The following is a 70,347-nucleotide window of genomic DNA, read 5'->3' as shown; positions in this document are numbered from 1 at the left end:
AGAATGTGTGTAAGCGGTAGAATCCTATATAGAGACAGGAAACATGGAGAGTCGGGTATAATTAGTGACATGCAGCAAAAGTTCGGGTACTATCGAGTACTATACACATTCTCCTGTGATTGGCTTTAAATTTGATGTTTTAGGACATCTACAATAAAACACTATGCACATATTATTTAGTTTTCAAATGACTCGTGCACATTCATGTATCAAAGATAAACAATGTGTTTGGTGATATCCTAACAGTACAGTAATTGTCTTTCAGAAGCGTTTATATATATTGTAACCTCGACACAGCATAACTTCAGAAATGACCCCGGAACGTTCGCGTTGTGTTCAATCACCGCGGATGGCCGCCTACACATTCCGAGAAAACACCCTTTTAATTAATTAAAACGGGCCCAGAAACATGAACTGGACTCCGTTTACTGCTTCCCCATTGGCTACGGGCCTATACGGCCGATCACGTGACACACGCGTCGACACACCGCAAGGCATCTTTAACCATTTAGGCCTGACGTCGAATTAAAACAAAAGTCTTATGAAAGAATATATATTATATATTCAAAGATTTGTGCCGCATTTTTACGATTTTTCCAAAAAAAATAGCAGACCTACAAGCTCGTAGCGCGCCACTCGGTGGCGCGCTATGAGCTTGTAGATCTGCTATTTTTCAACAGCTAAAGTCTAACATAGTGCTTAGTTAAAACACCAAAACGGGGTTGATCCCGTCCAGAATGGGTTAAGCGAGACGCGTGAACCTCTAGTATTTATATAGTTGTATAGAACTTGTAGCAGCAGTATATAGGCCCGTAGTAGTAGAATATAGTCACATAATAATATCCTGTTTTTAATTCCCTCGTCTTAGGTGAGGAGTTCTTGAAAGTGGAGGACGAGGACGACCAGGGTTGGTGTCGAGGGATGAAGGATGCCGGGCGAGAGGGACTGTACCCTGCAAACTATGTAGAGGCGGTCTAGTGGTATTATTATAGTGTCCGTATTATGTAATGAAAATCTGCATGGGATTGATGGCGACTGAGCTGGCCTGTATGTGGCCTATACGGTATGTATGATGAATGCCTCATGACAACCAACGACACGATGGAACCTGAAAGTCTGCCAGTCTATGGTTTATAGTAGGCTGCTGCTGTGTCCAGTTCTTATCCTAAAGATATTGGCTGTGCTGTAAAGATGATCGCAGTGAGGTGGACATTTTGGCATAGAGATTTACATAAAATACCTATCCAGGTTGTGTAGCCTATTGAAGATAAAAATGAAAATGCAATGCAATAATAGGAAAAGTAAAAGAAATATGCTGGACTCTGAAGGTACAGAACACTACATTATTATAACCACTTGGTGCTGAGAATAAGTTATATCGCAAGACTGCTATTTTAATTGTCATTACTTTTTTTTCCCCCCTGCACACTTCAATGAATTGCATCTTCATATAAAATCGCTCGCGATACATTTTCATATGAAGGGAGTGAAGCTTTTTATGTGGTCATAATCCATCACCAGTAGCATTATAAATTAAGTTAAGCTCATTAGATAGATTGCTTTATTACATGATCTGTTTTTTTGTTCCTGTTTTATGAAAAATATACTTGGGTAACACATATGTTTTCCTGTCCATAATTGTGTCCGTCTGTAGTATTTAATCACTATGTGTGTGCACCTATCCTCAGTAGCAGCAGCTTAGTACAGGACAGGCGCGTTGAAATTCCTGCGCTTGCCTTGCCTTCGCCTTGTCCAGTTCTTTGCCATTATGAATGTGTGTGTAAGCACTGTATGTATTTGTATGTATGTATGTATGTATGGTAAGAACCACAAAACTGCCTTTGTCAAGTTTTAAATAAAATTTGGAACTTTGGTTATACAGTACTGTCAGAATCTCGAAGCTTTCTTGAATTTGTCATGAGCTCTAGGTGATTTGCGCATGAGTACACATTAATTTATCCCTGAATAAATTCCACAAAGGATTTTACTGTGTGTGCGTGCGCGCGTGCGTGCGTGCGTGTGTGTGTGTGTGTGCCTGCGTGTTGAGAGTGCAACAGATATAAACCCAGCTGTGTTTAGGTCAAACGGTCGCTGCATGTGATATCATCAGAGTGCAGGCGTCAGTCAAGCAAAGCACATCAGTGTTCATGTTTCAGCTCGTCAAGATGAAGACAGCGATGTGATGTGACGTTTTACAGCACATTATGTATTATTACACTCCAGTGCACACATGTATACATGTATTCATAACGTACACTACCCACCCGCCCTCATATATAAATACACTCATGCTTACACGATGCAAATACACAGTCATACATGTGCACGCGCGCACACACACACACAGTAAAATCAAACAGACAGGGTCCATTGGAGTGTCTGCTTTTTCACAGAAGTAATGGAGTTAATGATGTCACCCTGAAAGGATTTCCTCCACCTGACAGCTTGCTTGCAGCGTACATGTAGAGCTACAGTGTCTACTGTCAGAGCCAGAGAGGGAGAGAGAGAGAGAGAGAGAGAGAGAGAGAGAGAGAGAGAGAGAGGGAGAGGGAGAGAGAGAGAGAGAGAGGGAGAGGGAGGCACAGATCCACGAGTTTGCATTCACATCATGAAGAATGGGGCCACATCTTAAAGTGCTGAACTGTGAGTGCATGATTTAAAATCACACCACATACCTGGGTTCCTAGGAGACTCGCCATTTCATTTACAGCCCTACTCCGTAGTATGACAGTGTCTGCAAGCCAGAAAAAAACCTTTTATTTATAAGCCAATCACGGCATTCCATCTTTAATTAATAATGTAAATGTATATGGCTCCCCATATATGGTCATCAATGACCCCTGGGCACTGTGCGCGATGTGCAACAGAGTGTTGAGCCTAATTCATACCGTGGCTGAGAATAGCTGATCTACAAGCTCGGCGTTGCATTATATCTGCTATTTTCGGCTACACATTAAGCATTTCCTAGTAACTTATGGTCCGTTACAGACATTTATATCCATTAAGCAAGCTTGTCTTGTAAGGCCTACTAAGTACAATGTACACACACACACTCAGCAATTAATGTTAACTTGTTTGTCATAAAGCAATTAGACTGGAAACAGCTCATTTGCATGCTAATTATGCTTGACATTAATTGCAATTTAGATGCCGTGGAGATCTCTAAAGATTAACCGGTCATCCATTTAATGTTGTGGGGTCAGTAAATGCTGTGCACCCATGCAGTCGTCCCTGCAGTTCAGAGGCAGAGCCTCCTGATGGAGGTGTCTTTATGTAACACATGGGGAGCCCTTTATTGTGATCTTCACATGTACTTTCACTCTGAACCAATCACATGGGCGGACACGGCAGTGCCATTTACATGCCGGTATCCTACACATTGATTGCACCACTCACTGGTTTAGGCCAGGGGTACATTGTGTCAGGTCAGCTCATTAATTAAGCACAGTTTATTGGCTGGGTTAAAGAGGTTTACCTTACATTGGGCTATATCAGTCAGCAGAGGGCGCTAAAGGATTGACGGCACACTAGTGTGCCACTGTGCCTGTCTTGAGGAGAAATACTGTATGCACACTCACTGAGGTGGTGGCATAATGGGAAAATGTCTTTATTCCCTCATCTCTCATGTTGTGACAAGCAGAACTTTGGGTTGCCATGGAGAGAGCCGCTGAAAGGAGGCCATAATTAAAGGAGCTGGAGATGCTTGTTGGGCTGGCTCCCTACATTTCGAGACATTAATGAGGAAATTGCACATAGGCCCTTCAAGGCAATGAGTCCATGTATGTATAATGAGCATATGTATGATTACTGTTTAGTGCTGTGAGGTGAAGACTCAGTACACTGCCAGTGCCACTGATTCTGTAGGGGGATGAGTATAGCCTATATACAGTATGTGGTTCTCAAACATTGTCAGCTTGGCTGTGGACCCCGATTTACCTTAGGGATGAGAGAAGATTTGTCAAGAGAGAGAGAGAGAGAGAGAGAGAGAGAGAGAGAGAGAGAGAGAGAGAGAGAGAGAGAGAGAGAGATTGATTGTTTGTTTGTTTGTTCCCATTAAGTAGGCTACAGCATTGCAATAGACTCCTTTTTTCCCTTTAACATATAAACAAAACAAAAAAACAAGGTAACAACAAGGTTGCAGATCACCATGCTGTCAGCGCAATAACCTCAGAAACACTGGGCAAAGTGATAACCTCTTCTACTTGCTGTTTATTATACATACAAGTAATCTGCTTTGGACATATAACCAAGGCAATCATGCATCGCAAACAACATTCATTCTGTATTCACAATGGAGAGCTGTGTGAGCTGCTCTGATTTGTACCATTTCGTGATGGATTTATCTTTAGCATTTCCTACTGTAACACTAGACCGTGGTGCTGGGCAATATTCAAGTGTAACAGTGTCTGGCAGCTAACTCCAGATGTACTCAAGTGCACTCACTCACTCTCCCTCTCTCAGCTTTCTCTCTCTCTCTCTCTCTCTCTCTCCTTTCTCTCTCACCATAAGCTCTACATCCCGAGGGAAGCATTTTGTCCCAAAAGGCCAACAGAGTGCCAGTCGAGGGGGTTAGAGAGTGATGTGGAACATGGATAAACGCCGCCCCACCACCTGTAGTCACATACCCTGGCATGCCAGGAACACTTAAGCCCTAAACCATCGTTTTTCTGAAGGACAATAACCAAATCCCTGTGGAATTCACCTTACTTCACCGGTAAGGCTGTGGCCCACACAGAGTAATTCTCAGCAGTCTGACAACGCAGAGTTATGACTGATTCCTTTGTTGTGTGCCAGTGGCAAGCACTGGAAATCGCATATCTACAAGCCACACTGCACATTGTGATGCAAAAGTACAAAGTAAGCACTGAGAGTTATAGGAATTAGACAGTAATAGGGGTGCACGAGCGTCAAAGAAATCCATGTCTGCACACAAGCACGTTCTGTCCCTGCCGTGGGGCCAGAAAAAAACCAACTAACTAATTTATACTTTGTACAAAGATATATCTCACAGAAGATCTATTATTTCTGGCGTGGATGCATCTGATGTTTTTACCATCACGTCATAGGATATATAAGAACTTATTAAGAAGCATGAATTCCCTTTTAAGATCCACTGGCGCAGCGAGCGTGCAGCCTGCAGGTGCTCCAGAGGCCAAGAGAGGCCTGTTTTGTCTACATCAGGAAAGAGGGTCATCTAAGGAGATACTAGGTAGTGCTGACTGTCTTGGCCTCCATGTGTATGAGTATGGTATTCCTTTCAAACTGCCCGAAAATAATGAGCAATCAGGAAAATGGTTATTCTCGCATTTCAATTAGCCTAATTAAAGAGAGGGCAGCGGGCTACTCATAAGGATGACTGGCACAACAGGGCTGTGTTTGTGTGTGCGCGTGCGTGTGCGTGTGCGTGTGTGTGTGTGTGTGTGTGCGCGTGCGTGTGCGTGTGTGAGAGAGGAGAGAGAGAGAGAGAGACACAGTGAGAGTGAGAGAAGATTCCCCAAGGGGTTCAGCCACAGCACTGCATCAGCAGTTCGGATGAGGCATTAACTATTCTCTCTCCACAGCTCCCTCCCAGGCAAGTGCCCACGGAGGAGAACAACAGATAACCAAACCTTTGTCTGACTTATGATTGCTTCAGATGCGTCTCCAGATACGCAAACCTGTCTCTCCATCAATCTCTGGCTGATTATTGACATTATTGATCCTATACTAGCTGTCCATTTGTTCAATCGAGCGTAGGACCTCCCAGATAGTTGATTCCCCATAACTCTCTCTCGGAATTGACTGACATAGATCAATGAGAATGAGAGTGAATGAGAGGATGAATTAGTGTAACCCCCCCCCCCTCCAAAAAAACAAAACAAAACAAAAAATAGTTCACATGAGGCAGTTCTAGGGAAAACCACTCATCCGATCGACTTGGCACTTGACACGCCACTTCCTTGGGTCCTCAGCAATACACCCGCCAATGTGAAGTTAATCAGACAGACAGACAGACAGTGAAGATTTTGACGGCTCTAGCAGTGATTCTCAAACCGTTAAAATTCAAGGACCCCCAGTTTGACATGCATATTAGTCTACAGAACCCCATTTCTATCTCTGGGACCACCCAATTTATATTGTAAAATCAATGTTAATGTAACTCCTGATAGTGCTTCCATTTGTACACTCTCAGAGTTACAGACCCATAGGGGTCCATCTGGTACTCTCTGGTGCTCCCTGGGTCCCCGGACCCCACTTTGGGAACCACTGGTGGCCCACATCCATGTTTGACATTGTAGCATACCTACCCCCACGGTACCACGGAGTGAGTCCACACGGTACGGCGGAGTGTGTCCACACGGTACCGGCGGAGTGTGTCCACGTCATCAGCCTGGCAGTGCCAGTCTAACAGTAGGTAGGCTATCAGTGCCAGGCTAACAGTAGGTAGGCTATCAGTGCCAGGCTAACAGTAGGTAGGCTATAGGCTGGCAGTTAGAGAGCTTTAGTAGAACTCCAGCATCCATTGTGACAGTGAGAGAGCCAGATGGCCATGTAGAACACACACACAGTGACACCAGCTTACACACAGCACCCCCTGCTGGAACACGAACACACACACACACACACACACACACACACACGGCAGTGGGCGGATGGGAACCGTGAGGTTCCCAGTTTGATCCCGGGCTCCCCCAGAGTTTAGTGTGGAAGTGTCCTTGAGCAACCCACTGAACCCCGCACCTAATTGCTCCTGATGTGCAGGTTGGTGCCTTGCATGGTTTCCTCCGCTGTCGGTATGTGAATGTAATGCACAATCTATGTAAAGCGACTTGGATAAAGGTGCACGCACGCACGCCACCCACACACACACACACACACACACACACACACACACACACACACACACACACACACACACACACACACACACACACACACACACACACACACACACACACACACACACACACACACACACACACACACACACACACACACACACACACACACACACACACACACACACACACACACACACACACACACACACACACACACACACACACACACACACACACACACACACACACGCAAGAGAAGCGACACACCAACATCACCTGATGTCTGTGATTCCCTGGTCATTTGTCCCACTCCCTTCATGTCCCTCCACACCCCCTTCTTGCTTCTCCTCTTCATTTCCCTGCTCCTTCTGTTTCAGTCTGATGGCCATAGTTAATTGGCTGCTGTCTAATTGCAGCTCATTATCTTGGGCAACCAAACCAAATGTGAGATGTAGCAAACAAAATATTTCTCCAACTTTCATTCTGTCTGTCTGTCATTTCCCACTCCAAACCCCGTGTTTATGCCTGGATGTGTTCACTTTGTTTTATCTGTTTACCTTTCAAATTGCTCACTTCATCTCTCCCAAATGTTCTACCAGACACATACATAAATGGAAAATGGTGCATTTCTATAGCACTATAACTCTTTATCCAAAGCGCTTTACATAGATTGCATTACATTCACCCATTCACACACCGATGGCGGAGGAAACCATGCAACCTGCACAACACTTGGACACTGACTCTGGGGGAGCCGGGATCGAACTTGGAACCTTGCGGTTCCATCTATTGTACCTATACCGGCTACTCTACCACTAAGCCATATATGCCTCTCCACATAATATTATTAATACAACAACACACACACCCATCCTGAAGATGCGTATGCATGCATAATATACACACATATAATGTGCACACATGAGCAAAGTGAAAGCCCACGCTCTCCTTCTCCCCCGTACTCTGTTGGCGTTTGGCAGGGTCTCTACGTTTGGGTTGCCCCTATAGTCGCCCAAGCCCTCTCAGCTCCCCTCCCTGTTTAATCTATCTCTGAAAAACCTCTGGGGTTTAATTCCCTTCTCCACGCAGAGTGCTTTGCTGGCATGGCGGCCAAATCCATACAGAAGGAGTGCATCAGGCTTTAAAATGGACATCTCAACAGCGGGGCAGTTTAGGATAAAGTGACGTGATATATAGGCCACACTGTATCACTGTGCAAAAAATATGCCCACTTCTGCTACGACCGCTAAACATTGACGTTCCTCACTGAACGGCACAAATATGATTTGGATTATAAAAGTCTCCTGGTACACACGCGCACGCACGCACACACGCACGCACGCACACACACGCGCACACACACACACACACACACACACACACACACACACACACACACACACACACACAGTGAAATGCCAAGAAAATCTGCTACACAAGAACAGACTTATATGATTAGATTAGTATACAGGGTCCTGAACCCAGTGTAGAATTGATGGCATGAGACAGAACTGACATTTGTGCACATAGCGAATTGTGACCATTAATACAAAGAAAGAAAGAAAGAAAGAGTAAAGGAAATAAAAAGCAATGGAAGGAGAAGAGAGAGAGAGAGAGGTGTGGGCGACTCGTCCCATGAAGAATCGTAGTCATGGAAACGGATGATGATGACAGGATGAAGAATGAGGAGACTTTTGGAAAAGAGGGAGGCCAAATAACATTGAAAAGAAAGGAGGAGAAAATAAAGTTGCTAATTAGATTTGACATTAACGGCCAGCGCGGGGCTCTTACTGTACAAACCAGCCACACTATACTGTACCTCAAGACTCTCCCCTGGGCTTCACTTTAACAGTTCAATTAACACTCTCGCTGTCCAGACTTTACAGTGCATTATAGTTAATAATAATACTCTTTATTGTCCCGAAGGATATTCCTCTTCACACAGGTTTTCAACCAGTGGTCCAGGGACCACCAGTGGTCCTTGAGGGGGTTCGAGGTGGTCCCCAGCTAAATGATGGAGAGTTGGTAACCAAATGGACAATCTTTAACTCTTGAGAGTGTAAAAATGAAACCAAATGGACCCTGGTTTGATTTTACGCTCTCGAGAACATTGTTGTTAAACATCTGCATTACTTAATTCTACACAATTCTGCACAATTAGAGAATGTAGAAGAATATTGTTATTTTGATCCACGTTTGCCTGTGTTCTCTATCCAAATGGTACCACGTCAATACAAGCATGGAATTGTGGACATAATCTAATCCAACGACGACAACATAATTCAGTTTTTGGGTCAGAGAGGCAGAATCTCATCAAATGGTGCAGGTCCGCGTGGCTCAAAATGCAGACTAAATAATGGACCTAGACATGAAAAGGGTTGAAAGCCACTGGTTTAGATGCTTTCCCTCGTCCTCAGATGAGGACAAATAATGTGCTTGTTGTGTGACTATTTTTGATGCCTGCCTCATGCCCACTAAATATTGTATATTATGTCCACCGACTCTGCCCCCAAGTGTGGGAGATTTGTTACTTCAGCGTGCGTTCTAGAAAGGGACAAGGAGTCTCCACTGCTCTTCTCTTATACTTTACAGTCAAAAGAGGTTAATGTTTTCTCATCAGTCAATCAATCCTCGCTGCAGGACTCTACACAATCATTTCCCCATCCTCCAGTGATGGTGAAAAGATAAAATAAATTACTAAGATAATGATTATCAAACCCAAATTGCCGCCGTTTATATCATTGCTCTGAAGTCTGATCTCACACTTGTAAGTCATATCTGGATAAGAGCATCTGCTAAAAGGCCTAAATTGTAAATTGTCAAATATGTTTTCATTGTTTTTTTCCCCTTATCAAGGAGTGTGCACTGTTCCTGCTAGCGTATATGCCCCATTAGCTGTTGTTTTGGTAGTCTGAAGGAATAATTAATTCATCAATCAGATACACTGTAAACTCCTGTGTGCTAATTACATTCTGAGAGTGTAAAAACGGTTACATTTTGTGCACTGAGAGTTAAATGAACACTCAGGATTTGGCCGTGCAGCTGTCTTTAAATGGAGGCTCTTGCCTCTGTCTTGATAATATGACTCACAGGAAGGAATAATTAGTCCTCAGCTCAAAGTACCAAAGTATCTCATTTATCCACATACATGACCCCTATCTTCACTGTGATGCAGAGCATTTGATAAAAGGCCCCATTTGGAAAGTCTGAGGAGTGGAAAAATACTCCAAAGATGACATTTAGAAGATGAGATAATGCTAATGCAATCAAAAAGCTATACAACCGTGTGGCTGAATAATTAACGGTCATGATAGTAGGCTAGCTGTCTCTCTAGCATAACGTTTGTGCACATCACAATATACATCAGCTATAATTTACATAGGCTAAGTATAAACAAAGTACAGAGGTTTCATTAAACATGCCAGTAGAGTGGCTGTGAAGATGCCATGGGCAAACAAACTTACTTGATTTTCAAGTGAAGAGCTGCTGAATACCAGTCTGTAGTCAACTGACTGCAATGTCCAAGCTGCAGACAATCATGGCTGATCACACTGCATCCTGCAGACAGAAGCATAAGAGCATCAGCATAATTATCCTCCTCTTGGGCTGCCGATGATATTACCATAAATATAGAGTTCACATTTTTAGTGTCCCTCCTTATGAGGCGTGCTACGGAATACCACTATCTAATCACACAACTCCAATACTACTACCTTATCTCACACTCTATCAAGATTGTGGCCTCCATGAGTTTTTTTCTATAACCCACCCACCCTTTACCTGTATGATGTGCGAGCAATTTGATAATCGAGTCTATAGGCCCATGGCTTATTTTCCTCTCAATGTCTGCAGGCTGAAGGCCAGATAGGCCTATACAGAAACCAGGCTAAAAACATTATTATGATTATTATTATAGAATGAATGACTTTCTTAAGGTTGAAAACAGTGAAAAAATATATAGCAGCTACGGCCTATATTCAATATTTCTAATAGCCATTATTATTTAAGGCATATGATAGGTCTATCTGATACGGATATAGGTCTATATTTATCCCAAATTAAAATTCAACCAGCCCTGCATGCATGCATGCAAGCAAGCACACACATGCAGGGCAGGCTAAAAGCCATGTCCTTTTTGGTGGTGGGGCGCGAACCACAATAACCGTCATCCCGCGGCTCGTGTCCAAGCAACACCTACCCCTTGGCTCCTTCGCACACTGCCTGCCTCCCCTCTCGACCCCCCCGGCCCCCACTGAGCCCCCTCTCTCTCAACACCGCCCCCCCCCCCCCCCACACACACACATTCTATCCCACATACATCAGTATGTCTTTAGCACTAGTCGCTCGTCTGTACAGTCAGTGAGCGCCGGAGAGAGACGGAGCCCGCTTAGTATTCGGAGCACAGGGGGAAAGCGAGAGGGAGGGAGGGGATAGTGAAATATATATATAGAGAGAGAAAAAACGGAGACTGAGCATAGATTGTAAGAACAGAATAGAGGTGTATATACTCTATGCCTGGTACTACCCCTCCGCCTCCATCCCGTCATCCCAGGTGCAGTGCTGTGCTGCTCAGCCCATTTTCCCGTCTTGGGGGAGAGGGCGGAATGTAGGCTACATCATCTACATCTACACGCGTCGAATCTGAAAAAAAAAAATAGCACTGGAGAAGATCGGATTTGAAAGGAGAGGGGGCTCTCTGAAAAGCGAAGGTAGGAACATATTTCATTGTTTTTTCACCCCCCCAACCGTTTGGCTCTACGATGTGCGTTATGTGTTATTCACAATTTCGCTTTATCTGCATTACGTGCAGGGCATAGGCTGTGTTGAATGTGCCCTAAATCTGATAGGATGCATGTCTGTTTCAAATAAATATTTTATTGTTGTATTCGTGTCTCGCTAGCCTACAGGGCCTTTCATAATGAATCATTTGCGCCTATATGTGTCGAGCGTTATGGAATGCACACAGTGTGAGAGACAATCCATAGCCTAATAGGATAGGTTGTATATTTCATTGGCTACAACTATACATTACTAATCTCAAATATATATTTGTTTTTCATGTAAATATCACCAACGATGCTGCAAGATTATTAAACTTTCTTCAATGCAAACGTATTACATGGGCTTTAGAATCTAGATAAGATAAAACAGTGACAGAAGGGTGTATAGGCCACACACACACACACACACACACACACACACACACACACACACACACACACACACACACGCACACACACACACACACACACACACACACACACACACACACACACACACACACACACAGAGGACAGCTGAAACGTGTGTAATTCCTCTCCACCCATACCAATCTGTTCCCCACCACCACAGACTGTTGCACTGACTCCCCAAGAGAACCATATTTTATGCAAATAGTGAATGTATACCTCCAACAATGATGCATCCATTGACTGACTGACTTTGACACAGCAGTGGGTGGAAAATGAAGTGAAGGTGGCCCATTGTGTGTGTGTGTGTGTGTGTGTGTGTGTGTGTGTGTGTGGTGTGTGTGTGTGTGTGTGTGTGTGCGCGTGCGTGCGTGCGTGCGTGCGTGCATGCATGTGTGTCGTGAGTGTGTAGTTTGATCACGTTCCCCTTATTTCTGTACATATAGGTCCAGTTCTGCAGCTCCACTGGTGTAGCAGAACTAGACAGGAAGAGTATCGCGCTGATATCCCATGGGTTCCTACTTCCTTGCTGGACTCTTCTTGCTCTGTGTTTCCTGTTTTGATGTTATAGATGATTTAGACACTGGCAGAGACTAGTGAAGGGCCACAGTGTAGGGGGAGAAGAGACTAGTGCAGGGCCACAGTGTAGGGGGAGAAGAGACTAGTGCAGACTGCAGAGCCACAGTGGTATAGGGAGAAGAGACTAGTGCAGGGCCACAGTGGTAGGGGGAGAGGAGACTAGTGCAGACTGCAGAGCCACAGTGTAGGGGGAGAAGAGACTAGTGCAGACTGTAGAGCCACAGTGTAGGGGAAGAAGAGACTAGTGCAGAGCCACAGTGTTGTAGGGGAAGTAGAGACTAGTGCAGAGCCACAGTGTTGTAGGGGGAGAAGAGACTAGTGCAGACTAGAGCCACAGTGGTAGGGGGATAAGAGACTAGTGCAGAGCCACAGTGTAGGGGGAGAAGAGACTAGTGCAGACTGCAGAGCCACAGTGTAGGGGGAGAAGAGACTAGTGCAGGGCCACAGTGTAGGGGGAGAAGAGACTAGTGCAGACTGCAGAGCCACAGTGTAGGGGGAGAAGAGACTAGTGCAGGGCCACAGTGTAGGGGGAGAAGAGACTAGTGCAGACTGCAGAGCCACAGTGTAGGGGGAGAAGAGACTAGTGCAGAGCCACAGTGTAGGGGGAGAAGAGACTAGTGCAGAGCCACAGTGGTAGGGGGAGAAGAGACTAGTGCAGGGCCACAGTGGTAGAGGGAGAGGAGACTAGTGCAGGGCCACAGTGGTAAGGCGATAAGAGACTAGTGCAGGGCCACAGTGTCAACCATTTTAATTTCAAGGACCTCCGGGCCTTCATGGCATTTTTATCTCTGGGACCCCACTTTATATTGTAAAATGAATGTTGATTTAACTCTGAGAGTGTACGAATGGAATGTGTACATTCTCTGAGTTACAGACCCATAAGGGTCCATTTGGTTCCTATCTATCATTTAACTATAGGGACCCCCTGAAACTCCCTCAAGGACCCCTGGGGGTCCCCGGACCCCACTGTGAGAACCACTGTGCTAGTGTGCGTGTATAGGCCTATACACACAGTACAGGTGCAGTATGTCAGTGTGTCGTATTGTGTCCGTGTTTGTATGTGAGAGAAAGACAGAGATAACGACTGTGTACTATAGTGTGTAGGCCTACTTGTATTTTTGTAAGTTGACTGTATGCTCGGCGCTGCACGTGCATTGTGCACTCCTGTGCCTTAAAGTGGGCATTCTTAAGAGGAATATTGTCATTAAAAGATATTAGAATGTCTTGACCAAGTTATTTATTTGCTGAAAAGGTGTCGAGGCCCTATTATATAGGGCGGTCTAAATTGGAACCACCTCAAGGCTTAGCCTCAGCAAAGCCATTACCTTTAGTCAATAGACATTAATACCCCGCGCTCAATCTTGGCCTCGTACAGGGCCTCTGTCACAGCGAAACACAACAGCGGTCCAGTGGACCAACCAAAAGATGCATTGTAGTAAGTAGCCCCTATCTGTTTACCCTGCTGCATCAATCCCACACAGTTGAATAAGCTGAGAGCAGCGATAGCATTGTCTCAGACAGACACCACTTTGCCCTCAGAAAAGAAGTGATGTGCCGTAAAAAAAAAAGAAAGAAAAGGGAAAAAAAGGATATGCCAGACCCAGTGAGGAGAGGTCACGACCAAGTGTGAATCGGCGACAGTCCATGCACACAGCCAATGATCTCATAGCATAGAGCTACGCTGGATAGATAGTAGTCAACATGACAGTCCGTGCACACAGCCAATGATCTCATAGCATAGAGCTACGCTGGATAGATAGTAGTCAACATCACGGTACAACGGAAACAAAAAGGGAGGCCAGGGGGGGGCAGAGAGACTTAATTCTATCAAAAAAATAAATAGCCGTTCACTGTGTCAATGTGTCACACTGCAAGGTGTTGTTAGCTTGTGCTATCCTCCATATTAACATTGGCTTATGGGATCACCGGCCGGCCGGCGGACCTCTGACTCTGACTCACTGAGTCTGACTCAGTATCATCAGACTATAATTAAGCCAATGTCTGTCTCCTCACTGCCTGCACCAATCGCTCCCACTTCTCACACAGGCATTGACCATAATAATATGGAGGTCTTAACGAAGCCCCTTTTCCAATTTAACAAATTATGAATTAATAATGAATTTATTAGTGAATAAAATATAGGCAGGACCACGGCCACGACACTCTGACTCGGACATAACCATTAACAAACCCCATACGTCGCCCTAGGCATGTCACTGTCACTACGACTCAACTCGATCTAAACCTCTGGTCGTAGATGCTGCACAAAATAATAGGGACGCCAGGGTTAACGCGATTAAATATTCGTTTTGTAGCAATTATTATAAAAGTAAAGACATAACAAAAAGTAAACATTCATCACATTTCCGATGCCTTAATTAAGAAATGAAGACAGATCTTGGGGAATAATGAGGCCTGATGATACAAGGGATAGTAACCAAGAGAACAGGCAGGGCAACAGATAGGGGAAAGTGAGAGCAGTTTCGGTGGGGATCTAACTGAAACATCCTATTAAGCACAGCTAATGGATTAGCTGCCTTTGTCTGCTGAGGCATTTATACTCACACACACACAAAAAGCGTCCGACTCTGCTCATTTACATTTTCCAATTATAAGCATGCTTTCAGGTTTACTTACAGAAAGTGTCAAGCGATGAATGGAGGGAGAAAAACTGTAATTCCTTTTAGAACAAGCCTAAGTAGTGTATTGAGTATACTGTAAGGGTGATGGTGATGCATTGCAACATGCAGATAAAGTAGGCCTATATAAGATTAATAAATAATAGAACCAAATAATCATCCTGAAGAATTAGAAAAAAACTAATTAGGGACAAATCTGATGATGATGATCACCAACCATTAAAAAATATGAATATTAAAGCATTGTCAAAACACCTCTGATCCATTTGCCTCTGAAGTGGAGAAAAGTCAAGTTTAGCTGACTTCTGTTTGATCATTCATATATTGTGAAAAGGATAATCCGATTTCTACCATGAATTCTAATGCCAAGGGATGATATCGGTTTACAATAACACAGGGTTTTATTGCAGGCAGCGAAAGCTGGTTGTACTGTAGCAGTTTTATTCAGCAGACATACCTTTCATGTTCTTTATCATTCAATCATCCCTACGAAGATGATTCCACTGCCAGATTTGAGATTTCAATCAACTAACCTAATCTCATGCTCACTGAAATGCACACCCTCCAGGTGTTATCTTGAAAAAAGACAAAATTCACATTTCTGCTTCTTTAAGTTGCGTTTGTATAATGACAACTGTTGGAAGCTGGAACTGGACAGTGGACAATAAGAGTGCGTCACGATCTGTTTCCCTCATTAAGAAAACTATTTGCAGGAGAAAATAGAGCAAAAACAAAGCACCAACTGACCCCTTCAGCTGCCTTGACAACGTTTACTATATTATTGACAATGAATGGTATCAGCCAGGGAATATAAAGTTAGCAGGTTGGGTGGTAAGTTAGAGTGTCTTCATTAACTCCATGCAGATAAATCAAAGGATGAAAATGTGGAATTATGTAACATGGAACAATGATGATTTTAACAGCCAACCCAAGGTAAAAAGAAAAAGAGAAATAGTCAAACCAACAATAAACACAAACAAACTATGGCATAAACAAACTTGCGCATAATTATGTTCCAACTCAACAAATACTCACGTAAATTCAAATAAAAGGAACACAACTTATACTTCATATAAGAATGCAGACAAACACTAAAGGAGTTATTCTCTTCAAACAGTCCTCAACCCTCACCACAGACAAAATAGATATGAGCATAGACATAGAAAGGTAGACGCCGGCTCCAGGCCAATGTGTATCATATGGCGGCTGCCATATTGAGCTCCTCTTCAGTGTCATCACTTCCTCCTCAGTGACATCACTTCCATGTCCCTAGTACTCCCTACCTACATAATAACTATGGACTGTTACTAGACCGCAACGGAGGCCCGCTGTCTCAAGCGAACCTGAGCCACGCGAGGCACCACTGAGCGAGCTAAAGCGAGCGAGTTGCCGTGCCGAACGTTGCGAAGTTCGGTTAGCCGACTCAGGGCCGTTCAAGTTGCGACCCGATAGGCAGAGAATAGTAAATAATGTTCTGGCGAAAGCGTTTTCCCTTGACTGCCACTGAAAGTGCACTGGCTATAGTGGCCAATCACAGCGCGTCCTTGCACAAGTTGTATAGAGTTTCGAAGGACACCGCTGTCACTTTGAGTGTCAGCCGTGCCTCAGCCATATTGAGCGGCCTCCATAAGATACGCGTCACTCCAATGATCTGCAGCGGTGAACACCTTTCTATGTCTATGGATATATGAGGCCTCTCTATCTACCCTGGGAATAATCTCACAAGGCATATTCAGAGTTCTGCATCAAATTCAAAGGATTTTCCCCACAGATTGGCCTGGGACTAAACACCATCCACCAATAAGTGAAGATAATTAGCTGAGTAACAACCAACTCCACCCACTTACAACAACCCGACAGAGGGGAATTTCGTACGCCATACCGATCACATCAACCTCCCCCCATCATTATTGGGAACTAGCTAACTTCCATTGCCTTATTGCCTTATCTCCTCCTCTCCTCTCATGAGGCTCCCACAACATGATTGGGAACTGACCTCCCCACTTGCCTAGTCTCCAGAGGGGGATAGTAGCACACATACACCCCCCCCCCCCCCCCCCCCCCCCACGTGTCGCTGATCCTCCATCCTCTGTAGTGCGATCAGACCAGGTGACCTTGCATTGCTGTCCAGTCACTGTCGTCCCATTGGACAGTGACCTTACTGGTTGACCGGTCTGCGTCGTGGCCTATTAGTCGCTCCGAGCATATCGATCCAAAACAGCCAGTCAGTCAGTGGAGCGCCTGTTGGAGGTGTGGTGTTGTGTTGCGTATAAAGGTCCTTGTCTGTTGGAGGTGTTGTGTTTCGTAAAAAGGTCCTTGCGTTCTTTTTCAGATTTTTAAGCAGCGTTTTTCCGCTGGTCTTCCCGGAAAAAACGCGTCCAGTCTTGCGAGGACCTTTTTGTGGGGATTTGCGTGTCTTATGGCAGGTTCGGTTGTTATACTGAGGCCAAAATAATACTTATAGTGCACGTTTCGGAAGGCATATGTTTCTGAAAGCAGGGTAATAACTTCTGTAAACATTTATCTCCTCGTAAATTGCACAAGCCGCTTCTTGATTATTATTGTTGCTGTGTCACCCCTGCCGGCTGCTTCCTCCATTTTTTCTGTCTCTCTTTCTATTCCAATATTTCCCCCTCCCCCCTTATCTCCCGCTTCCAAATTAATGTCAGCATCTCTCTTATCCCCCTCTCTCTTATCCCCCCCCCCTTCTCTATTTCCCTACACACACACACACACATTCTTTCTGTCTGTCCGTCTCCCCTTTTCTTTTGGCCTCCCCCTCCTCCTGATCTTCTCGTTGGCATTTCAGAGGACTGTTTTTGTGCCAGACAGCAATTCCTCAGATTGAGATATCCTAGGTTTTAAAGTCACTCAGACAGATTTACTATCTTAATGGGAGGGAGTGAAGCGGCCGCTATAAGAGCTGGCATGGGATGTTGGGTCTGGTTAACGTTTTGATACTCTAATTTCAGAGTCGTTCCCACAATGAGCCGAGTGGAGATGGACAGATAAATAGACCCTTGTGTTAAACCACGATTCCTTTAGCCGCACAGCCAGAGAGACAGACGGAGTGTCCTTAATGTACCAATCAGGGTGTTTATGTCTACATCTATTTGAGGAGACAGAGGAAGGGTGAGAGAGGGACCGAGGGGGGGGTGCCATAAAAAGTGAGTGGAAACATCAACTGTCCTGAGAGTCCTCTGCGGTGTGAAATATCTTTGCTTAATGCGGTTGATGGATTGATGGATTGAGCGTGAGATAGATGGACACATAAGGAGCACTTTGCTGGGGAGGTGCCAGTCAATGTACAAAGACTAGCGCTGACATTTCACAGAACACCATACGTCAAATGATCAATAGTCCTTGCCCTCGCCGAGCAGGTACTGCGCGCTGTTTGAGAGATAGATCCTCTACCCCCCCGGCCCAAGAAGGACAAAGGCGGCTCATTGGACAGTTCAGTTGACCTCTCAGTGAGGAGCAGCATATTGTTCGGCTGGTGATTTGTGTACCCGTTATACAATGACCCACTAAAGAAATGTTCCGTGGCAAGAACCATTTAATACAAACCCTTTTCGTTTTCGACAGTTGTGTATTCTTAGACACAACTTTACATACATTCTACTGAGTCAAAGTCCCGGCAGGCCTACAGGCCGTGAGAATCTTGAGTTAGTGCATTGACCCGTTTTTTAGCGAGACAGAATGGGCTCAACAACTAAGAGAGTATGCTAACGAGGTCTATAGAGTTTTACTTCGATGAAAGGACAACGAGGACACCAGTATCCAATGCCTGTGAATTTAATACAGTTAATGTGTGCTTTCATCAGCTGTGACAGGTGATCCATGGGAAAATGTTTTAAAATGTTTAAATTTTTAAGGGGCGTCCCCACACTTAACCTCGCCCGTCTCAATATTTGCCATTGACAATGAACGGAGAAATGACGTCAGAATTCCGCTAAATATGACGTAAATTAAACATCAAAACATTAGACGCCATTGACATTGAAGGGAAAACGTACGTCATACTGTATGTAAATGAGCAAATCGGCATACCAATCTCCTGTTGGTGGGAGTGCTTCGTCAATAAGGGACCACCTTATGTACCTTATGTAGCAATGCAATACTATCCCATTGGCTGAGAGGTTGGCTAGAGGCAAAAAGTGTGGTTGCCTAGAGACGAGGCAGCCAATCAGAAAGATAGGTGACTACAGCAGCCAATGAAATGATAATTTGCCACTACCAACCTGATAGATTGTAGGCCAGCCTGCTTCGCAGCTGGTAAAAAGAAAAGTCTTTTTGGGGGTGATCTATCCCTTTGAGTATAAATCCAGCATAAGATCATGAATATTAAAACATGTTTTATTTAAAATGTATATATAATATATAAGACTTCTTAAATATATACAGTACAGTATACCAGTATGACTCCCTGAGGGCGAGAAGTGACATCGCCCTAAAGGGCAAGGTTGCGTGCCCGCATCCGCCTGGGTGACAGCAGACTGCTGGGCGAGCGCTGGCGCTTTGGCATGTCGGATCAACATATGGAATAAATTCTGTACTGGCCATATATTGAGAGTGTCTTGAGTGTACAGGGTTTGATGAGGTCAGATCAACATATTTAATGTCAGAACAGGTCAGCTCCATATATGGAGATCTAAGGGTGGCAACGGGGGCAGTGTCTTGAGTGTACAGGGTTTGATGAGGTCTGGCCATATATGGAGCGTGTCTTGAGTGTACAAGGTTTGATGAAGTCAGATCAACATATGGAATGTCAGAATAGCTCCATATATGGAGATCTAAGGGTTGCAGCGGGGGCAGTGTCTTGAGTGTACAGGGTTTGATGAAGGCCCAGGTGGGGCTGGGCCTTCATTTTCAGGCCTGTTGAGAAGTCTAGTTTTCGGCTGCCGGGCGCGGCTGCACTAACAACTTTGGGGGGGGGGGGGGGGGGGGGCAGTCTAGAGTTTGAATGGACAGGTATCAGTCAAAAGGGAGACATCAAAGAGGAAGGACGGGTGGGGGTTGGATCGCCATTTGGAATGTCAGAACAGGTCAGCTCCATATAAGGAGATCTAAGGGTTTGAGGTCAGATGATGATCCTTCTCCATGTATGGCTATCCAGGGTCAGTGTCGTGATCTTCATATATGGATGGCGGCCATATGTGGTGGCGTGGCGGACCGACTGCCGGATTGACTGACAGGTTTTGCAGGTTTTCGTAGTAATCAATGACAATATTGTTGTAGCGTTTGTGTGGTCCTTCGGGATTGTTCGAAATATGCTGGTGGTCCAACTGAGAACCACAGTTTGTTTGTAGGCCTAATAAGGCCTCTGAAGAACACTGTAGAAATGGATTTCATTGGCATGCCAACGATGACCTTCCTCCCTTTCTCCTCCTCTCTGTCCTTGAGATCGCACGCCTCGTTGACGGATCGATTCTTGTTGTTTCTCCAGGTGATGCCGGAGCCGCTCAAAAGACATTCCACGAATCCGACTCTGAATCCCAGTCCAGCTCCATATACTGATGGACCAGCAGGCTGCCCAGTGGATTCCATATGGAGCTAGATGACTAAGAGCTCAATGCTGTCCAACCACTCACTGTGAAAAAAGGCCAGCTGTCTACTACTAGCATGTCGACTCGCCACTGACTGGTCTTTGAGGTGAAAATAACACAGTTAAACGGTTACACACACACGGACTGGAGGTATAGCTCAATATTACACGGACACATCTGAAACGCAAAAGAAAACATTTAGTACAGATCGAGTGACTCCACGCCGACTTGAAAATGCATCATGCCGCTGCACCATAGAAGACAAGCTGAATAAAGGTAAAAAATAATATATGCTATATGCTATCCTCTATTTAATTTGACTAACATTCAATTTGTCCATATGAAATAAGAAACTGAATTACATAAAGCTGCATAGTGAAATTAATTTGACACATGCCAGATGCTAGACTTTAACTTAGTTCTATCCTTGGCACACTCATTTTCTCCCTCTACACCAAATCTCTGTGCTGGAAATAGCCCAACCTCAAGCTTGTAGATATATTATAACGGTGTCGGTAGGAAACCTCCTAACTCCATTTGTAAGGTTTTTGATCTGTGTGTTGTTTTCGAAAATATTGAACCAATGGGAAGTAGTAAAAAACGCTTTGACAAAACCTCTTAGCTCATTGGACCCTCAAACTGTCTGCTAAAGCAACTCCACCACCGCTCCCCCTCTCATGCAAACAATTGACAATATATAAACTCACAACACCAACGTTGATGAGGCAGTATTGCTTTGTTTTGAAAATACAAGGTTTCTTAATTTCCTGAAAAATGTATAATTTTAATTTCCTGATTTTTTCTTTTACATTTTGGAGTTAAGAGGTTTCTTCCGACAGCAGAGATATTATTCTTATGATCGCCCCATAAATAGGGACACTAGGGTTTGTGTGATTAAACCATAATTTGCCTGACCTTGGCTAGAACATTTAATGGCCACGGCATTGAACTGGATTACACCTTGAGAAAAATCCATTACAAATGGAGACATTGCTAAAGCCAGGAGGTCTCTCTGTCTGTCCTTCAGTGTTAAGAGAGGCTTATAGGGTATATTAACACTTATATAAGGATCTTTCTGTTCCTTAGGTAAACTGAGAGGGAGGATGTGGCTCGATCATTCAGGCATGTTTTTCTTTCTGCTACCGTCCCTCCTTTGATCAAGACAAAAACAACAAGACTCCATCGGATCCTCGTTTATCGGCGTATAGCGGCTATACAGCAGGCTTCACAGCCGCCTCTCCCGCGACCGGCGCCCCCCTCGAAAGGTGGACGCGGGGGCCGATCCTCTGCTCACCCCAACGCCTTCCAGTAGGTGAGGGCGGGGCGAGGGCTGCGCTGTCATTGAGCTGACTGCTGGTGTATGAGTGTGCGATGCGGATTGGAAGATGTCGGGGGACTGGGATGAAGACCTGTGTAAAAAGGCGCTAGTGCTGGTGGAGGAGCTGTGTTTCAACTCGCGAGGAGGCTACAGCCAGAGCGAACGCTGCCAGGAGTTCAGCTACCTGCTGAGGGGTCAGAACAGACCGCTGGACCCAGGTAACGCATCAACCATTAAAAGGACCACTTCACCACTTTTCAACCTATCTTCATATAATTGGTCCTCACTAATAATCATGAAAGAAATGGTGCAATTTTTTTTCGATTCGGTCTGTGTCTCATAGGAGGGCTGTGGGCAGTTCAGAAACCGTCTTCCAGTGACATCATCGATGGGGAATACAAGCTGCTAAAAACTGCAGGCTTTCTAGTCCTGAAAGTTGCAATGCGAAAATGGAAGCCATCGTTCTCACGATAATGAAAATCTAAATATCTTTGTAAAAAAGTCTTGTTTAAAATAAATCTGCCTAATGATGATGTCACTGGAAGACGGTTTCTAAACTGCCCACAGCCGTCCTATGAGACACAGACTGAGTAGAAAACTCATGATTATTAGTGAGGACCTATTATATGAAGATAGGCTGAAAAGTGGTGAAGTGGTCCTTTAAATCACACATTATACTGTGCGTCATTAGTTTTTTTTGTGACGAAAATCGTAGCGAATTTCGGAAGAAAGATTCAACCTCACTTTATGTCTTATCACGTTTGCACACTGCCGCCAAATATCTTTCTGTATGAAGTTTTTTTTCCCGGACCGCGGTCTAGTGGGGTCTACGGCGCTGACAGCTAGCGATAGCATACTACTATACTTTCAGATCCTCAAAACGCAGCGAAGAGAAAACGCACCAGTGTGCAAACCACTTAAAGTTATCCGAATAGGGCTGTGCTCTCGGAAGCACATAAGGGACATCATCAGAATTATAAATCCAGCTATACCGTATGTACACCATGAAATATTCATGTGCTATATTGGATAGGCTAATATATGGCCCAGAAAGACCATCAGCGCGGGCGTTCGCGCTGTGACATTTATTTTGTTTTTTTCCCCACACAAAGGCTACAGCGGCGCGCCATAGGCTATGGCAGGGTGTGCGTGTGTGTGCGCGTGCGTGCGTGCATGCATGCACACACACATGTGTGTTCACTACTCAATCATTTAGAAGTGCAACATACTGTGGCATATGCGTGGCTCAGTGTGCTCTGTAATGTAGATCAGCCTGGGATTGGCTGTGTGCGTGCTGCTGCTGCTGCTGCTGCTGCACATTTGATATGGCTGTGTGCAGAAATGTCATGCCATGGTTTGTGGCACACGCCCCGCTCCCCTCCCCTCCCCCCTCTCCCTCCCTCCCTCACCAGCTGAGCGGTATGCTGATGGCCCGTTTCCAAAAGCCCCTTTAGGATTGGTTCTCAAAGCAAAATTAGTTAAGCATCAAAATGACCTTTGACCACGTTGGACCCTTTTATCCATCTGCTATTTGACGATCTACAAGCTCACGACGTGTAGCGACGTGATGCGTCGTGAGCTTGTAGATCGTCTATTTTCAAGGGAGGGACATACAAGTTTGAGAACCACTGCTCTATTAACCTCGCCCACCATGGCTTTCCTCCCCCTCGGAGGAAAGCCTGCATGGTCTCTGTTTCATTTCGGTATAATGATCGGGGCGGGAGCGGATGATATCGTTACGTCATGCTGTAGTATTGTTTTGTAGTCGACAGTCAACAAACACGAACTTCCTTTCCTCAAACCGGAAGAATAACAAAAAGCTCTCGTATATAGCCTGCAGCTTTTATTGAGAAAAATCGAGGGATTTGAGGAAAAGGAAGTTCGGGGTTTGTTGTTCCTGCCTGTCGACTATACAAAACAATGCTAACAACATGACGTAACGATATCATCCGCTCCCGCCCGGATCATAATACCGAAATGAAATGGTTCCCAGGCTACATGCTCTATATAGGATTGGTGCGACGCCTGCTGAACGCCGTCAGCCCCGGAGCCTATTGGTGTATACGGCAGGGGAGCCACATGTGTTTGATTCCCGGCGGTGGGTCGGCTTCACAGTCTCTGATTGACAGGGAAGTCCCACCGCTCGGCCCCCCCCGGTGCGCATCAGAGCAGACCCCCTGCCTGCCCTTCCATCTGCTCTTTTTTTACCGCTCCGTGTGGATTAGCCATGGATCTTTAAAGGGATCGGTATCGAGCGCGAGGTAAAGCACCTGGGCCTAAAGAGAGACAGATGTATATAGAGGGCGGTCGGGTTCGCCGCCCCGACAGTCCCCTCTCCTCACGCCGTTTGATCCCAGCCGTGTGTTATCAGTGCCCCCTGATCTGCCAACCACACACACCCACACCTATACAGTATACTATAGCCCTTCTCGCTTTGTTTTCCCCCCCCGCACGATCAATATATTAACCTTTTCCCCATCCTAAAACACTCCCCTCCGAGGTTCCTCTCCTTTAAATCACTGTCGCCTCGTTTCTTTTCAACCTCCCCGACTCCCGTTTTTCTCTTTCGATCAACTCTTTCCTTTGGGTTTTTCGCTGCGCCTCCGTCGCCGTCTCATTCCGTACATCTCTGCTCCTTGTGGCTCCATGTTGTGGTGACTCGCTGACTTTATCAACCCCCCTTATCCCCCCCCCCCCCCTCCTCCTCTGTGGGGCCCACGCCAATGGAACCGCGGTATAGTGTGGAGCCAGTCAGCCAATATGTCTGTTCCAACATGTGCACCAATCCGTTTTCCCTCTCTACTCCTCCTCCCCTCTCATTTTCTCTAGCCCAACCTCTACCGCAGCCTAGTGTAGCTGTGATGAAGGTTGAACCCCAAATTGGTGTCACCTCTCCCTGAGCGTCACTATCTCTCCTTCTCCGTCGCCCGGGTTTTTCACAGTGCCTCGGTTTGGCGTTTGTCTCTTCTCTTTTATCTCCCCCGACCCCCCCCCCCCCCCACCACCACCACCACCCCTCCGGCTCATCCCTCCTTTCCTGCTGTCTCCAACAGCGACAGATCAATGTCCTTCCCCCACATTCCTTTTCTCTCCTTGTCTTTCATTCTCGCTCTCTCTCTCTCTCTCTGTCTCTCTCTCTCTCTCTCTCTCTCTCTCTCTCTCTGATCATATCTTTTGAACAAGTGCTGATTAATGACATACACAGACTGATGAATAATTCACCAAAGAGAGAGTGAGAGAAGAGAATTAAGACATGGCAACATGGGGGAGAGAGAGAGTGAGAGAGAGAGAGAGAGAGAGAGAGAGAGAGAGAGAGAGAGAGAGAGAGAGAGAGAGAGGCGGGGAGAGGCGGGGAGAAAGGGTGAGAGAGAAGATTGGAGTGATGAACAAAGAGTCTGTAGCCTTGGAGAAGAAAGGCACACGGAAAAAGGAGAGCGAGAGAAATAAGGCGTATATATGGGAGAGGATGAAGCAGAGAATTCTAATCTAGAAAATGTATCCCAGGGCCGGAGGATATTGGCTATACTCTATAGCTCTCATCTTGTTTGCTCTCATTCTCGCCGTCAGTGCGTTTAGTGTTAAAGACACTTTAACCCCGGTGTCCCTCTTGTGGGCATGTTGTTATACTAGGGAAACATGTTCTAATTGTTTTTATAATGACAGAAATAGCAGCTCGAGCTCATCTACAAGCTCACTTCATCCACTATTTTAATCATACGACACTGTTAGGCCTATACAACAAAGTGTAAAAGAGCTTAAAGAAATTAAAAATGTCCTTGTTATTTTCTTTGTCATGGCCACAAACACGCCTCAAATGGAATGATATGGATGTAAAAAATGGGCATGTGCCAGTTGGAGAGAAACACAAGACAGTAATTCTACTATGAGATGATGACGGCAAAGCGGAGTCATTGATTGGCAGCCCCCTGGTTTGGATGGTGCCCAAGATGACACGGAGCAAGTTGAGTGTGTGTCTGCCGTGCGTGTGTGCTTGCTTGCGTGTGTGTGTGTGTGTGTGTGTGTGTGTGCGCGTGTGCACGCCAGGAGGGTTGAGCTAGGTCGGCTAGGTCTGTACGTTATCAGTCTCTCCTTGACATTATCTCCATACCAACATTCCTATAAATATTCATGAAAAGGGGAGGTTACTTGTTACCCAAGTCATTCACCATACCGAAACGAAACATTGCTAATTAGATTTAAATAAATACGTATCAAGTGGGATTAATTATCAAGTGTTTTGGGGGGGGGGGGGGGGATTCATTTTGAATATTCATTCATTGAGTTTACGCGCCACAGATGCTATACCGTGTCTGCTATAGTGCACTTTGGAAATATAAACAGAACTACAGAAGTTCCCAGGCCTGTAATTCGTGTCAGCTATCTTAGTCGCACATTCTCTTTGATGGAGCCCGCTGCCGGAGCTGTCCAACAGTCTGGTGCTGAAACGGCGCTTTTCTCCTCTGGACGTTTTTCATTCGGATGACTCATCCCCCCCCCCCCCTCCCTTCCCCCCAACCCCCCCCAGCCCTCCCCCCCCCCCTCCCTCCCCACAGACACAATCCTTCAGCCGTCAGAGATTAAAAGCTCATAACCACAAGGAGATGCTTCATAATATCCCATAGAAATATCATTGTGGGTGTTTTTTTTTTCCATTGTTTGCACCCCTTAGATATCCCATTTCGCCAGTGTTTGCCCCACTTTATGCGCAGGATTTCAATGTGGAACATGAGCCGTGTATGAATCTATACCCCGACTCCAAACTCCCCTCAAACCACCACCTCCACCCGTCCTCCTCCTGCCTCTAGGAGGACAGCGTGACATTTGCAGATCTCGGGGGTTGCATGGGTATACTTCTTACGCAGAGTAACATCCTCAGTGTTCATTTGTCCATTTGTAACTCTAAGCTAGTGTGCAAATGGTACACTAACTCAAGAGTTCAATTGAAATGCGCCGCAAGAGATTTTTGTTCCTGTTTTAAACAAAATGGGTTTTGTTTTTGTAAACAGTGTTATCGAGTGTTTGTTCAGTAAACTCCCTATCTCTCCAACTTTTTAATACACACAGTACATCTTCAGGGTGGGTCCGCAATTTCTATCCAATCAGGAGAGACAGCCCCGTTTATCAGCTTACATTTTATATTGTTCAATATTTGTCCAATTTTACCTGCTTATATTTTGTTTCATCAAATCCAATTCCGTGTGTTTTATCCTGTATAGCTTGTATACAAGTTGGATGAAATTGGTATCCTTATCTGAAAATATATTTTGTCTCGACTAAAGGGCTGGAGGGACGGTGATGTATGATTTGGGATGTTGTGTATTATGTTATGCTTTAGCTATTGAAAAATAGCAGATCTACAAGCTCATAGCACGCCACCGAGTAGCGCGCTATGAGCTTGTAGATCTGCTATTTTTTTTAAATCGAAGAAACATAGCTTTTTCAGAAAACTGTCAGGATGTACAAGACATTTTTAGAATCTGATCTCAGGTCAGAATGGGTTACATCCGTGTAATGCACGGTATAAGTGTACGTATCGTGCGTCCATTTCCAAAGAGCTCGGTTCAGTCGTGTCGCCCTCTCTCTCTCTCTCTCTCCCCCTCTCTCTGCCTCCCGTACGTCCCGTCCCGCAGAGATCTCCGTCAGCCTGCTCTCGGTGATCGTGACGTTCTGCGGGATCGTCCTCCTCTCGGTCTCTCTCTTCGTCTCCTGGAAGCTCTGCTGGCTGCCATGGCGCGACAAGGAAGGCGGGGGCCTGAGCCTGACGTCGGGCCTGCTGCCCGGCGTCGGGGGGCCGGGCGGGGGCTCGCTGCTGCCCCCGCTGCTGCAGCGGAAGGAGGGCCACTCGTCCTCGTCGCTCTACCCCACGCTCGGCCAGCAGGGCCAGCACCACCCGCACTTCGCCGACCTGGTGGGGCTGGAGAGCGGCGGCGTGGGGGGCGTTGTCGGCGGGCCACAGGAGACCCAGGAGCACTCGTACCTGGACATGGACTCCTACCCCAACAACGCTGGTGAGATGACGACAACAGCACGTATATACAGTCGTACAGTGTTACCCCCCCGCAGAAACTAGACACTCTCCTTCACACTCGGTGTAACTGTAATATTATACATTAGTCAATAACCATTTTTTTTACCACATGAACCCTAGCACCCTGAACATTCAGTCAAGATAGCAGATCTACGAGCTATACGCATTGCTAGTTGATCGGTTGCTTTCGACAAAGATATTAATGTAGATGGAAAAGGGAAGTGGGCTTAGGTTTAAGTGGTTAATATACTCACACAATATTTCACAGGTCTATCTACAAGCAGAACAGTAAAATGATTTATTTGTGGAGCGTCGGTATGATGAATGTTAAGCGTTATCTTATCTTACCTAAAAGGTGTTTTATTTGATCCGTACTCCATTCAAGCAATATTTATATGTCAAGGAGGAAGTCTCATCGATTCGCCTGTACAAAATGTATGTACATACTGTAACGGTATGGATTCAGACCCACACTCGCGCCCATCTTTTTATGTTCCTTTCCGCTGCACTACACTGTGAACAATCTGTCAAATCAATGAGATCTATGCCGCCTTCGCAGCTTCACAAAAGCAGCATCAGAATCCCGCTAACGAGCCTCCAACAAGCGACAGATCCATGACAATAACAAAGGCTGTGGAAGAGTTGCTCAGCAATTCCTTTTAATCCTTTTTTCCGTCTGGTGGCGGTGGTGGCAGGTACTCTGAAGTTGGGTCAGACGTCTCCAGATGTTCCCAATCCAGAGGGGGGAGCCCAGCCTCAGAAAGAACTGCCTCTCTCTCAGCAGCAGCCCACTGCACGGTCAGTACTGTGTGTGTCCACTCTCTCAGCAGCAGCCCACTGCACGGTCAGTACTGTGTGTGTCCACTCTCTCAGCAGCAGCCCACTGCACGGTCAGTACTGTGTGTGTCCACTCTCTCAGCAGCAGCCCACTGCACGGTCAGTACTGTGTGTGTCCACTCTCTCAGCAGCAGCCCACTGCACGGTCAGTACTGTGTGTGTCCACTCTCTCAGCAGCAGCCCACTGCACGGTCAGTACTGTGTGTGTCCACTCTCTCAGCAGCAGCCCACTGCACGGTCAGTACTGTGTGTGTCCACTCTCTCAGCAGCAGCCCACTGCACGGTCAGTACTGTGTGTGTCCACTCTCTCAGCAGCAGCCCACTGCACGGCTGGAACTATATATACTGTATCCATCCATCTTCAACCGCTTATCCGTAGTCGGATCACGGGGGCAACAGCTCCACCAGAGAGCTCCAGACTTCCCTCTCCCTATATATATGTGATATATTTTGTGTGTGTGTGTGTGTGTGTGTGTGTACACATAAATACTATAAGGCAATGCAAGGCAGGTTTATTTGTATAGCACATTGAAACAACAAGACAATTCAAAGAGCTTTACACAACACATTATGCATTAAGACATTAAGACAGACAGAGCATTAAGACATGAAAGAAACACATTATAAAAGGACATTTAAATGCAATTAAAAATGGGAGGAAGCTAAAGTAAAACCGAAAGATATATGAACAGAGTGACAACTGTTTGCATTGCTAAAACACACTGTTATACAGTATAAAAGGACATTTAAATACAATAAAGAATAAGATGAAGTTAACCCATTCTGTACGGGAATCCGTTTTGGTGTTTTAACTAAGCATTATGTTATACATTAATAGCAGATCTACGAGCTTGTAGGTCTGCTATTGTTTTTAAATCGTGAAAATGTGGCACAAATCTTTGAATATATATTCTTTCTTTCAGAAGACTTTTTTTTCTTATTTTGTCGTCGGGCCTAAATAGAAAAGCATATTCTTTCTGATGCAGTGACAATGTGTTTTGCTTGTCTCGTTACCTCTGTGTGTGTGCTTAATTAGGCCCAAGCCCATGACTCATCAGCTCTCCAGCCCTGACTTCCACGGGGAGGAGAAGGAGCAGCCGACCAGCATTGGACAGATCAAGCCAGAACTCTACAGGCCCAAGGGTGACCAGGGGGACGGGAAACAGGGTGACACCTGCGGCAAGATAAGCTTCCTTCTGCGCTATGCCTTCAAGTAAGTCAACGGGTTCACAGGAGGCAACCTACTTTCTTGGCAGCTTCCAAGTGGCACTCATGTTAAATATGAATGGCATGCAGGATTCCGTTCCCCCGCCCATACCGTAACTGTCATAGACATACTGTTTATAGGCCTTTTAACCACTGAGACCATATAGTTGCACGTCGAATCATTTACAACATGATGCAGTGTGAGGTTGTAAATCGGATATATAAAAATAAGGACAATGATTAAACTATTTGGATTTCTTTGAAATGTTGACATCTCACACCAAAATAGGGAGGGACGCAGAGTAAAAAAACAAATTGAAATTGTTTAAAGCACAAATAACATGCATTTTAAAACTGATTTTAATATTTAATATCATATTGTCTATGTCCCTCAAAGTTATTTCTAATGGTTTGAGCCTCAATCTCCACTCTGATATAACCAGTCATTTCTTTCTGGACTTTGAAAGCAGTTCAGCTGCAGTACCACAATGTCCTGAGGTGGTGGGGGTGCTGATATGCAGATTATTTAATATTTGAGTCATTATAATACTGATGCTAGATAAAACCAGGCTTGTTTCCATTTCATGCCAGCTTGGAAAATCAACAATGGTGGACATTGTAAACAAAGTGGAAATGCTAATTTGGAACTAAGGACTGAAGAAGAGGAGGAATTATACAAAGTAGGGTGACATTGACATTGATGACATCACGATGAGGACAAAATCAGTTGAGCTGTTCCTGAGAGCAATTTCCATTAAAGCACCTACAGTATATGATATGAAAGCCTGATTGTTCAAAATTGGTTATTTGTGGGGATAGAAAACACATATGGGAGCCCCAAAAACCCCAAAGAAATTGAAAAGGTTGAATATTACGTTATAGGTCCTTTAAATGATAATTATGCCAATTATCTCCTTCGTGTGTCAAGTATGTGAACAAGCCTCTATTCATCCATTCAATCCTGGCTGGAGAATGTGTATAAGTCATTTTGGGGGGCCATGCTGTTAGTAGGGAGTATAGGGACTGAAGGGATTAAGGCATATGAGAGGTGTGGGTGTGGGGCTTGGGTCAGTGTTGTGTGTACAGCTTTCTTGCCCAGTCTGACCACAGGACGAGCATGCATGGTCAACTATTTCTGCCTGCCATCACATACAGAAACATTACAATGGGTGGGAAAGTGCTGATGGTCGAAAAAACAAGGGAGTGAGAGGCCGTTTCACTCATGAATTATATATGGTGTGCCACTTTAAACAGCAGACCCTGTCAACACATAATAACACCACACTGTGTTATGGCCTGAATTACAGACAGAAAATTAGCCGGGGGAGTCTGAGGGAGAGGGAGTTTGATGATGAAAAGTACTCATGTGCTCCTTTTTCCCCATTTATAAAAGGCACCATATTATTTATGTGGTGTTGTGCATTGCCTGTCGTTACTGGCGGGGAGTTAGCGAGAGAGAGACGAAGAAGGCTAGGTTAAAAATACAGCTGCACAGTAAAATCCCCTGTGTGTTCCGTCAACTATGAGCCTGTGAAAAATGGACACTTCCAGTTCCTTTTGGGTCCAACACTGAGGATTTGACTGTGTGCAAGACCTTGTGAACACGTGTGGAGGCGCACGCGTGGGACTTGGGGTGTTGCTTTGTGTTGTCACCTGCTGCTACCACTGTCGGAACTGGAATTGTGATGTTAATGTGTGAGACCCCCTCTATTTGGGGACTAACAGGCCAGAGCAACAGTGTCAATCTCTCCCAGCTCCTCGGAGAAATGCAGTTCTATTGACACCCCTGTTAAAAGCTGACATATTTCTGCGCTGGGAATAACGGCAAGCTTTTCAGGCATTGTCTGCAAGAAGTAGGGCTGTGAATTCTACTCTGCTCGAAGGCAAATAGGCGTGTTTGGTGCTGGATGCCTTGGGGGACTGAAATGTGTTTGAAATCTCGGTTTTCATTTTCGTTCATTTCGTCTTGCTTTAAAATGGGTGACACAACATGTGATCGGGTTTAATGTTTTTACACAAGCAGTGCTTTTTAATAATGTCCGAGTATTCTTTTTGCATTGTGTGCAGCTGTCTTGCCATCGTAATACATTACACACCATGACACGGATCATTGATAATAAGATAATTCGTCAGGATTTCTTATGAAACTGTTTATCTGGCTGCACAATCAGAAACAAGCAATTTCCTAATTCCTGTGATTGCTCTGTTTATCGTTACGCTGATTTGGTAAGATTGCAAGACAATCAAGTGCAGGTTTATCCAATTTCCTTAATTGGATGTGATTCAGAGGTAAACACGTGTCCTGATTGGGCACGGCCATGTTGTCAGTAGGCCTGTCACAATTATTACATCATCGCCTCATTGCAATAATTTGAGATAATCGCAATTATGGGAGACAATTAATACATCTTGCCTGCCAAAAATGTAATTCTTGGAAACGCCACTGCAGTAATTTCAGTAAAGTTATTTGTCATATCTGACCTCTGTGCAATTTGTGATTATAAAACCCAAACAGAAATTGAATTTGTATTCACATGTTCAATGCCCAAAACACAATTAAATCGTTAATCGCAATTATTTGTGTAATAATTAATTGTCAACTTAAATCTGTAATCGTGACAGGCCTCGTTGTCAGCAACATGTTTCTAATTCATGATTAGGGCAGACAGGCTGAAGCCAATCAGGCCATCAGCATGCCAACATTGGCTTCAGCCTGTCGGTTCGGGCCCCCCCCCCCCTCCACCCCACATGCCCATCCCCCACCCCGCCCCACCCTCCAAAGTTCGTACCGCTCTCCTAAAGGACCTAATGAAGTGGCGGTGACATGCTCGTTAACGCGGGGAGACACATTCTAACGAGGTCTGATTAAAGGCCTGCGAGCCATCTTCAGCCGTTAATTAAATACTTCATAAGCAGCCTGTGAGATAGGCCCATGACTGTGGGAGAGGTTCTTTGGGACGTAAAGACAGCCTTGTTGTGCTAGCGTGTTTGTGTTTGCATACAGTGCATATTCTTGGTGTATGTGTGATGGAAGGTGACTATTTGGAGACTGGGCGTAATGTGTGTGACCATTTGTGTAAATACCCGTTCATGGGTATGTATGCGTGAGTATTGTGTGCTGTTCAAAAACTAGGGACCGTGTGTGTGTGTGTGTGTGTGGTGATAAATGAGTGAATAACAAAAGCTCACCCTTTACGCATTACTAATGTATTTGGCTCAGACTGTCTCCTCAGTGCCTGTTCATCTGAGCTTACTGTGTCCTTGCATATTATACAGCACTGATAATGCAACTGTGATGGGGCTGGAGGGACGATGAGACATGAGCTATTCCAGAAATAAGCTTTCACAATACTATCTATAATACAAATCCAATAGAGGTGTGTGAGTGTGTGTGTGGGCTGCTGACCCTGTCTGCAAAGTATTTTGGTCTGATATGGGTCTGTATAATGCATGTGTGATTGTGTGTGTGTGTGTGTGTGTGTGTGTGTGTGTGTGTGTGTGTGTGTGTGTGTGTGTGTGTGTGTGTGTGTGTGCGTGTGTGCGACGTGCGTGCGTGCGTGCACATGGTGTGTGTGTGAGAGAGAAAGAGATAGCGATTTGGCTGCGTATGTATGTACTCAGTACTCACTCTGGTAATTCTAGTTCCAGAGTTTTTTTGTGAGCATTTTTAGCTCTAATCTAGATTTCTATTTGTTTTATAAGCGTCTTTCACTCATGCTCTGGAACCCTGAACTTATCATGACATCAACCATAAATCAACCGATATCAACCAGTATAGGTTACTTATCAAGACGATGCAATCGAGACAGTAGCCTACTGGCTGTGATTAACTATTAGAAAATCACCTGTGTTTAGTGTCATAGGCCTATTTTGCGTCGAGAACAAATTATAATAATATAATAAAACATACAACAATCAATGCAGGACAACACAAATAACGCGCAGACATTTCCAACAACCTCGACTACTGTACATTTTGTAACTAGGAAAAGTTCAACATTCACAATGATTAACTCTTTACCATTATTCCAATAGCTCACAGTCATCTCCCAATCTAATGACATTAACCAACTGGTCATATTTGTTATTCCACAACAACAACAACAACTGGCATCCTCCCTATGGTACCACTTTAGGACTCAGTGGATTCCCCCGCCCCGTGGAAGTCTGTATATGGATAGAATGAAGCCCTTCTAGGTCTCGTTTAGCACAAGAACACACAAATCGTCACATCTCTCCCAACAGTTTGCCCACAACAACAACATGGCGTGATTTATCAGCCAACACAGATGTTCATGTTCATAGAGAGATTAGTTCATATCACTCACAGTATGAGTCACAGACTGCGGCTCTCAAGCAGAGCTGCAGGTGTATATATACCTAAGCATTACAGTTACACCCCCCCCTACCCCCCCCTTCCCCCTCCTCCCCCACTGCCAAAGTATAGCCTTGGTCCCATGAGTCTCATAATAGCTGCAGACAGACGGTTCAGGCTGGCCACAGTTTGTGATCAAACATATCCTCAACATTATTACATTCAGTATTAATGTGAAACGAACGTGTGTGTGTGTGTGTGTGTGTGTGTGTGTGTGTGTGTGTGCGTGCGTGTGTGCGTGCGTGCGTGTGCATCTACAGCACAGAGCAGTTGGTGGTGAAGATCCTGAAAGCTCTAGACCTGCCAGCCAAGGATGCCAATGGCTTCTCTGACCCCTACGTTAAGATCTATCTACTGCCAGACAGGAAGAAGAAATTTCAGACAAAGGTACCTCCCACACACACACACACCACCATCACTCGTCTAGCCTACATACTGTATTATTGTAGTATTGCCTGTGGCAAACATCAGTATAAGGCTTTGAACGTTTCCAATGATCGCTTAAGTTATCCTACGTCGACTGAAGGCAGAACGCATGTCATAATTGGCTTCAGACCGCTGAAAGGAAAACCTCGCTTAATTTAAGAGTTCTGGTCGCGTTCTGGCTTTGGGAGAGTTATTCAGGATTGCAGATAATACCCTTTGCGCTACTCCTATTTCTCTTTGAGGCTAGATGATATGTGCCAATTGATTAAAGAATTATCCGAGTGTGCAAACTGAACATTCAACGGGTTGTATTAAAGTGGAGTTTATGCTAAATTGAAATGCCGTCTCAGCCTGAAGGAGAGCGTTTCCTGCACCCCCGTGTGCGTGACGGTCTACTCTACTGTATGTCTTTGTCATAAAACCTCCTCTTTTCACTCAGAAATGTTAGCGTCTTAGTCATTTCCATAATACTGCTTTCCTATTGTTTAATGCTATGATGAGTGCTGAATTCCAATCAAATACTCAACTTTTAGCTTTTAGGAACCAGATTCTATTACCGACTCTGTTGCGATATGACAGAAGAAGATGGAACGTTACTTGATCTTAGAGTTTCTTAAGCCCAGTCCAGACCAAAGATTCGCAACAAAACAACTTGCAATCCCTCAAAACAGAATCCTAAAACTGGGGTTTTTTAAACAGTACATTCCACACCTGCACCAAGGTGTGAACAATTTCCACAGCAATAATCAGCCTGTGATAAACAACAGAGGGGGTTGCCCTTAGTGACAGACAGACATTAAGGCGAGGAGCAGACATAGTTTACCCATTCCATAGCACTTCAATGAGTTATATTATATTACTATGATCTTGTATACATTTATGAAATAGATGGTATGCGCATGCATAAAGTGAGTGGCAAATTGAGTGGCAAAGTGAGTTTAACGTCGTTTAATGGCAATAAGCTAGGACTTTGTTTTGTTTGGATGTACAGTATGGGCTGTCAATGCCAGAAAGTAGTTTTTCGCTACTCAGTAAGTGTTCCCGAAGCATAGCTTCCGGGTATGTGGATGATGTCACGAGCATACCCTCTATAGCGCTCTCGTCCTTTCCCCCATTCACCCGCTCTATTTCTCTCACTCTGTGCGGGTGTTTCCAGAGAGAGCAGTGCATGCTCACATTGGTTAAACGTGTGGTATCTTTTGAAAGGTTTTGCTTGCGATTGGACAAGCAAGAATCACTTGCGACAAAATGAGTCCGGCATGCACTGACCTGCAACAGGGTCATTCAGAGCGCTGCAACTGTCCCTGCATTGTTCTGCAACGTTTGGTTGTGGTGCAAAGCTTTGGTATGGGCAGGGCTTTAGGTTTGAGCCACATAGCTCCTGCATCAACGCATGTAGGTTTAATGCGAAGCAGAGTCAAATTGGACAGATATCAGGCTAGTCGTCAGCTATTAGTAGGCTAGAGTGGAAAAAAGCCCTTTCACTGTGTCATATCATATCTAATTTGTAACTGGCATCACCATATGCTAGCTTTGACAGCAAATGCTAAGACACAAACACACACGCACGTGCCCCCACACACACACACGTCACACACACACACACACACGCAAAAATCCTGCTACAATTTCTTTCCACTTTCAGAGTTATATTATCACTCAAGGTTTTACTGTGTGGGATACCTGTGTTAACTTATGCTGCATTGCATTTCATATTACTGGTGGGAAAGCAACAGGCTAAAAGTCATTTTCAATGGCAGCCAGTGAAATGAAGCTTACATCACTGCATCACAGTTGAACCTTTTTCAGAGCTGCAGTGACACAGTGAAGCATTAAGTTGTGTTTTTGTTTCACCATTTCCGTCCCCCTGCTCCCCTCTCATGGAATAAAAACAAATTCCCTGTGCTATAACAAAAAACACGTCAACGAGCATTTGTGCAACTGTTCGCGACTTGTCAACAATGTAGCCTGGCTATGCTTGGCTGTTTTATAGCGTTGCCCCCGGTAGTCTGAAGCATTGTAATGAACTCAATTATGTTTAGGCTAAAAGGCTGACCTGACTGAAATACATTATTAAAGTTATAAATAGAGCCTATAGTGAATGGATTGAAGAATGTCGGGTAAGAAATCACAGCCATGTCAGGCGGCTCTGTTCTCTGCATTTGAACATATATTAAACTTGCCTAGGGGTTGGGCGGGCGGGCGGGCAGACGGATGCTGGATGTCACAAACGTAACATGCAGACCTGCAAGGCTCCGATACATACAGTAACCTACTGTGAAGCTCAAGCTGTTCACTAAAAGGTGTACCTATATGCTACTACAGGGAAAACATGCACATGTACATATGTCTAGCACTCTGTATTATATCCCTTTGTTTACTGTGCTTGCTGTGTTTTTTGTTGTTGTCGTTTGAATGTTGTGCTATCTAGTATCTATGCCGCTGCATTGTCTGTAAGGAAGCCAAACTAAAATACGTTTTACTCTTATGTACCTGCACACAAGATGCAACAATAAAGTCCAACCTTGAACCTTGAACTTGACACGGAAATAACCAAAATCCATTCTTCTCAGAATTCACCTGGTGAAATGTCTTGCTTGTCAAAGAATGCTTTTCATCTACAATTGTTAATTGAAAAATATTTAGAGCAATGTGTGTGTGTGTGTGTGTGTGTGTGTGTGTGTGTGTGTGTGTGTGTGTGTGTGTGTGTGTGTGTGTGTGTGTGTGTGCCTGTGTGTTCATGCGTGCATATTCAGGTCCACAGAAAGACCTTGAACCCAGTGTTCAATGAAACGTTCCAGTTCGGTGTGCCCTTGGCCGAACTACATTCCAGGAAGTTGCACTTCTCTGTCTATGACTTCGACCGCTTCTCCAGACATGACCTGATTGGTCAGGTGGTGGTGGACAACCTGTTAGACTTCAGCGAGGGCACAGGGGACAAGCCCGTCTGGAGGGACATTGTTGAAGGCATTTCAGTAAGACAAAAAGACACCCCTCGGCTCGGTCACTACAAGGCCAGCTACACTACACTTGCAGACACTGCAAATTAAAGTCCAGTGGTTTTCAACCTTTTTCATATATCAAGGCCCATTATTCATTTGGCATTTTAGCCACGGACCACCACTTGATAAGATTTTCACCACTTGATAAGTTTTGGTTCTTGCAGAACCAAAACGAAATAATATTTTGTTATCGTTGGATAAGATATATTGTCCACAATTCCATGCTGTATTCATGTTGGTACCATTGGATAACAGGCAAACATTGCTCAAAATAACAATTATTCTACAATCTCTAATTGCATGGACTTCTTGTAGACTTCTTCATTGAGTCACAACTCGCTCAAATCTCGCTAATTTAAAAGAAATTCTACGGAACTGTATGAAGCGAAAAGGAAAGTTCGGTCTAGATTAAACCCCATTTGCTGCTATATGGGGTGATGAACTGAACGAGCAAATGGAATCGTGCACGCTGCACAATGCCTGGGGCCTGGCACAAATAACCTCTTTGACTATACAATTATATAAACACAAGGAATAAGTGGCAGGCACTCACTTCTGCTGATTTTATGAAAATTACAAAGAGATGCATGCATATAGGAGAATAAGGAGAGATGACGCAGTCTGCACTACGCGGACATCTCCATTGAGGCGCGGCGCGCGCCGCTCTTTACCAAACTAATTTGGTATACGGTTTATTACGGGTGCTTTTAAAATCGCTTTCCCAAATGTGTTTGACCAAAATAGCAATTCAGGGGAAAGATAGAGGGTGATGCTGGACGAAAATACCATTAAGGGACAGAGAAAGCTCCTATATTCGTAATTTTCGGGCAGCTGCTGAATTGCGGGGCCGCGCTGCGGGTAAAGGCGGCGACGAAATTGGAGCCCCTTGTCTCTACCAACTCAGATAGGGTTGTCCCGCACTAGCTTCCCATTAAATGATAACAAGCTTCCAGTGGACATATTAGCACAGTGTCGTTTTTTTTTTTAAACAATTGAGAGAAACCTTGGGATGTGCGATACCAAACTAATTAAATGCAACTATGAATTTAACGTCATTATTGTGTCCAAATTACGCCACAACATTAATACAGTTACAACAGTAATTGGTCAAAAATGCTTGCACCTCAGCAAAAGACACTGTAAAGTGAGCAAGAGCAACATTACTAATGCACATGCTGTACATCTGAAGTGCATGTATCATATTTCAATTCACTAAATAATAGTTTTGACTCAACCTCTCAGCATCTCTCAGGGGTTCACGCATTTGGAAACAAGGATCCGTGAGGCCCCTGGTGGTGCGACGTATGAACCTACAGTGTCAACTCGCCGAGTGTCATGAGACCATAGACGGAAACATATCAGTGAACCCTGACATAAAAAGGAAGCGCGAGCGATATAAATAGCCTGAAGAAATGTCTCCTCCACTTAACTCTTTCTTCCTCTTGGGGGACATTGACAGATTGACATATGATTCATTTACAATGATGGCACTAATTCCCCTCTGCCTAAACACTCTGCCCGTTCAGATTAGAAATGCCTGACTAGTCGTCACCACCACACCCTGCATCAGTCGCCGACGATGTCGCGCTCTCTTTTGGTGACAGAGTGAAGTAAATCATAGGAAATGATGATAAAAGTGTTTTAATGGGTGCCATCGTCAGTCTAGCAGCCGCAGGATCAACTATAAAGACAGGGATATCTTTACAGTTGATCCTGCAGCTGTTTCTCTACTTGACTCGTTGACTGTGTGTGTGTGTGTGTGTGTGTGTGTGTGTGTGTGTGTGTGTGTGTGTGCGTGCGTGCACGTGCGTGTGTGTGTTGTAGGAAAAAGCTGACCTTGGGGAGCTCAACTTCTCGCTGTGCTACCTGCCCACCGCGGGCAGGCTAACCGCTACAGTCATCAAGGCCTCTAACCTCAAAGCCATGGACCTAACAGGCTTCTCAGGTACAGGATTAACCCATTCTGACCTGAGATCAGATTCATACGAGGTTTTCCACTGGACACACACTGGTCTGATCAACCCATTCTGACCTGAGATCAGATTGTAAAAATGTCAGTCGTTCTTCGATTTTTTTTAAAATAGCAGACCTACAAGCTCGTAGCGCGCCACTCGGTGGCGCGCTATGAGCTTGTAGATCTGCTATTTTTCAATAGCTAAAGCATAACATGATGCTAACACCAAAATGGGTTCCCGGTCAGAATGGGTATGTGTCTCATGCTGTCTGTTCCGTGGCTGGCTGCGTGGCGTCGTTCCCAAAACCCATTCGCTGCACATAAACACTATAGAGCGTCGCAGTCCCGCCCCCCTACCAACCAGGGCCCAGGAAATGATTCTCCGTTCATTTTTCCTCATAGACTTTTCAAAAAGGTATTTATTTAAAATACCTTTTAAGCCTCGCACAAAGCCAACTGTTGTCGTGACAAATCATGACAACAAACACATTTCTTTTGGGGGCTGAACAAATAATTAGAAAGAAGACGGAAACGGCACGTTGCGACACTTTTTGTTGTTGTTTTTCGTCTTTGTAATTATTTGTTTGGTCCAAAAATATTGTGTTTGTCGTCGTGATTTGTCACGACAAGAGTTGGCTTTGTACGACGCTTATAAGGTCTTTAAATAAATACCTTTTGAAAAATGCATTGGGAATTATTTCCTGGGCCTGGCGTCGTCATGAAAGGGGGCGGGACTGCAACACTCTATTGCCAGGTTAGCAGCTAATAAAATGACATGTTACTAAAATGTGTTACAATGATATAAGCAAAATTCAACCCAAAGTATGTCACTTTGTAATGGCCATAATGTAGTACAAACTAAAACGTGTAAACATTTAAACTGTGCATTTTCACTGCAAAACATCTAAAATAATATTACTTGTGTCAGGAGACTGATTACTGCTGATAGTATAATCATTTGATTAGTGCAACTTAATTGGCGTGGGCCAAACTAAGGTATTTGCATGATCAATCAATCTGCTTTGAAGACGTAGTTGCAGTACGCTTCCACTGATTACGAGGTCTTTAAATGATAATGATGCAACGTCACAATCACAGCCTTCGTGATCACGGGATGATTGTAATGCCCCAAAAGATGCATCAAAAACACGCTGTAAAAATCTAATCCTGGGTATCAGCTTTCCCCCCTCGATGCATTCCACAAAGCTGCTGGTGTAGAATGTACAAGTGGAGTGATTCAGCCCGTGTTGGTTCTCTCCTTTATGTTCTTAACCCATTTAGGCCTGACGTCGAACAAATGTCTTTTTAAAATGTATTTTTTTCTATATCCGTGGTGGTCAATATTTCATGTCAAGGACCCCAAAAATTATATAATATGCCTCCGGCCCCCATCTGAAAATATGTTGTCCCCCCCCCCCCCCCAGAGGCAAAGATTTGAGTTAAAAACGTTCGTTCTGGAAAAAATACATATTCCAAATTTGTGCCACATTTTCACGATTTTTCAAAAATAGCAGACCTACAAGCTCGTAGCGCGCCGCTATGAGCTTGTAGATCTGCTATCTTCCAATAGCTAAAGCATAACATAATGCTAACGCCAAAAGGGGTTTCCGCCCAAAATGGGTTAATCCAGCTTTGCCAAGGTGACTTGATTTTCATGCCTTTTATGTGCCACAGACAGGTGCGTGTGAGGGTAATGCTTAATAGCGTTTCTAGGAGTGCTCCCCTTATCTCTTTCTGCCCCAGTCCCTCTCACTCTCTCTTTCTCTCCACGCCCGACTCTATTTCTCTCCTCCTCTCCTCTCCTCTCCCTCACCTCCTTTCCTCTGTGTGTTTCCCCCCCCCAGACCCATACGTAAAGGCTTCTCTGATCTGTGACGGGCGCAGGCTAAAGAAGAGGAAGACGTCCATTAAGAAGAACACGCTGAATCCTTCCTACAACGAGGCGCTGGTGTTTGACATTCCTAACGAGAACATAGAGAGCGTGTCCATCATCATTGCAGTGATGGACTATGACTGGTGAGAGCCCCAGAACGTTGTGTTGTTGTTAAAAGGCAATTCTATAGTTTGTTTGTTATTACAGTTAAACCCATTTAGACCTGTCTTTATTTCAATCCAGGACGTTTTTTTTCCAGAAAACTGTTAGAATCGGGCCTGAGGTCTAAACTGGTAAGTGCACATTCAATGGAGGTATAATGGATTCAGATTCTACTCAAAAGAAACACAAAGATCATTTGAACTAAAACAAGGCTATTATGTGAAACCTATATGGCTGGATAATGGAGGTATAATGGATTCAGATTCTACTCGAAAGAAACACAAAGATAATTTGAACTAAAACAAGGCTATTATGTGAAACCTATATGGCTGGACTGTGTGAAATTGTGGGCAATTTGTTGTTAGATAGCCAGTGGTCGTGTCTATAATGTGAATTCCTGGTTATTAAATGCCAATCTTCATCTATAGTGCTCCCAGTGACATTGTTAAAGTGTACTGAAGTAGCAGAACATGATGACATTTTAAAGCTAATTATACATCTTGAAATTTTCAAATCATGTGGATCTCGGGAATAGCTTGTCTGAAGTTGTCTCCAACATGGATGCACAGACACATACAGACAGGCTCTCTTTTGAATAGCTAGACACCAGCCATAAACCTACACACGCTAGAAATGCAAGGAGAACTATTTCTTTGTTGGAACAGTTGATTAACAACCATAAGATTTGGGGGGAAATGTATAAGCTACTTTAATTGCAAGAACACAAATATGTCTAAGTCATAATCACAAATAACGGACGGAACCAACTATTGTACCACTTTACAATACAATGAAATTATAGTGAAACCATGATGAATACATACAAAGACCTATAAAATAACAAATCAGGAAGTAAATATTCTGACAAAGGAGAATTTGGATGTAAACAGAGGCTACATGTGACAATGAGATGGAGAGAGCTTAGTCTCAAGCCACTGACAAGCCATTTTACGTCTGCCAATCAACTGAAAAGTGTCATTGCTTTTTGAAGCGACATGGTCTGGCATATAATATTGATCTAAATTGGGATGTTCCAATCAACTCACCCAAAACATGTAAACAAATCTAATATGGCATAGCACAATAGCAGGCATCTCTAAATGTCTGTCATTTCAAGACAGTGCTGTAATATATTAGTGTTGGCGCAAGGTTCGTCTACACTCAAAACCGCAATTTAGCAGATTAGAATACATTCAAAATATGCGTTGACTAGATCCCTAGTTAGTTTCACATTGGTGAGTGCGGAAGGAACCATGTCTGTATTTTGCACAAAGCAATTTCTCTGGTGAGAACCTGAACTGTTTACCTAAGTTTTTTCAGGTTAGACTAAAGGTGCATTCAGACGTGGATGGTTAGAGCGGCGCGATTACATACAAAGTCAATGCAAAGAAAGACAAGAATTGGGTACAAACGGATGCATTCAGGTCTGAACGCACCTTAACGCAGACCCACCAAATGAACGTCAACCGTCATTATATGATGTCCAACATTTAGTATTAACCGAACAACTGATCTTTATGTTCTGCTGGGACCGTGGCTAACGCAAACAAGGCTGTACTCCAGGAAGACAATCGACCGTTTACAAACCAGAAGCCTATACTTGTGGTACTCCACTCACTACTTCCCAGAGCCTGGAGTGATGATTGATCTGCAATTGGATAGCTAGTTATTATAGGCCAAATGCGGATTGATTACATCCCACCGCCAAGAGGGATGATAGGTCTGCGATTGGCCTAGTAAGTGCATCAACTGGCTGACTACAAGGCTATAACTTGGAAGATTCTGTTTATTTGTTACTCACAGTAACTCATACAAGTACAAGCAGTGAAGTGTGTTGGTGTGACATTCTCCACGGGAACAGACTAATACAATGTAACATAGAGTGTACAGGAGAGAACAATTTAGCAATTGGGATATATAGAATATACAGTAAATAGTATACAAAGATATATAGAATAAAGACAGTCACTGTCAAGGTTGACGTCACCACTACCTAGTCGTTACGTCACCTCCTCCTTTTATAAGGCATCGTGCCAGAATCATTCTTTGTCGGATTATAAACTACAGTCAAGTCCGTATAAGAATATAAACCCTAAGCCTTACAACTAAACTTTTAACTTGTCCATCTTTAAACCCAAAATCTCATCTACTCGGCAACGGCAAGCCTTTAGTCAAGGCTATACTCCTCTCGAAGCTAGGAGTTACACCTGGTCAGCCCTCCGGCCGGCTCTTGTGACCGCGGAACATTCTCAACCCTTACAGTCACAGTATATGCTCTGGTTTGAGCAAAAGGGGACTTTACAGATTGAAGCCGTTTGACCGACTCAATTGGAAGTTCTGTTTTGTCAATGTTTAGCACTCTGATGGCCTCTGGGGGTAAAAAAACTCTTCCTCAGTCCCATTGTGCTGACCCCACAGGTGCTCGCCTGTGGGGACCACACCAAGGACGTGTGGTTTGTTCAGCCAACCTCACCACCTTCTGCCTGGTTTTCAGGTCCTGGGATGAGCTATTCCCGTACCAGACGGCAATGGCCCCTGCCAGTGTACGTGTGCTCTGAGTTGGTAGCTATAGTAGAAGAAGGAATCGTCTCAGCCGTCTGAGGCGATACAGGCAAATCGAATTGCTTAGTCCTCTTCTTTTACCATGAGTCTCTGTGCATTTTCATCACACAATGACTGACGTGACTCAGTCAGTCAGTCGGTCAATGATCGAAAGCCATGTCCATTTCTAGGGCTGGCCAAAAAATGCCAGATGCAAAATGTTTCTTTTTAGCGTGTTTGTACATGGTGTGCTGCTGCTGTTTGCTGTCACTTTAGGGGTGGCTCCGTTTGATCATGGTACTGCTACGTTGAACACGATGAGTCTGCCCCCCCCCCCCGCTTTATGAGTCAGACTCCTGCTGGACGTCTCCTGTTTTACATAGAGGACAGGCATCTCATGAATAAGCATTAGCATATGCTAATGCCTAAAGGAAATAGTGTCGGATGGTGAGACACGCTGCCGGCGTTTCCATCATCGTTGTGTTCGGTGCTCAGTGTCGCCACGTCACAATTTAACATGGGTCCATTTGGGTCCATTTTTTTACGCCCTCTGACTTCAATCATTTCACCGTGCAATAGCTAGCTAGAGGATGCTATAGCGTATGGAGTTTGGCATCTGCATGCACAGTGAAATCCCCGTGTTGATGTTTTCCTATTTGCAACTCTGTGAGTGTTGAAGTGTGGCTATACGCTTTAACACTTTCAGAGTTAATGTCGGTATAGCTTTAGGAGCGGGTTTCCGCTCTCAGACCGGCGTGCCGCCCCTTTGTAACAGCCTGTGTTTATTTGTGAGCCGCGGCTATTCAATATCCTACCTCTGCTGCTGCGTTCAAGGTTGATAAATGGGGCCCACTCTGCCTGTTCCTCAGCATCTCCGTCTCTCTCCGTTCCATTATACCTTCACTCAATCCCTCCTTCTGCCTCCTCCCTCCTCCTCTCTCCTCCCTCCATGGCCATGCCCTCCCTCTCTGTCTATCTCCATCTGTCTTTATTGTCTCTCAATCTTCCTCCGCCGTTCGCTCTTTCTCGCTCATTTTGCTTCCCATTGATCTCCTTCTTGTTCTTGTTCCCTCTGTGTTCTCTCTCTCTCTCTCTCTCTCTCTCTCTCTCTCTACTGTATATCAGTATTGGTCATAACGAGGTCATAGGGATGTGCCGCGTGGGCAGTGACGCAGAAGGTCCCGGGAGAGATCACTGGGCAGCCATGCTGGCCAATCCACGCAAACCCATAGAGCAATGGTATCAGCTCCAGGAGGTAATGTGCATACACCATACAGTATTATGTGCTTAGTGATAATGTGCATACATAATGTACTCCGCCTGTTCTGTACTGTTCTTTTGTTCTGACTATTTAAAGGGGGTGTCAGTGATTTCAGTCAAAAACCCTTAGGTTTCGTTTTTGCCTTGGGACACAAGCTTTCATCCAATCAGGATAGAGAACAAAAACGAAACCTAAGGATTTTTGACCCCCAGGGGTTAACTGGGGACAGGGAGGAACTCCTTATATGGTCAGCACACTCTATAGTAGAGAGGATTATCACAACAAAACAAAAATAGTGTGCCAATTCCGGGCATATCACAATATACGAACATTAAAAAAAAAATAGCTGATCTACAAGCTTTTGTTTTCTCCGAAGGGATTTGGTGTAGAGCTAAAATATGAGGCACACCGGTCAACTGAAGTGTATAGGCTTTACTTTGGTACGCCACTTAGATTCACATTACTTGTCTTTTAGTGACATCAGCTTGTGACTAGACAGTATAATACCGTTAATGTATCCATTTACAACTCTGAGGTAAAGTAACCACATTTACCCTCCATTTGGTTGCGTTTGCGTACACTCTCAGAGTTAAATTAACACTCAGCTGTTTAGAGTGCATGTAGTGTTTGTCAATTAATGCAACCACAATGTGTTTTGCTGTCCAGGAGAAAGTGATCGGTACATCATACTCAAAGAGTGCCACAGAATCCTCCCCCAAGCCTAACATTGTGGTGGACAGCCCTCATTCCGATTAATACCGTAAGTCTCTCCCGTTTGTTTCAGTGAGTCATTTACATTTACAAATTCAAACATTGTTCTAGCACATTGTCTAGTCTGTCAACACCCCCATCCCATAAAATGACTGACGCATAATTGTCTGTCGTCTTATTTCGATTATGATTTTGTTCTGTGAGAATATGACACGCATCCAACAATTGCAAATTGGGTCATTTTAGCAGACGCTCATATCCAGAGCGACTTACAAAATGAAAGGTCAGAGTAAATGCGTCGAACGCTTTGTCAAATGATGGGCCCTGTAGGTGGTCACGGGATAAGTGTCCCCAGAGACAGAGAAGTAACTGGGACAACAGAGAAGTAACAAGCGAGCCTATACACAGTAAATAAAGGAGGTGTGGGGTCATTCAGGATTTTACTATGAAACATCCGTCCGTGACACAATTTTGTAATAAATCTCCTAGTTTAAATGGACCCTTATAGTACATTTGTACATTTTTGGTCACATTTGTACACTGCCGTCGTGTAGAAAGAAAACCGAACAGCTAGCTCACGTGTGGAGGCTGCAAGGCAGAAGCATCTGTATAATCTAGATGTTATGGGTTATGTAATTCTACACCCCACCCCCAACTTGCAGGGCTACATACCGTTCATATACCCCCCCCGCCCGCCCCCTTCCCAACCACTGTAGTTTCTGTAGCTTAATCTGCCTGTTTTCCCTGATTCCCTGCTCTCCGTCTCTCCTCAGGTCATTATCATCTTCCCTGCGCCAGACTTTCCTTTCTTCCCTCTCATCTGTGAATAATTCTCTCCCATCAAAGAAAGAGAATGAGGAGGCACATCCAAGCGCTCGCACGGCTCCTCTCACTGTTAACGCATTCTGACCTGAGATCAGATTCATACGAGGTTTCCACTGGACACACACTCGTCTGATTAACCCATTCTGACCTGAGATCAGATTCTAAAAAGGTCAGTCATTCTTCGATTTTTCAAAAATAGCAGACCTACAAGCTCGTAGCGCGCCACTCGGTGGCGCGCTATGAGCTTGTAGATCTGCTATTTTTCAATAGCTAAAGCATAACATGATGCTAACACCAAAAGGGGTTCCCGTTCAGAATGGGTTAATGAATCCTCCAGGTCCCGTGCGGCAGATGGATGGGGAAAACACATCTATCACTGGCTACACTTTGAGCATCACACACTACACATTTACAAACACACTTGACACAAAGGCTAGTTATTGATATTGGTTGTACATTTGTGAATTAGAAAAAAGAGCGCATGCGTGCGCATACAGTACAAACACACACACACACGCACACACACACACACACACACACACACACACACACACACACACACACACTTTGTATTATGTGTGTACCTGTGCTTCAGATTAGTGTAGTATTTCATCTAGGAGGAGTGTGATACATTTTCTTCCTCAGAAAAAAAAAAGAAAAAGAGAGCAACACATCATGTGGATTGGTCATCTCAAAACCGGACCAAAGGTTCATGCCATTGTACAGACTATAAAAGAAGAAAAACAAAAAAACCCCGCCACGTCATTTTTCTTTCTTTGCAAGCCGATACGGCATATACTGTATGAGAAAACTCCCAATGTATTGCTGTGTTTTCAACAGGACAAAACATCCATTGTGGATTCTCCAGGACATTTTGGAATGCCTTGTTCAGGCTTAATATCCTCTGAAGTCAGACTTATCTCGCTTATTTTGTATCTGTCTGGAGGAAAGACAATGAACCATTCAGTGGTTGCTAATGATGTCAGAGGAGGGAGAACATAGGATGGAACAATTGGCCTAAGCATGTTGCGCAACCTTGAAACGTGTCCCTCTTCCTCATCCTTTTTCGTCACCTTTCCTCATGGTGCTCATCAATGTCAATTAGTTTTTATTTTTCTATTAATTTGTCTTTCGGGGTTTGTGTAATATATATATATATATATATATAGTATATGAATATATATACTGTACATAATACAGTATATACACAAGCATCAAGAGAGGAATTTATCCATACCAGTTTTTTACAATCCACAAAGGAAGAGACGGTACTGGGGAGGTCTGGGAGATGTGGACTACTTGCGTGTCTGTGTGTGTGATAGAAATAGAATTCCCAGATTGTTGGCCAAAGAGGCCGGACGTTTCCCAGTTGGACAACAGGGGACCAGTGTTTCACATGGACCAGCATCGTTCTGCGTGCACTTGCTGGAGAAGTATCCTGCAGGGAAGGATTTCACCATTATTTATATATTTTTCTTCTTCTTTTATTTCCATTCCAAGGACTTTTTTTTTTAGCTTGTTTTTCTTTTTCCTTCCAAAAGGTCATTTTCTAATTTCAAAAGAATATTCGTCTTCAGACCATCGCGTCCTTGAACAGGGCGTTGACTTGAGAAGGACACACAACCTTTGTGTTGCTTTTCTTTGTGTGTGTTTCCGTGTTTGTGGGTGCGTTTTGTATTTGTGGAGCATCGGTGTGTGTGTGTGTGTGTGCGTGCGTGCGTGCGTGTGTGTGTGTGTGTGTGTGTGTGTCATTGTGTGTGATGCGTTTCTGTACTCATGCCTCCCCCACTTCCTTTGCGTCCTTGTGACCCCCCCCCCCCTCCCCCATCCTCTCCCCCTTCCTGCATCCACGGACTGAAACACTTGTCTTGGAACAAAAAAAAAAAAGAAGTCTGTCCTGTGTCTTAGAACAGCCATTGTTTTTCATGTGGTACTCATTGCACTAATAGTTGGGAAATGGGGGTTTTCACCCATATAAAAACAGTCCGTTTGTCTCTCATAGACAGTTAGGTTGTATTGTCTATGTTGTCTCCTAAATTGGCTGTCAACCATTTAAAAAATGTCCCCTCTATCCTTTGCCTGATGTAAGTAACTGTGTTGACTGTGTACTTTTCAGTAATTGTGTACGGTACTGTATGTATGAGGGAAAAAAAACACAGATGGTTCAGTGAAAAAATAAATAAGTCAGTCATGTTTTCATTAATTCTAAGAAAAAAAAACAACAAAAAAAACAAAGCAAAACATCTGAGGTACAAATTTGTTAACGCGCCTACAGAAGATGAAATTGTCAAATAGGCCCCACCACAAAAAGGAGACAGGGAGCTCTCTCAACCGGAGTGGGGAAGGAAAAAAAAACCAAAAACAAAAACAGGAGAGTCTGCATATCCTGTGTGTGAGCCGATATAGAATTACAAGCCATGTCTATCACTGCTACTACTACTGTAAAACCCCAGAAATACACTAGTACAACACTTTCACTACAGCTACTTGTATTGCTATCGCTGCCATTTCCCCTCGTGCCCCCCCCCCCCCTACGCAAACACATTCCAAGAGGGATCTGGTTTCTAGTCCATATAGCTTCAGACCATGGATATACTGGGATTCAAGCAACGATGCCCCGCTCACACTTCATCGTATACAATGGCATTGCTCGCCGAAAAGAGTCAATCTATGAGTTTGTATAGATCTGCTATTTTCGGCTGTTCTCACTGTCGTATGATGGGAGTTTGAAACGAAGCATCACTGGTATGCTCGCCGGGTGTATACACACACAGAGGCAATACGTTCCATATCATCCCAATAAGCATTCCGTGTGGTTAGTCAGCTCAGGACCTTATATTGATCAGCTTGTAGAAGTAGATATGTCATTGATCCATTGGTCTAATATAGGCCCTGTAACTGTCCCCTCACACAAAACCCCCCTCTTAGCCCCTATGTGTTATGCTGGCTGTTAGCGGTGGTGGCGGTGGTGGTAAACCTGTAGTACAACCACTTATACTTCATTGTTTCTCTCTCATTATTTCTCTCTGTCTCCGTCTTGGTACCCTCTTGCTCCCCTGTTCCCATTTTCTGAAAACCTCTCTTTCTCTCCCCCTCTCTCTCTCTCTGTCCGTCTGGTTATTGGTACTCCTACCTTAACTCCCCCCTCCAATCTATTTCTCTCCTCACCTCTCTCTCTATATTTTCTCTACACGCCCCTCCATCTTGCCCTCCTATCTGTGTATGACTCTCCTCTCTCTCTCTCACACACACTCTCTCTCTCACTCTCTCTCCCTCCTTGTGTTAGTGCAGTTCTGAATGGTCTTGGGGGAAACGTGTTTGCATGCTTATATTAACATGAATGATGTCAACTTGATGCAATGAAAATTATATAAGTGATGCTTTAAGCAAAAATCTGACAATGAACTTGATACTAATACTACTAATGACAAAAGTGGAGACATAGCAATTAATGTTAGTCTCTGTGATCAAAACAAACAATGAGAAAAACAACATTGTTTATGCTGTATATCTTCCTTGAATTGGCATTCTTGTTTTTAATTTTCAAGATCGATTTTTTTATATATATATATCATTTATTTAAGAGGTTTACTTTTTTATGGGTTTAAAAAGCTGCGAATTTGAACACGAGTGAGGCATTCAGTCCAGGGTGACTGTTTCAGTCAGGACAACAATACCAGACAGGAGGATATAGGTGAATGTTTAAACGGTGTGGCTGAAGCAATGATAAAGAAAATAAAGGATATTGTATCATCCAGCCTCACTCTTGTCTGTCTCTTTAAACTACCGGTATACTCTATACATTGTCGGGAAATTGCATCACCTGACTTGGTGTGTCTGTGGAACCGAGGTAAAGTTGCACGCAGGAGCCGGCCAGGCCTGCTGCATGCACTTACAGTATATAAAAAGGCATCTTATGATTATGAACACACATTTGACCCGGGGAAGCCTTCCACGACTCACTCTACCCTGAATAGACGACACGACGCCTCAGCACGTTTTGTTTTGAATCCATGGATTAAAAATGTCTGTCTCTGCCCTCCTCTCTCTCTGCTGTGCATTAAGTCATGTGTAATTATTCTGCCACTTTATCATGAATTCTTTATCATGGCCGCATTTTACCGAAATGCAAAGTGGATAGCATTCCCCACCCCCCCCGCCACACACACACACACACACACACACAACTGCACTCCTACTATGTCATGCCATGTTATGTTGTAATAGTCATATTAGTCACATGGTTATTATCCTCTGTTAGAGGGAACATTGCTGGGTGTTGGGTGAATGCCTGCTATCAGAGAAAGAGAGAGAGAGAGAGAGAGCAGGAGGGCTTGTGAACATAGACAGCAGTGGGCATATAAGGCTAGAGAGAAGGAGAGGATTAAAAGAAATGAAGGAAGATGATGCGAGGAATTTGAGGAGGAGGACAGGAATGAGAGCACATAGGAAATGCTCTGTGCATGCAGCGTGTGCGAATGTGAGCGGGGTGGATACTAGGGAGGTGAGGTGGAGGGAGGCTGCGTCCGCATATAGACACACTCATCGCGGGGCCACCTACACACACAACACTCCACGACGGCGTCAACCTGCTCCAGCGGCAAAGGCAGCGCGTGATGTGCACACATGTGCATATGCATGTGCAATCTCTCTCTCTCTCTCTCTCACACACACAGGTCAGACAGACAGACAGACAGACAGACGCACAAACACAGAGACAGACAGACAGACAGACAGACAGACGCACACACACAGAGACAGACAGACAGACAGACAGACAGACAGACAGACAGACAGACAGACAGACAGACACACACACACACACACCATGCATATGAGGATATGGACCACTGAAGAGAGAGAGAGATGGAGGGAGAGAGACAAGTAGCGAGAGTGAAAGATAGAAAGAGAAATGGGAGGAGGGGCTGGGGGGGGGGGGGGGGCTGCTGTCTCCATGGCAACATTCCCGCCGTGCAAAAAAAAAAAAAAAAATCATTTAGTCGGAAAGACATTTCACTCAGTTCAGTGAGCTGAAAGAGGCGGGCGGTGTGTGTGTGGAGTGGAGTGGGGGGGTAGATGTGGGGGAGGTACTGTGTGTGTGTGTGTGTGTGTGTGTGTGTGCGCGCGCGCATGTGTGTAACTTCGGGTTACTTTAGTAACCTCAGTTATATAAGTGACTCGAGAGAGAGAGTCATATGGGGTCCAAGCCACTAGATGGCGCAGGCACACAGCCTAACATACACTCACGGAACAATTCCATTGGATCGTGAACTGTCGCTCATGGCGTGGTTATGTCCCCACCCACTGGGTATATAACCTAAGGTCCGCCCTGAGCAACGTCATTCCTATCAACCTGCTTTCTGACGTCTTAAAGAAGACAGAAGGGCGACTTAATGACTCTCTCTCTCGAGTCACTTATATAACTGAGGTTACTAAAGTAACCCGAAGTTATCTTAAGTACCTCTCGGAGAGAGTCATATGGGGAACATAACGCTCCCGTATGATCGCCTTCGGCTGATAGAAAAATATTCGACCCTAGGATCATCTCCATTGGAGAGAGACCAAACGCAAAGGAGGCCCAAGAAGCCAACCCTGCGCGTTCACCCAAAAGAGACATCCTTTATAAAAGATGTCCTTGACCCAGGGCCGACAGCTCTGCTGTTCCAGCCCTGCCGGTCAAAAAACACGATAGTCATCCACCCATAACGGTCAGGGGCCAGAAAGGGACCTCTTGACCTTATGAGGATGCCCTTGACCCAGGGCCGACAGCTCTGCTGTTCCAGCCCCGCTGGTCAAGAAACACGATGGTCATCCATCCCTAACGGTCAGGGGCCAGAAGGGACCACTTGACCTCGTGAAAATGTCCCTGACCAAGGGCCGACAGCTCTGCTGTTCGAGCCCCGCCGGTCAGAAGACAACCCGCCGCAGCGCAGACATCCTGAATAGGGACACCCCTGGCCAGGGCCCAGGATGCAGACAAACCTCTTGTAGAGTGTGCACGTAGGCCCTCTGGGGGCTCAGTACCACACGAGGTATAGGCTAAACGTATAGCCTCCACAATCCACTGCGAGAGTCTTACTTTCGAAATGGGTTTACCCTTCCATTGGGAACCCCAGGCCACAATGAGCTGCTCACCCAGCCTGAAGGGGGCAGTTCTTGACCTGTAAACTTTCAAGGCTCTCACCGGACAGAGACAATGTAGTCTCCTATCCTCCACTGAAGAGAAGGGAGGAGGATGGAAGGCCGCGAGATCCACGGGCGAGCAGCCCGCGGGAAAAGTCTTAGGTAGAAACGAAAGGTTCGGCCTGAGCGTGACCCTGGTGTCATTACCACTGAATCTCAAGCAGCTGCTGCTTACTGAGAGCGTGTGCATGTCACCAGCCCGCTTCGCCGTTGTCAGGGCAACGAGCAGAGCGGTCTTCAGAGAGAGGAACTTCAGGTCCACCATTTCCAGTGGCTCGAAGGGGTCTCTCATTAAGGAGTCCAGGACTGTTGTCAGGTCCCACGAGGGGACCAGAGACCTGGCGACCGGCCTGAGGCGTGTAACTCCTTTCATGAATTGACGGATCAGCAGGTGTTCACTGATTGGTCTGTTGTTCATACCAACCTGATAGGCCGCTATGGCCGCCAGGTTGATCTTGACTGAGGAGAGGCCAAGACCCCTGTCTAGGAACTCCTGTAGGAAAATCAGAATGTGTCTCACAGACGCCTGAAAAGGGAAGACCTCTTCCTGTCTGTCCGAGCACCAACGCTCAAACACATGCCAGGCAGTGTTATAGCGTCGTCTGGTGGAGGCAGCCCTGGCACCAAGGGTCGTTTCTACGACATTCGGAGGCAGGCCAGTCGCTTCTAGCGAACGCCCCTTCACGGGCCAAACCCAGAGATCTAGGTCCTGAGGACGTGGGTGAAAGATCTCTCCTCCGGCCTGGGTCAGCAGGTCCCTCCACAGAGGGAGCTGCCCTGGTTCTTTGAACAGGAGAGGGACTATGTCCTGTCTCCAAGATCCCCAGGCTGGAGCTACTAGTAGCAGCTCTGATCCGTGATCCCGCACCCTGGCTAGGACATGCGGAATCAGTTCCAACGGGGGGAACACGTATAACAGAGAACACAGGCGAGAGGACCGGAGTCCCCCCTGCCTGTTGATGTAACAAACCGTCGTGGTGTTTTCGGAAACGAACCAGGACGTGGTGACCTCTGAGGAATTGTTCGAATTCTCGGAGTGCCAGGAACACTGCCAGTAGTTCCAAGTAGTCGATGTGGGAGGAGCGTAATGCGGCATCCCACACGGCATCCTCCCGTCGTGGGTGGCGTCCCAACCGGAGAGGCTGGCGTTGGTGGTGACCAACCTCCTGACTGTGGGGAGACCCATCGGGATCCCCTCCGTCAGAACACCTCAGTTCGACCACCATTTCAGAGCTAGAGTGCAGTTCGAGGACACTGTCACTCTGGCCGAAAGTGCGTGTAGATCGCTGACCCTCATAGCGGACGTCAGGGCGACTAGGAGGGCTGGCTTTAGTGTAAGACATTTTAGGTCAGCCGTCTGCAGTGGTTCGAAGGGCTCATTGTTAGAGCCCTGAGGACTAGAGACAGATTTCGGAAACGAACCAGGACGTGGTGACCTCTGAGGAATTGTTCGAATTCTCGGAGTGCCAGGAACACTGCCAGTAGTTCCAAGTAGTCGATGTGGGAGGAGCGTAATGCGGCATCCCACACGGCATCCTCCCGTCGTGGGTGGCGTCCCAACCGGAGAGGCTGGCGTTGGTGGTGACCAACCTCCTGACTGTGGGGAGACCCATCGGGATCCCCTCCGTCAGAACACCCCAGTTCGACCACCATTTCAGAGCTAGAGTGCAGTTCGAGGACACTGTCACCCTGGCCGAAAGTGCGTGTAGATCGCTGACCCTCATAGCGGACGTCAGGGCGACTAGGAGGGCTGGCTTTAGTGTAAGACATTTTAGGTCAGCCGTCTGCAGTGGTTCGAAGGGCTCATTGTTAGAGCCCTGAGGACTAGAGACAGATCCCAAGAGGGGACCAGTGGTCTGTTGATCCTGTGTACCCTGCGCCCTTCACAAACTGTTTCGCCAGCGGATGTCTCCATACTGTCTGGTCGTTAACGCCCATTTGGCAGGCCGAGATGGCTGCTAAGTGGGTTTTCACTGAGGAGAGGCCTAGACCTCTGTCTAGGAACTCCTGCAGGAATGTCAGGGCGTAAACTACTGAAGCTTGGAATGGGATAACCTGGTTAGGTCGTTCTGAGCACCACTGCTCGAACACGCCCCAGGCTGTTTCGTAGCGGGTCATTGTCGACTGGGCTCTGGCCTCCTGAATCGTTGAGACAACATTCGGAGGGAGACCGGCCTCAGTCAGCATTAGCCTCTCACGGGCCAGACCCATAGGTGTAGGTCCTTGGGGCAAGGGTGGAAGAGGGATTTCAGCCAACGCTGAAAAAGGCCTCATATGGAGTCTGTCCAGACCTATCAGAGGCCATCCGTAGACACGTACCCAGTGGAAGTGTGCGGCCTGACTTGAACATGGTCATGCACTTCAGGTTGTTGACTCTGTCCCGACTCAGCGGAGCCCTGTAGGAGACAGAGTCCAGAGTGATGCCCATGAAATCTGTGGATTGGGTAGGCGTCATCATGCTCTTGGCTAGGTTTATCCTGAAAACCCAGTGAGGTCGCATGGGACACGACCCGAGTCGTGTTCCTCGCGGCCTCCTCCGCTGAATCCGAACACAGGAGACAGTCGTCTATGTAACTGGACACCCATAGACCCAGAAGTCTCAGGGGTGCCAGAGCGGCCTCCGTACAGTGGACGAACACTCTGGGACTGAGGGACACCCCGAATGGAAGGACCGTGTACTCGTAAGCCTTTTCCTGGAACCCAAACCGCAGGAACTTCCTGTGAGGTGGGTAAATAGGGACGTGGAAATAGGCGTCTTTTAGATCTATGGATGTGAACCAGTCGCCTGGGCGTATGGAGCGCACCAGAGACTCGGCCGTCAGCATCTTGAACTGAAAAGACTTGAGGTGCCTGTTGAGTATCCGCAGGTCCAGGATGGGACGTAGACCCCCCCCCTTTTTCTTGACCAGAAAGTAGCGGGAGTAGAACCCGCTGCGACGCTGGGCCAAGGGTACCTCTCTGACGGCATCCTTCTCCAGCAAGGAAGCTATCTCCTGTTGGAGAATCAGACCCTCCGGACCCCTGGCGTTGGTGAAGATGACCTCTGAAAACGCCGGGGGTGTTCTGGCGAACTGGGGTCTGTAGCCCTTCACTATGGTGTTGAGGATCCACGGGGATGCTCCGCACCACTCCCACAGTGCCAGGTGCTTGGCTAGTGGGTTCTCTCCGGCTATGGGAGGCACGCCCCGCCTGGAGGTAGTGTTCCCTGGCATGTCGGAGAAAAATTGGGCATGACCCGTCTCCCCAGTGGCGTTTTGGTACGCCACTGACCTTATGCCAATATGCCCTGCCCCACTGCATCGGGGGGGCCCATGGGGCCCCCGTGGCAGTGGGTTCATGTCCACCCCCCTCCGTGGATATTGTTTTGTTGTCACTTTGTATTGTGTACTGTACTACAGAAAAAAGTGCTGTACTTGTGCAAACAATATCGAGGGACCTGGCTACAGGGACGTCCAGGACGCCCACCTGTGCCATGGTCCAGAAGCGCATTGCGGGCGGACTGGACGTGCAGTCCGAGACTGCTACGTCCGGTGCTGGGCCCGGCGCATGGGGGGAGGGTAGGGTGTGTGTCACTTCGGCTGCTGGTCAGGGCCTCGCAGCCTGGACGCTGCACCTCCACGTTGAGGGTCATCCTCTCGAGTGCGCCTCTGAAGAGGTCTCCGGGGATGATAGCACCCTTGGAGAACTCTCTCTGGGCAACGGGATCCAGACCAGGTGAGGCTTCCAGCCACCTAGAGGTGATGGAAGCCGTGGCCATAAGGCCGGTCAGGTCGGTGAGTCAGTACGTGAAGGTCACAATTTTCTCATGTAGGCGACGAACTCTAGCCAACTGTTCAGGAGTAGGGGCGTGGCCCATCTCCTGAAGAAGGGAGCTCTGGGAGCCCTGGAGTAACGTTGAAGCATTGAGATGCCTCCCAGACGCTACTACGGGGGGAGGGACACGAGAGCAGTGCGGAGTAGCCGGGAGAGTCATGGGCTCCTTCCAGCTAGCCGTGTAATGTGCTCTGAAAAACCTGGGACAGGGGAAGCAGTGGTCCCCCGACAGTGATTTTTGTCGTGTACATACTGTGCAGCTTGGCCACAGACCCACCCATGGTGGGGGTCTGTGTCAAGAGCTTTTGCCTTTCTTTGGGGAGCGGTCCCGGTGTGCAGTCTGGGGCTGCTACACCCTGGACGGGGCCCAAGGCATGGGAGAGCATCTGAGCACGCTCCTCCTGGAGACGGAGTTGCAGGGTCCGATTGGCCCCTCCAGAGACGCTGTGCCGGTCGTAATCCTGGCAGCCGTCATGTTGGCTGTTGGACAGCAACGTGAGGCATTCAGTGACCGTAAGAGAGCAGCGTGAAACAATAGCCGAAGTAGCTCCGATGCTATGGCTATGTCATAGACGAGTTGGTGTGGCACCTTGAAAACAGCCTATCTGGAATGCTAAACATGCTAGGGTGGCGTCGGCCATCCAACGAGGTTGCTACTCCCGACCTCGAAAAGGTTAGCTAAACAGCTAAACAAACCTAGCTTCACAATGTACATACCTGTAATGTTGAGGGAAGCAGTCGGTTGTCGAGGGTCGTTGGGGAGCCACGTCGATTGAGACTCGTGCCTTCGGCCGCTGCGTGAAGTAGTAGTAGTGTCGGTGGAGGCCTAGGACTGCATCCGACACCCCGTTGTCGCAACCACCGGCTCAGGGGAGCCTCGTTGGTGGGCTGACGAGATCCCGCTGGAGGGAGAGCAGTACCCAGAGCAAGCCGGCGAGGCCTGGCTGATATCTTGGGTCTGGCTCCACAGGTCTGTTTACCAGTGAGGTGAAGAGCATGTGGAGCTTGTTGTTGGCGGTCCGAGCCGCCTTCCCGGCAGGGGAGGAGCCCAGGAAGGACTCGTCACTGTGTCTCTGAGACGCGTCAAGGTTGAGGGGTCTGAAGAGAGAGGACGAGGTGGTGGGCTGACGAGATCCCGCTGGAGGGAGAGCAGCACCCAGAGCAAGCCGGCAAGGCCTGGCTGATGTCTTGGGTCTGGCTCCACAGGTCTGTTTACCAGTGTGGTGAAGAGCGTGTGGAGCTTGTTGTTGGCGGCCCTTATCACCCCCGCAGGCCATCTTGGGTGCTGGTGTAGCTTGAAGAAGGAACCAGCAGTCCAGGACATTGTAGAAACACTTCACTTTTAAGTTATAATATAATATCATTATAAAATAATAATATATAATATAACCAAAATGTTGTGAGGAAAACTGTCTGTAACTCACAACCGGATAAAGGAGAAAAGTGGCGGTGGAGTAGAAGAGTAGGACTCGTGGTGCTCCACTGGGAACTGGGGAGGGCTGTCGCCACCCCCGCAGGCCATCTTGGGTATTGGTTGTAGTCTGAGAAGAAACGGTAGCCCAAGAGGAAACTTCTTTTTCTTTTATAGTTATATTATAATATTATTGTTTTAAAAACTAATAATATATAATACAACAGTAAAAAGAGAGTGAGGAGAAAATCTGGTACTCACAAGTTTGTAGAAGACGGTGAGGATAAAGCTATAATATATATAATATTATTGTTTGACAACTAATAATATATATATATATTACAACAATAAGAGGATAAAGTCACAGTATATATATTATTGTTTTACAACTAATAATATATATATTTGCAACAGCAACGTAGTGTGAGGAGAAGGATCTGGCACTCACAAAACAGTGTTGAAGAAACAGGAGTCCAGACAGAGAGAAAACCACGTTTTGCAACTGTGGCTGCTGTTTCTAGAAGGGAAGGCCGCAAAGCCTGGGACTCGCGTAGCGAGGCCGTCACGCTGTTGTTGTATCAGGTCCGACGTACAGCAGGGCTTCCGTCGGCAGCGTGGATTGCGTCACGTAGAGTAGGGCCGTGGATCTCTAACCCGCACGTGCGAGGGACGCTAGAGAGGGCTAAGTTAGTGCCTGACGGCTGGAAACTTAGCTAACGTCTCGCGGAGCTAAGAGGCTAGCGGCTGCGTTCGCGGGAGCTAGCTAACCCAAGGGGCTAGCGAAACTGCGGAGGCTAGATAGAGCAGCGCTGGTTAGCTTGTAGCTGGGCAGGTGAGCTAGAGAAAAAAACTTCGGGCCTCGTTCTAATGCTTATCAGCTTATAGTAGTGCTACGTTGTGCAACAGTAGACTAAGGCTAAGCTAGCAGAACAAAGGGACGCAACGTGGCTAGCAAGGGGGAAACAAAGTTTCGGGGATAGCTAGCAAGAGGACAAACCACAAGCCGCCGTACGGCCCACTTGAGTTTTAATGTCCTTAAAATAACTTACTGGCTTTTAAAGCTGGAACGTCCGTGAGTGAGAGAAGGACACCAACGTAGGACTGCGAATTTCCGCGGCACAAGTTTAAAACCCGTCCTTTATGGAAAACAATTTTCAACAGTCGAAAGGTGATTCTCTTGTTTAAGACGTGTATGCGTAGCACAGAAAGCGAGGAATGACGTTGCTCAGGGCGGACCTTAGGTTATATACCCAGTGGGTGGGGACATAACCACGCCATGAGCGACAGTTCACGATCCAATGGAATTGTTCCGTGAGTGTATGTTAGGCTGTGTGCCTGCGCCATCTAGTGGCTTGGACCCCATATGACTCTCTCCGAGAGGTACTTAAGATAACACAGATCGGTTTGTGTCGCACTGGACAAACCTATTTCACAAGTAGTTGACAGGGATACATTATAGCCTCACCACTGATATATCTGGTTATTATACAGGATGATAATGCGTTCTGTTAAGCCATTGAAAATGAATGCTCATTGTTTTCGGTGAGAGTTTGGTGGCAAGACCATCGGTATGAAGTAGACCTATACATGCACACAGTGAGCCACAGTAAATCTCGGTTTATGTAACACCTCAACATTAACGTTATTACTTAATTACTTACTCCTCTTCATGGCCTCTATGGTAAATTATGGCTTCAATGAGCCCTCTTTATCACATCGGTCCTTGGCAGCATGTTGTGCCTCTCATCATGATTGGTTCGTCTAGTGCGGCTCCTCTTTCACAGTGCTTTGCCAGCTGGATTTGCACCTCCTGGCTTTTCTTTTCTTTTGCCTGGTGGTGTCCATCTCAATTCAACTTTCTGGACCAGGGCCCGCTCCTCCTCTCTCAGCACATGGCCCTGCAATCTCAAATGTCTCTGTGCAATGTGTGTGTGGTGATGTTCCAGCCACTCCGGTTATACATCCACCTACATCTTTGTCTTAAAGATGTATTGCTTGGACTTCCAGATGGAACAGAGTTGGTAAACACGGGACTGTTCCAACCTTCCCACAATCACACACACACCAAGTCAGGTCTGCCGACTCTCTTCCCATTTTCCACTGCAGTCTGGATACTCACTTCTTCAGACTCCACTTCACACCCTAGCACTTCTTATTTCGTCGTATCAGTACTGGTTTATTGCTAGTGTAATCCAGATGTACTGTATGTTGGTTACTTCTTCACATATGCTATGGCACATATGGCAGCGATAGCAATAAAGTAGCTGTAGTTAAAAGTGTTGTATTTCCGGAGCTAAAGTAGTAGTGTAGTAGCAGTGATAGACTGCATTATTTACTGTCCTACATTACTAGACTGCATTACTAGTCCACATTATATTTAGATCTATGTACTGTATGCTGTTTGCCTGTCCACCGATATTTGGGTAGTATATGCTATTTAGATGCTACGATTGATGTCTACCTGCTATGTTATTAGTTAATTTAATGTGTAGCACCCCAGCACCCATCCTCAAGGATGGGTGCTATGGTTGTGGTGTTTACACGCACTTGAGTTTTGGAATTGTTCATGCTGTGTGGCAAAATGAATGGGCCTGTCAGTTTTAGCCTGTATGAGGATAAGGATAGGATAGGATAAGATTGTAGTAGGCAAATCTTAGTCTGCATCTCCCAGTCCAAGGTCCACTGGATGCCGCTGGGATTGTCTGCTGTGGATTTGGTTGTGATCCAGGCAATTCAGAAGCAACATCTAATGAGCTGAAGCAACTATTGCGTTCCACCACACTCTTTTCGCTGTCGTGGGACTGCCTTTATCAATTTGCGCTTGATGGCGACAATGCTTAGGTTGTGGTCATTATAGGTATATCTCGTATCTGCACCACTGAATGCTCAAACATTTTGTCGTGACAGACCTATGCTGCCATTGATGATGATGATGTGGTCTATTTGGTTGATAGTCCTACGCCATGATGTGGGCGTATGGAAGTTTGCTGTGTGGGAAGACGGTTACACCAATCACCATGCCATTGATGTCACTCACCACCAGATGATGCTTTGGGTAGAAACTGATATTTGCCAGGCTACCATAGCTGTTTATATCAGTCTTGTGTGGGAGTTCCGATGGCCTGAATGGAGGATGACAGATCCATCAGTCAGCACTTGACATCCAGAAACACTCCAGTGACTTTCACTTTTCCCCAGGATTTCCAGGTGGTATCTCTTCATCTCACTGATGGTTTGCGACGTGAGGGGTTTGCTTTCATTCTGAGTGGTGTGACCATTCTGCCACTCAAATGGTGCGGGTGGCCACTGGTTATGTTTTGCTATGGACTTTGATGTATACTTGATTGACGTCTACAGTCTTGATAGTGATATAGTTTCTGCAACAGTAAAACATATTTTTGGGGTGGCATTGTTAGCACCTATAACCCAGGGCCGGATCTACCATAATTATGGGCACTTTGGGCACGTGCCCAGGGGCGACAGAAAAATTCCCTTCCAATCCAAATGAAATAAATGGTGTCTAAAAAGATTTGTGTTTTATTGTCGGTGAGAAGGCAGCTTAAAAGTGTGTAAAGCAGCAACAATGCGCTAGATTGGCTGTTGTTCAAGGTGGGTGGGCCCACTGGGCATAGCCTGTCAGGGGGCTCGACAAAAACAAAATTAAAACACTGAAATACACCGGCGAATTCTCTTACCCTTGCCCTTATTCGCTTACAGTCTGGGTAAAAGAACTATGCGTTTGTTACTGCCTGGCTGTCACTCTGGGGGGCGGCGTAGGCGACCGGGAATAGGCCAATATAACGGCATAAAACCACCCCAAAACGGCCCAAAACAGCCAAAACTTTGCGAGCACGATATGCGCGCGCATGTGAAGGGGGGCCCTTTGAGCTTCAGTGCCCAGGGGCCCTCAGAGGTGTTAATCAGACCCTGTCCTAACCCCAAAAACCCGAAGGCGACGTTCATATGGCCCACAGCTAAAAAAATCAATCTGGCTTGGTTAAATCTGCCAGGAGCTTCTCCCAGGGTATAGTAGTGATCTGGGTCCCCTTCACAGCACATGCAGGGAGAATGCACAATCCACATTATGCCCACGGAGTTTTACACATAAACGGTCCCCAGTTTGATCCCCAGCTCCTCCTTGCTTTGTGCAAGGAGGAGCGAGCATCTGTTCCAGGTTTATTTGACATTTATTTAGAGGATAAGCGAGGATAAGCCCCTTGAGATGCTTCATCTGAGAGAGATGAGCCTCAGAGGAGCAGGTGCCATGATTGTCTTCTGCTGTCAGTGTGCAAATGTGTGAGTGAATGGGTGACTGAAAAATATTGTGTAATAAAGTGCTGTGGATATCATATAGTCACTATAGAAATGCAAACCGTGTGTCCTATGTACACATAGAAATGCTGTCTATACTGTTCTGCTTTTTCCAAATAAAACAAACCATTTACCATTGCAGGCATACAACAAAATTGTACTCAAAGTACAGCAGCAATAGAGAACAAGATAAACACAAGATAAGTAAACAAGATAAATATGATGCGGTAAAATCCTCTATCCATATAAATAAAGACAAGGCGCTTTGGTAAGGCAGGCAAACAGTACAGTGCAAAGGGTGCACTATATTGCACAACAAATTAGGCAGTTAAAAATAAGACCTCACATAGTAAACATTCAGTCTCTCTTGCTATCTCTGTGCTTAGATCCTTGCCTTTTAAATAGCTATTGGGTGGGTACGATGCTAGTTTGGTAAATAAATACATTTTACTTAAACCTTGGCATTCCATTCCAATGTGGTTTTACTCTGAGAAAGACAAAATGTACCGTAATTTAAGAAAGAGAAAAAAATGTAACAGTTGCTTAAATCCCTGAAAGGCAAATTAAACTGACCAGCCGTCTGTACTGTATGTGTAATATACACATTGCTTAATTGTCTCTGGAACAAACTCAGAGAAAACTGCAGGTCTGCTACAACTCTCAATTATTTATTATTATTGTGTCATTTTCTTCTGCACTGTAATTTCATTATGTTTTTTGTTTTGTTTTTTCTTATTGTATTGTTTCTTATAATGTGTTCCTTTTGCACTCTCTTAAAGGGGAATTTCTTCCCAACAGTTTTTTTACGAAATCATGTTGATAATATGTATATTTACCAAAAGATATATATTAAAAAAAAAAGAAACATAACAGTATATAAAAGGTATAATTCAGTATGGAACACTCGGCATGTTTTTTTTTTTTCGACGAATGGATACGTGTCTTATATACGGTAAGAAAACAGCTTGTGCGCAAAAAAGACTTAATGTCTCAATGCTTAATGTTTTATATGCAGAGGGAAAAAATAGTAATACAAAGGGGGGAGAAAGAACAATCAGAATGTTCTCTGTGCATGTAACAAGTCGATTCCTATAGTACAACGCAAGTTCCTGAGTGTCAAGAGTTAAACTGAAACTTGCAATATATTCCTGGCCATAAATGGTAATCCCGTTTATTTAATATATTTGAATTTGAATATATTTGAATTTGAAAATTCACTAATCCAGCTACTGTGCGCATGTGTGCTATACGTTGTGCCTGACTAAAGACGAAATACCCATGGGACTAGCTGAGAGAGCAGGGTACCATCACAGTATTCCAAATGCAGTGTTGTTCTGGTAACCCATTTGTGGATGTCAGTGTATCAGTGTGCTGGTTGTTGTGATTACCTGTTGTGAGCAGACCATCTGGCTCTCAGTATCCCCATCTGGGCACATGCTTGGGAGACCGATTGTCTTTACCACCTGGACCCCCGCTCAGACAGGTCGAAAGGAAGAACCGACCACATTTCCCCATTCACATCGCGTTGGCTCATTCTCTGGGAAAGGAGAAAAACAAGACATCACTACGTGTATTCGTAAAAAAAAAAAAAGAAAGAACATACTGTCTGGAATTGATTTTCAGACAGTACACTTGAGAGAACACCTTCTATAATTGCTTGGGAACTGCCTTTTCTGTGTGTTTTTGAAGTTCAAAAGTACACAACACAACCCTTCAAGCAAATGGGGATGCCTAGATGCATGCACACACAGACTCTCATTTGCATACAATGCATCAGTCAACACACAGGCACAACACTGTTTCAATTTAATTTAGCCACAGTATTTGACTCCAAATGAAAGAGGCCGGTGGGAGATTAATGGCTGGATCTTGTATTGGGTTTGAATTCTGAGATATTTTTTCAGATGTATCTTTCTGATGGCTATAGAGGCCTTATGCCTAAATGTTAGCACGCACGCGCGCACACACACACACACACACACACACACACACACACACACACACACACACACACACACACACACACACACACACACACACACACACACACACACACACACACACACACACACACACACACACACACACACACACTTTAGAATTTGGGTTAAATTGATTCAGAGCATTGCTTCTGTGGGAGGTTTTGGGTCTGAACTGAAGCCCCTCGCTGAGCACTGTGTGCCGCACTGGCTGGCTGGCTGGCGCTGCCACCGGGGAATAGAGGCTATTATTGTTGGACCGCAGAAACACAGCACTGTTGTGTTCAGACCGCCAGTTAAGACGCTGGCTTATTATGCTGATTTGACAGCAGGTTAGCTTGCTGACGGCTGCCCTGGTAATTACGCTCATGTAGTTCAGTGTAAAAGGGGTTTGGAGAATTGGAGGGGAGGGACTCCGAGTCCTGGAGAGAAAGGTCATACAATAAATGAAGCTATAGGAGTGTTTAGACATAGCCTACTAACAGTCACTAACTTTAGTCCGACACCGCTGTCACTTCTGACATGCGTGGCCGGTTACAACTATTAAATCAGTGTCCGGTTAAAACTCACGCGTGGCTCCCGACATGCGTGGCAGGTTAAAACTAACCAGTGGCAGGTTAAAACTAACCTGTGTTTCCCGACATGCGTAGCAGGTTAAAAACAACAACACATGAACCCCGAAACTATAGGATTTGGCTAAATCTGTTGGCCAACTATATTACAGTATTTGACAGCACAGATCATGCTTAAAAAATGCTGATATTTCTACAAGATGCGGGACAATGCATCTTTGCAGATAAAGGGGTACAAATCAGATCAGGTCTTTCCAGAGCATAGTCGACTCAATCTTCATAGACTGTAGACGTCTCCATTATACAGAATAGAGCAGCAATTCAACCATTTTAAATTGAAAGGACCCCACAGACCCACATTTGATATTTTTGTTTTAATACAAATGTGTTTTAAAATCTCTGGGACCCCAATCCAAGAACTATTTTATGGTTACACGATTTGGTCCAATATAAATCTGTCATCTGGTCCAGAATTACTTTTTACTATAGCATAGAGATAACAGTGGAACAGAACGGAGATCAAAATAACCATTCTTGGCCCGGGCCGGCCTAGCAGTCTGAGCACCTAGGCTGGTAATTGAGCCTGACAGCAGGTCACGGGATCAAGTCCCCCGATCCCGACAACCCTTTCTGCGTGTCTTCCCCCCCCCAATCTCTCTCCCCGTTTCCTGTCAACCTACTGTACAGTATATCTGAGTCATTCCACGAAACCGCTACGATTAGCGGTCCCTCTGACCTTTTCAGGTGTATTTTATACACCAAAATCTATTTTTTAAAGCTTTTTATCATCAATTAAAATCTTCTCTTTGATATTGTGTAAAGATTACATACATTTTATCTTCATATGAGAAATTAACTTGCTTTCTTTCAGTAGACACACCCTATTTTGTAAAAAAAAATAGGGTGTGAAAATGTGTGTAAAGATTTACAGAAATCCATAAATTATGCCCTTCACATATAAATCTACCATATCTGTATTGTATGAGGTTTCCAGTAACATAGGTGATATACTTAAAGAGGAATCTGGCTACACTTTATAAAAGTCATCATTTCATTTGAAATCAATATTTGAAGTAAAAGATATGAAAAAATGCAAACGTGACTCGTGAGTTACCTTTGTCATAGTAAACACTCATGTCAACGTCCCAGTCATCTGCGGTTTGCTCATCAAAATCTACAGGAAAGAATAACAAAGACATAAAATCAATGTACTTAGCAAATACGTAGCATAGCATGTACTATTATTATTATAACCGTCACACACACACACACACACACACACACACACACACACACACACACACACACACACACACACACACACACACACACACACACACACACACACACACACACACACACACACACACACACACACACACACACAGTTTAAGTATACTTTAATTTCTAGAATAAACGTTTCACATCACAAGACTTTTCTTATTCTTGAACAGCGAAGAAAATAATAATAATGGTATGGCCACATATTTGTTTTCTGAATGTGCATTATATGTTACACTATTTTGTTGAAAGGCTGAATTCTAACGGTTATAATTTTCCAGACGCAAATACACAGGACAATGGGGCACAGCCCCAATAGAAAAAACACCATCTGACACAGTCTTGGTAACACACACACACACACACACACACACACACACACACACACACACACACACACACACAACTACCTCCTCATAAGAACCCTCTTTTAGTTCAAGTTGAGAGTTCAAGTTTAATCTGTCTCTTTCTGGCAGTGCTGTCGCCTCACAGCTAGAAGGTCCTGGGTTTGATTCCCGCTGGGGACACTGTGGGCGCTGGGGGCGTGGGCGGGGTTGGCGAAAGGGCCTTTCTGTGTGGAGTTTGCATGTTCACCCAGTGTCCCCTAGGGTAGGTACTTTCACAAAAAACATGCAGTAATCCTGGTCTCTAAACTACCTCCCCCTGGCCAGCCGAGCCAGGGCGCCTGATGGAGGGGAAAGTAACTGATCGGAATAACGTGTTCCCTCCACACAATACGTCCGGCCGGTGAAACTCTCCCCCGTCAGATGAAAAGAAGCAGCTTGGACTCCTCATGCATAGAAGGAAGCATGAGGTCAGTACTCAGTCCGCTGCATGGATGCACCTGGGACGTATCCTCAGTGATGTATCCCAAGCTCATCTGGGTTTTTCAGGTCTTGCAACATCATATCCCTCACTCAGGTGACCCAGCCGGGGTGATCAAGTCCTGACTTACTTTTACTGTACGTCCCGGCAGTAGCTACCCTCGATCAGTCACATTAGGGAAAGACCAGGGCAAAACACTCCGGAAACTCTGCCGGGACTGGGATAGGTAGATCAATCTGGCGTGTGAAAAGACTATAGGCTATGTGGGTTGACTCCTGTCCGGGCCCCTCCGAAATCTCACCAGGTCCACTCCTGCTCTCACCAGGGCCAGGACCTGTGCGTTGCACCAGACTCCCAGCACAAGACACTTCATTCAGGAGCGGTGGATTCTTGAGCCACAATGGTTCTGCAGGCTCCACCTGGCCCTGGGCAACGGTGGTGCATGCTGCAGGCTCCGCTTGCGGCTTGAATGGCCCTCCTAAAGGCCTCACCGTGGGTTTGTTGGGCTTCCTCCTCACAGAAGACACAGGCTGGAGCGCCAACCCATACTGCTCCCATGGTGCCGTCTACGTCTACATTTCTACATCCCGTCTCTCCGGGGGGGGGGGAATCGTGGAATCACTCATCTATCAGTAAAGGCAATAAGCCCAAAATATATATTGAATTGAACCCCCAACAACTGGAACCTCAAGGACCCATGGTGTAGTGCTCCCCAGACACAACATTCATGATAACGGTTTCTACAGACCATAATATATAAACCCATCTCAGCCATGATACACTGATGCACTGTAGATATGTGCTGACATCTGCTGGACATCTGCAAAAACACTGACACTATGATTGGAAATTGTAGTAGAGCATAAACCAAAAGTTTCAAATATTTAATTTGGTTCCCAATTGACAACCTACAACTCAATATAACAATATGTTAATTCAAAGCCTACAATTCTGTCAATGTTTCACAATTAAATCTAATCCAATATTTCCTCGACTTTCGATTGGCCAGGCTGCGGTGGATAATGAATAGGCGAAGGAGACACTATCGATAGCAGAACGTTATGCTCCATCCGCCTTCATTTCAGTCACAACACAACAGTTTATTAAGCTACGCGGTGGCGTTTTCTGGATTTACACTGGGACTTAACGGGTTACGCGATTTGGGAGCCGTATGCAACAAGGTGAGAGACAATTGTGGTGGCTATTTATTTATTTTATTACGAGCTATGCCTGATCATGTTAGCCACTAATGCTAAGTCTAATTGTAATCATGTTAGCCACTGACTATTAACGCTAAATGCTGACTTCTCAATCTCAAGCTATTCGGGCTAAAACCAGAGAATGATTACAACCGATGCATTCATTAAACTGATGTTAGGGGTAACATTAGTTGGATTGGAACGAGTGTATTGTTGGCTAGTAAAATCACAGATTAAGGCAGCTCAGATGAGGACAATGGGTACAGGTCCACCCACCCGAGGCACCTAAACATTGTGGGGCAAATTTATGCTTTCGAAAATGGTCGGGAAATAATGTAATTAAAGTACCGGTATACATGATTTTAACTATAGCCCCATAATTATGTGCCCTCTCCCTACGCTCATTCTGTAGCTCTGAGCGTAGTGCTTGTGATTGTAGCGTTCAACTTCTTGTTTATTTATCCCACAAATGGCTGGCTACAACAGGTTTTAGAGCAATTTGTAGCCGCAATTTGCAACAGTAGATTTGTTTCATTTTATAATGGGTTGAATCTAGAGTTGAAAGTTTGCAACACCAGCCATTGATTGACATCCAAAGTTTCAAACAGAAAAGACCGATCTGATTGTATTAAACGACTTTAAACTCACCAAAATTGAAAGCTTGGATTCAATCTGCAAAGTGCGTTCATAAAAATCCACCGTAGACATGTTATGAGCTACTTTCTGCTAAGAAATTCTGCCAGATGATAATTGGGAGTTTGGAAGCCTCGTCGAAATGACTCCGCGTACCACCTGTTTCGAATTTGCACATAATGCTAGGAAGCAGCAGCACGTTGCATTTCCAACACGAAGAATGATCACCTGCACATAATTTCTTGACAGGAAGTAGAGCTCTACGGTGGATTTTTATGAAACAAACACTTTTTTGTTTGAAAGAGGATAATTCAATGTGTCAATGCAGCTGGTGACTGCAACTCTAGATTCAACCTATAACAATTCTATTGTTACAAATTACGACTATATAAATTTGTAGCATTTGTAATGTAATTAAACAAAAAAACAGATTATTATAGTATTTGGCCCGTCATTTGTAAAATAAATGTAGATCTAATCTAAAAAATGAATCAAATCGATAGCAATCAATCAAAAACAATGGTGGCCACTGGCCAGCTAGTGCTGCACGATTCTTGCTGAAATGTGAATCTCTGTTTTCCTCCACAAGAATTGAGATCACGATTCTCATTTCTTCCAATGAACATATTTATTGTCTTTAGTTGTTACTACATTCAAAATGTGGCACCTGGAGCCAACTGCTGTGGCTTTAAACTGGCGACATCAAAGCTCTCTTGTAGCAAAAACATAAGAGTAACTAAAAATGAATTGGACAGCCAACTAAGTTAACTAACTAGTGCCCACTGTTCTCGGGCCCACTGTTCCGGTTACCAGGACAATCACCTGGAATACTTGAATCCTTATTACT

General features: G+C 45.3%; 2 protein-coding genes across 3 annotated transcripts in view; both read left to right on the top strand.

The window, feature by feature from the left end:
- Positions 1–11,266: 11,266 nt before the first annotated feature.
- syt3 (synaptotagmin III) lies at positions 11,267–47,361 on the top strand. Its single transcript, XM_080776679.1, has 13 exons — positions 11,267–11,530; positions 20,675–21,050; positions 21,861–22,310; positions 27,723–28,100; positions 28,816–28,918; positions 29,994–30,170; positions 34,799–34,925; positions 37,721–37,939; positions 39,791–39,911; positions 41,765–41,936; positions 45,622–45,751; positions 46,424–46,517; positions 47,242–47,361. The coding sequence occupies exons 3-12, from the start codon at positions 22,160–22,162 to the stop codon at positions 46,511–46,513; spliced, it is 1,668 nt and encodes a 555-aa protein (XP_080632805.1). The 5' UTR covers positions 11,267–11,530; positions 20,675–21,050; positions 21,861–22,159; the 3' UTR covers positions 46,514–46,517; positions 47,242–47,361.
- Positions 47,362–68,707: 21,346 nt separating this feature from the next.
- Positions 68,708–70,347, top strand: part of med25 (mediator complex subunit 25) — a 13,093-nt gene continuing 11,453 nt past the window's right edge. For both annotated transcript variants that reach the window (XM_080775934.1, XM_080775933.1), the window contains exon 1: positions 68,708–68,849. The gene's annotated coding sequence lies outside the window, so the exon portion shown is untranslated. The remainder of the gene's footprint in view (positions 68,850–70,347) is intronic.

The sequence above is a fragment of the Protomyctophum bolini genome, assembly GCF_963924005.1.
Source record: "Protomyctophum bolini genome assembly, chromosome: 11".
NCBI classification, from domain to species: Eukaryota; Metazoa; Chordata; class Actinopteri; order Myctophiformes; family Myctophidae; genus Protomyctophum; species Protomyctophum bolini.
The sequence above is the reverse complement of the archived record's forward strand: the minus strand, read 5'-3'. Positions and strand labels throughout refer to the sequence as shown.

What these genes read in the sequence shown, in the direction of transcription:
- syt3 (XM_080776679.1), top strand. Translation starts at nt 22,160, where the DNA reads ATGTCGGGGGACTGGGATGAAGACCTGTGTAAAAAGGCGCTAGTGCTG. An exon ending in GAACAGACCGCTGGACCCAG is followed by an intron (nt 22,311 to 27,722) that starts GTAACGCATCAA and finishes CCCGTCCCGCAG; the next exon opens with AGATCTCCGTCAGCCTGCTC. An exon ending in AATGGTATCAGCTCCAGGAG is followed by an intron (nt 45,752 to 46,423) that starts GTAATGTGCATA and finishes TTTGCTGTCCAG; the next exon opens with GAGAAAGTGATCGGTACATC.